The sequence below is a fragment of the Camellia sinensis genome, chromosome 2 (genome assembly GCF_055761805.1).
Source record: "Camellia sinensis isolate YWXY chromosome 2, ASM5576180v1, whole genome shotgun sequence".
Classification (NCBI taxonomy): domain Eukaryota; kingdom Viridiplantae; phylum Streptophyta; class Magnoliopsida; order Ericales; family Theaceae; genus Camellia; species Camellia sinensis.
Genome location: NC_138962.1, coordinates 210,061,596 through 210,122,543, shown reverse-complemented (window position 1 = coordinate 210,122,543; position 60,948 = coordinate 210,061,596). Strand labels below are relative to the sequence as shown.

The following is a 60,948-nucleotide window of genomic DNA, read 5'->3' as shown; positions in this document are numbered from 1 at the left end:
AACTTAAACCAACCTTGCTCATTTAATTAACAAGTTTAATTAATTAAATGAGATACAAATAATATAAATCAACCGAACCAACCCATCCACCTTGTTTAACCTTTTTTTTATTATTATTATTTTTATAATTGAGATGGTGGATGTCGTGGTGATCGAGATGGATGTTGCGGATGGTGTGGAGGAGGTTGTGATGGCGTGGCAGCAATAGAGGTGGTGGTCGAGAATGTACCCATTTAAATCACCATCAACTCAACTCATTTCTATACTTGAACGAGTTTAGACTAATTTTTAATTGATGTATGGGTTATGGGTTCACAGCTTCAGATTAAGTTTGTTACCTCCAGTTTCAGGTGAGATTTCAACTGAAAAATCAGTCTCTTCAGCTTAACACTTTTTTCACATCTACAATTCATTTATGCCGTGTTTAATTGAAAATTTTGATGAAAAATTTGGAAAGAGAAATAGAAGAGGTAGGTAAAATGTGAATAAAATATACTTACATTTCACCTAATTTCACACCCATTTCCCTTTCCATTTTCATATCTCTCCCCAAATTCCCCAACCAAACACAGCGTTAGAGGTCCTACAAAAGATAAATCTTTCTTAAAATTACAGGCCAAAAAAATAATAATAAATAAATAAAACCCTCTATCTAAGCTATCAATCCCACAACATGATTAATAGTTTAGTCTCTTTTTTCTGTTCGTTTTCTTAATCATCACAAAATATATTTAGGTTGAAATACCAAATTGAAGTAGACTAGAAAAAGAGGGGCATACATGAAACATCAATAAGGTTTTGAAAAAACTTAAAAAGAAAAAGTTTACAAGCTGTTGTTCATTACATCAATAAGCAGATTTATATAAAAGGGCTTATTTTTCAACTTCTATGACCCTTCTCTCTCCAGTTCTGTTTTTTCACCCACATTACTACTCTAGGCTTCAAAACTACAGTTACATCATCAGTATTTGAATGGCTGCAGAACGTTGGGATGGTGTCTGCAGAAAATATCATTCGCACAGAGAGAGAGAGAGAGAGAGATTATCAGAACTTTATTTCTCATGAACAAGAGGGCTGTAAACTGGATACCACATGTTGTGTTTGACATATTCCACCGTCTCCTCCTGCATCCAAAATGAGAAAAGCCAGAGATGATTAACAGTGGCGGTTCTAGGAATCAATGGTTAAGTTCTACAAATTCCATTAGGAAATTTTTTCACTCTAATCAATATTATATATAACATTTGTTTTCTATAAATTTTAGTGCATTCATACTAATCTTTTTGTAAAAAAAAAAAATGTAATTACAATGAATTTCCTTACTTTGGTTGGAGAAATTGGAAGGCTAGTGATTGGTGGGGTAGACTCCCTGAATTCGTTTTTGAACTTAGAGAAATCTAGTCATCTTTGGGACTTGAACAAATATAGAGATGACCTAAAAAAATTTGTGTAATTAACCATTTTTACAAAATTAAAATCACTAAAAACAAAAAGGGTTAATTACAAAATAAATCCCAAGATTTTACGTGTTTTTCACTGTAAACCCCCTCTGTTACCTTACACAGACGGACTTACACAGACGGAGATGGACGGAGGGGGCATAATAAAATATGGATGAATTGTAGGATTTAATTTATTGAAATTGAAACACTGGGGTTTAGAGTGAAAACGCGTGAAACCTTGAGGCACCGTTTGGTAAAGACTTTCTAACTATGACTTGAGAATATAAGTTGTATTTTGAGTTTGTGTGTTTTGAAATTATGATTTGAGTGTAGAAAATTTGTTTGATTATGATTTTTGAATAGAGTGTTGAATTGAGTTTTGAATTGAGTGTGGAATTGAGTTTTGAAAGTTTGATTTGACATGTGAAGTAAGAAAATTTGTTTGGTTATAAATTTTGGAAAGAGTTTTCAAAACTTAATTCAAATTGTTATAACTCATAACAAAACACACTACTTTCACACTATTGAAAATTCTGATCAACACTCACAACCAAACTCTTTTTAAAATTCAATTAAAAAAATTTATTATTAACAGAAAATAACATTAATCAATTTTTAATTGAAAATACTACAAAGGAAATAAATTTTTTTCAAAATAAATATTCAAAAAATTTAAATCATAAGTATTTAAATAATTTAAATAATCTAAAAAATTTAATAAGTAAAAAATTAAAATAAATATTCAAAAATTTAAATCGTAAAAATTTAAATAATTGAAATATTCAAAATTTTTAAATAATTTAAAATTTTAATATTTTAAATTTAAAAACAACTCTACACTCAAATCGTAACCAAATACATAAAACAAAATTTAATTAAGAAATTATTTTTAAAACTCATAACCAAACACATAACTCGAAACTCCATACCACCTTCACAACTCTACACACAAATCGTATAAGTTTTGGAACATATTAAAATATTTAAATATTTAAATCATTACACTCAAATCGTAACCAAATACATAACAAAAAAATTAAAATATTTAAAAGTACTCAAAAAATTAAAAAATCGTAACATATTTAAATATTAAAATATTTAAAATCTCAACAAAATTAAAATATTTTAAAAATATTTAAATATTAAAAAAATTAAAATATTGATTTGAATTGAGTTTTGAAAAGAGTTTTGAATTATGTGTTTGGTTATGAGTTTTGAAAAGTAATGATTATGTTTTGAATTGAATTTTGAGAAATGGGTGTAGAATTATGATTTGAAAGCTCAAAACAAACATCACTCAAATCAATGGGTGGAACTATAATTTGAGAGGCTTACCAAACACAGCTTGAATTTTTTTTTGTAATTAACCCAAAAATTTTTAAAAGTCTGATACTTTATACTAATTGCAATAAGGTCTTTTTTTATAAATTAATTGGGTCAATATTATCCAAATATGATATATATATATATAGAATTTTTTTCAGTGATTTTTCAAATTTTAGTGGCGTCAATTGACTCATACCAATGTATGTGGTGTGACCCATGGGTGCAACAAACAAATGTACTCTATTTTGTTTTTTTTAATTGGCACTGGGGTGTCTAAATCAAAGTCCAACTAATCTCTAAGGGTGCATAAGCACTCGGCAAGGAGTTTCTCACAAGTGCACCAAGCCCAAGAAATTGTTAGCACCTAAGAGATTTTGATTCTTGAACCTTGGAGAGAGCATACGGAAGAAATATAGAAGCGTATTCATTGATTAGAAACCATTATACAGTAGCTGTGATATTTATATACCTATTACCTAACCTAACTAACTAAACACTAACACTAACACTAACCTAACCATATTCAGTTACACTAGTAATACTATTCAGTTACACAGTACCTATGGTACACTAACATTTCCATTCTTATTACTCTGCATACAATACACAGTACCATCACTATTCCGTTTGATCTTGAAGACCCATTTACAACCAATGGATTGTTTGGAAGAGGGAAGAGGAACCAATGACCAGGTACCTTGTTTTTGAAGGGCTTGGTACTCATCCATCATTGCTTGAAACCAAATAGGAGAAGATAAAGCAACTTGGTAAGAGGTGGGTTCAGTGGTGACAAGATCAGGGACAACAGAAGAGGAAGAAGCCATGAGGCAAACATGTTTGGATTTAGATCGGGTTTGCATATGATGAAGATTAGTGGAGGAGAAAGGGGTAAGGCAATAGTGAAAGCATTAATAGGAATAGAAGGCTGAGAAAGAGGAGGTCCAAGGGGCAGAGAGAGCTCAGAGGACTGAGATGGCAGAACAGGGGCAGAAGGCAGAACAGAGTGCAGAACTGATGCAGAATGCTGAACAGGTGCAGGTTGCGGAACAAGAGCAAGGGGCTCAGCTGTAGAAGCTGGTGAAGAATGAGAAATGGGGTTGAGACCTTGGCTGGAGGACAGAATTCTAGCTAGGCTGAGGCCTGGGCAAATTGGACTGGGACTTGGGTAGAGAACAAGGATGGGACAAGGATGAGGACTGGAAAGTAGGGGTAGGGATCCAGAAAAAGGTCTGGCACTGAGAAAGAGATGGAACAGGGGAAGAAGGGATGGTAGCATAAGGAAAGATATCTTCCTGAAATTTGACATGTCTTGATAGGATAACTTTTCCATTAGAAAAATCCAAACATCTGTAGCCTTTGACAGATGGGTGATAGCCCAAAAACACATGAGGGATAGACTTAGGAGCAAGTTTATGAGGAGCATGAGACTTAAGCCATGGATAACACAAGCAACCAAACACTTTCAGATGAATATAGTCAGGTGGATGGTGAAAAAGAATTTCATATGCAGAAAGATTGGAAAGAGAAACACTAGGAAGTCGATTAATAAGATAAGTGGCTGTGGCAATGGCTTCAAACCAATGAACAAGAGGAAGAGAAGATTGATGCAAGAGAGAAATGGCAGTTTCAGTAATGTGTAAATGCTTTCTCTCTGCAACACCATTCTGAGAAGCAGTGTTGGGACAAGAGTGTTGGTGAAGAATGCCATGATGATGCGGAAAAGATTGCATGGAATGATTAATGTACTCACCACCACCATCAGATCTAAAATCTTTAGAGGAAAACCAAGTTGTTTTCAGCAAAAACTTTAAACTCCATAAACGTGGAATAAACTTCAGATTTATAGGCAAGAGAAAGCCATGTAAAGTGACTAAAATCATCCACAAACAACACATAATATTTGAAACGAGTAGTACAAGAAAAGGGCCCACGTACATCACTATGAACTAAAGCTAACGGGGCATTAACAGAAGAATTAGCAAGTTTAAAAGGCAATCTATGACACTTAGACACTGAGCAATCAACACAAGCACCCAGGTCTTCATTTACAACTCAAGATATAGGTAAATGCTTTTGAAGAGAAAATTTGAGAGAGGAACGATGTCCTAATCTCTTATGCCAAAGAGAAGAGGCAGAGGATGTAGTATTGTAAAAAGCATTAGGAGATGAAGACAATGGTGATAATGTGGTATGAAAATGGTGAAGACCATTTGCATGAAAGCCTCTATGTAGAATTGCTTTGGTGTGGTTGTCCTGAATAGAGAACAACGAATAATTAAACACAATGGAACAGTTATTATCCTTAGCTAATTGCTGAACAAAAACAAGATTAGAAGAAATGTTAAATTTTATTTAAACGAAAGCAATGATGTAGAGTGGGTAAGAGACCTTTACCAGTATGATGAATGGCAACAAGAGAAGTACCGTTGCCAACGGTGACATTGTCAGGACAATGGTAATGTTGGCAAGAATTCAGATTATGAAGATCATTGGTGATATGATCTGTAGTGGCCAAATCCAGAAACCAAGGAGAAAAGTGTTGAGAAGAATGATCATTAGTGAGGGCAGCAACATAAGCCTTTGATGAGGATGGAGGAGGCAGAAATGAAGAAGATGAAGACTGATGTGAAGAGGGAGACTGATGAAAGGGTTGAAACTGCGCATCTAGACAATAACACCACTCGAGCAGAGTGATTAGTTTTGCCACACATCTGGCAAATTGTGCCATAGGTAGGATTGTTACGATTTGTAGATCGGCCACGAGGCAAAAATCTGCCATAGGAGGACCGAGGACCATGAGAAAAACCTCTAGAACCACCACGAGAGGAACCTTGACCATGGTGATATGCCGTAAAACCTTTTGAAGAAGTGGTGGAATCTTTCAGTGTGGCATATGTAACTGTCAAATCCGAAGTGTGCTTCAGTTTGCCCTCAACATGAATAGCTTCGGAGCACAACAAAGAGGAGAGTTCTTCCATGGAAATTTTCTCGGAATGGGCACGAATAGCCATTTTAAAAGCATCATATTTCATAGGCAAGCCATTGAGAGTAATGAGAACGACATCTTCATCATCAATTGTTGCAAAAGATATGAGCAATTGATCAAAGATTTCTTTAATTTGATGCAAATATGTTTCCATTGAATCTGTGCCATTGGAAATGGAATTTAGTTTGTTCTTGAGTTGACGCAGATGCGAACGTGACAATGATGTGAACTTCTTATCAAGAAAATACCAAACCTCAGAACTTGATTGAAGATGAAGAACAGAGGCAAGAATGGTTGGAGAAAGAGTAGCCATGAGACAACTCAGAAGGTGTGCATCAAGCATCGCCATTGAACAAATTCAGGATTTAAGACCTCTGCTCCAGAGGAATCACGGATCATCAAACTAGGGCAAAGATATGAACCATCAACAATCTTCAATAGGTCGGTTGCCAAAGAAGATTTTGCACCTGACTTTTCCAGAGCAAGAAGTTTGTAGAATCCAGCTTAACGGTGACTAGCAAACCAAGATTTGATATCAAAATCTTCAAATTCTCAGGAATTGAAGAAATCAAAGACAAATTTGGGAAGATCAAGGCGAGATCAAAGAAATCGTGGAAGGAACTGAAGAATTTTCAGCCATTGAGATGATTTAAAGAAGACGGTCGGTGATTAGAGAAGATAATTGGAAGACAATCGGAGATTTGGAGAAGATGATCAGAGATCACGATCGCAGAGTCACTCATTGGAGCTCATACCCGCTTTGATACCATGAAGAAATATAGAAGTGTATTCATTGATTAGAAACCATTATACAGTAGCTGTAATATTTATATACCTAACCTAACTAACTAAACACTAACACTAACCTAACCATATTCAGTTACACTAGTAATACTACTCTACATACAATACACAGTACCTATGGTACACTAACATTTCCTTTCTTATTTACATCATGTAAGGTCTGTTCCTTATCACACACACCCAAAAGCCAGGCCTTGCCACCAAGCCAACCCCTTGGGGTTTGCAACAAACAAATGTATGGGTGCAACCAACAAAGTAATCAGTGTAAATAGACAAAATAAATATTTAAAATATTTTTTCAAGCAAATTTTCAAAATTGGCAGATGGGGTCAATTAACCCCATACTCTATAGCTTAGCGCCGTCCCTAATTAACAATGAGAATAACTGAATAACTAACTTGCTTAGTTGAGTTGAGATTAGTATTCTTGTTAAATAAATTGATAGAGAGAGAATAAATTGTATGTATTATTGATTGATTTATGTTTGTAATTGTTGATTTATTGAATGTTACAATGATTCCTATATATAGAAGAGTAGGTGGTAGTAGGTGGTAGATGGAGTAGGTAAAGTGGAGGTGGTAGGTGGAGTAGGTGAAGTGGAGGTGGTAGTGGTGTAGTGGGTTTAGTGGAGTAGGTGAGGTGGTAGTGGTGTAGTGGGTTAGGTTTAGTGGGTGAAGTAGGTGATAGGTTTTAACAGCCCCCGCAAACTCAAGGGGGATAGGAACTAACCAACTTGAGTTTGGAGAGAGTAACAAAACAAGAAAATACATAAAAATAAAAGAGGATATGAGACACTGTATGGTCGTGTCAGACCGTTGGTGAAGACACTGTATGGTGGTGTCATAACGTTGTAGAGGACACTGGATGGTTGTGTCAGACCGATGTAGAAGACAGTTTATGGGGTCATGTCGGACCGTTGTAGCAGACAATGTTGTGATAGTTGTTGTGACAGTTTACGGAGTCTTGCTGGACCCTTGTAGAAACTAACCGAAATCAATGTCGGGACAGTTTACAGAGTCTTGTCGGACCCATGAAGGAGCTAACCGGAATCAATGTCGGGACAGTTTACAGAGTCTTGTCGGACCCCTAAAAAGTCGCACCCTCAAAAGGTGTGCCCAATCTTTCAAAAGGCGTGCCATCAAAAGGCGTGCCCAATCCATAAAAAGACGTGCCATCAAAATGCGTGCCCAATCCATAAAAAAGGCGTGCCATCAAAAGTTGCGCCCTCAAAAGGCGCGCCCACTTCATCAAAAGTCGTGCCCGACAGAAAGCGTCGAACCATCAAAAGGTGAGCCGGAGACGCGGCGAGGCACGTGAGCGACAGAGCGGCGTGTCGGCCGCGTCGTCTGTGTCAATATAAACCAATGCGGAGGCGGAGGAAACCAAACCAGACTGAAACCTCTGAACTTGTTATTCTGAAACAATCTGTAAATACTCTGTATCCAACCCTTCTCGGAAACACTCAGCAACCCAAAAAACATGGCTTCTTCTTCCCGTTCAGCTACCCAGAATATGGCCTCTTCATCCCGTGGTCTACTCACTCTCTTTCCCGACCTCAATGAGTCAACAAGAGAGAGAACTGGTGCGGTGGCCAGTGAACCTCAACCAAACACCTCTGTGTTTGCTCCGTTGAACTTTCCGATGCGGTCGGTGGAGCAAAAAATGGCGGTGCAAACTGATATTGAGGCCAATCAGTATACTCTGAAGTCATGTGTGGAAACCATGACTGCGGTCACAAACTTGTCGCACCGGCTGCAGAGCAGGACAAATGAGGTGCAACAGTTAAACTCCCAGCTGGCTCTGCTCCAACGCATGTATAAGGATGCGCGAGCAGAGATAAGTGTGCTAAAGGCATAAAACAAGGAGCTGAAGCGAAAGGCCACCGTTATGTTCCGATTTGGAGGTCCGCCATATGCTGCAGTGGAGGAGCAGGGTGGAGTGATCGTGCCCAGTGGAGTGAGAAACACGGAGGCAACACCGTCAAGGGCCGCTCAGGACGGAGGCAAAAAGAAAAGACCGGCGGCAGAGTAGAGAAGGGATAAGGGAAAAAGTCCCGCCTGTGGGTGGGTGTTTGTGGGTGATGTTTCTTTTTTTTTTTTTTTTTTGTGTGTAAAATTGTGATCGGGGTTGATCCCGGAGATGAATAAAATATGGTGTTGTGCAAATTGGTAAATTTTTTTTTTTTTTTTTTTTTTTTTTAAGAGGGGGAACACGCCCATGTGATAATAATAAAAATAATAAGAATGATAATGAGAATTGGCTCATTGTCCAGCAAAGTGATGGGAGATAGGAGGAGAGAGAGTGTGTTTGAGTAATATATTATAATAAAAAAAAAAGATATATATATATATATATATATATATATATATATATATGGGCAGTAGAGAAGATGGGTTTTAAAAATAAAAAAGGGAGCATGGTGGGTATGTGAAAGATATTGTTTTGATGGAAGAGATGATTATGATTTTAAAAAAGACACCACAATCGTAGTGGAGCATCTCTGCTGTCCTACCCATCATCAATCTCACACAACAAAGGAGGAGAGAGAAGGAGCCCATGTGATTTGCCATTTTAGCCACAGCCGAGCATTAACCTCGAGCAGAGCGTAATGCACCAACTCAGTCCAGCAATCTGTTATAAATCAGAGCTCCAACATAGCACAAAAGACCAAACCGAGACCGAAGTAAAGATACTTCCACCGTCGGCAGAACACATACCGAACCACCAGAACCTGAACAGTTCCATATTCCTTAATACAGTAGCAACAGCGCTGGTAGCCCAGAACTAGTCCAGGACCGTCAGCGACATGCCACAAAATGAAACACCAGCCATTGGAAAAACGACTACCGAAACGAGAATGATGAACCAAGCTAGAAGCCAAACCCAGTTACAGTCTTTTTGAACAGCAACTACACCGGCACCGCTGAGGTGAAGATGATGATGATGATGATGATGCCAGATGCAAGCATCACCAGTCTGAACTACCAATGCACCCATGTGTTCTTCGAGAGGGAGAGAAGAGGTGAGCCCAAGTCTCCACCCTCTATCAGAGATATATATATATATATATATATATAGATGTATTTGGGTGGTGCAGAGAGAAACCGAAGAGAGAGTTGCCGAGAGAGAGAGGTTGGTCTCTTCATCTCAGAGAGAGTTTATGTTTGTTGTGTGTGTGTGGCTACTGTGTGTCTGTGGAGAGAGAGACCCAGCTAGAGAGAGATGAGAGTGGTTGATCTTTGTATGTAGAGAAGGCGCCTCTGGTGGTGGCGAACTGGAAGCTATATGTATTGATAGAGATGACAGCGGAATAGGTTGAGGTCCGGCGGGCGGCCAAGGCGAGGTTGCCGCCCGCCGGTGAAGCGAAAAATACTAAGTGCTTAACCTTGCTCTGATACCATGTTAAATAAATTGATAGAGAGAGAATAAATTGTATGTATTATTGATTGATTTATGTTTGTAATTGTTGATTTATTGAATGTTACAATGATTCCTATATATAGAAGAGTAGGTGGTAGTAGGTGGTAAATGGAGTAGGTAAAGTGGAGGTGGTAGGTGGAGTAGGTGAAGTGGAGGTGGTAGTGGTGTAGTGGGTTTAGTGGAGTAGGTGAGGTGGTAGTGGTGTAGTGGGTTAGGTTTAGTGGGTAAAGTAGGTGATAGGTTTTAACAGCCCCCCGCAAACTCAAGGGGGATAGGAACTAACCAACTTGAGTTTGGAGAGAGTAACAAAACAAGAAAATACATAAAAATAAAAGAGGATAGGAGACACTGTATGGTCGTGTCAGACCGTTGGTGAAGACACTGTATGGTGGTGTCATAACGTTGTAGAGGACACTGGATGGTTGTGTCAGACCGATGTAGAAGACAGTTTATGGGGTCATGTCGGACCGTTGTAGCAGACAATGTTGTGATAGTTGTTGTGACAGTTTACGGAGTCTTGCTGGACCCTTGTAGAAACTAACCGAAATCAATGTCGGGACAGTTTACAGAGTCTTGTCGGACCCATGAAGGAGCTAACCGGAATCAATGTCGGGACAGTTTACAGAGTCTTGTCGGACCCCTAAAAAGTCGCACCCTCAAAAGGTGTGCCCAATCTTTCAAAAGGCGTGCCATCAAAAGGCGTGCCCAATCCATAAAAAGACGTGCCATCAAAATGCGTGCCCAATCCATAAAAAAGGCGTGCCATCAAAAGTTGCGCCCTCAAAAGGCGCGCCCACTTCATCAAAAGTCGTGCCCGACAGAAAGCGTCGAACCATCAAAAGGTGAGCCGGAGACGCGGCGAGGCACGTGAGCGACAGAGCGGCGTGTCGGCCGCGTCGTCTGTGTCAATATAAACCAATGCGGAGGCGGAGGAAACCAAACCAGACTGAAACCTCTGAACTTGTTATTCTGAAACAATCTGTAAATACTCTGTATCCAACCCTTCTCGGAAACACTCAGCAACCCAAAAAACATGGCTTCTTCTTCCCGTTCAGCTACCCAGAATATGGCCTCTTCATCCCGTGGTCTACTCACTCTCTTTCCCGACCTCAATGAGTCAACAAGAGAGAGAACTGGTGCGGTGGCCAGTGAACCTCAACCAAACACCTCTGTGTTTGCTCCGTTGAACTTTCCGATGCGGTCGGTGGAGCAAAAAATGGCGGTGCAAACTGATATTGAGGCCAATCAGTATACTCTGAAGTCATGTGTGGAAACCATGACTGCGGTCACAAACTTGTCGCACCGGCTGCAGAGCAGGACAAATGAGGTGCAACAGTTAAACTCCCAGCTGGCTCTGCTCCAACGCATGTATAAGGATGCGCGAGCAGAGATAAGTGTGCTAAAGGCAGAAAACAAGGAGCTGAAGCGAAAGGCCACCGTTATGTTCCGATTTGGAGGTCCGCCATATGCTGCAGTGGAGGAGCAGGGTGGAGTGATCGTGCCCAGTGGAGTGGGAAACACGGAGGCAACACCGTCAAGGGCCGCTCAGGACGGAGGCAAAAAGAAAAGACCGGCGGCAGAGTAGAGAAGGGATAAGGGAAAAAGTCCCGCCTGTGGGTGGGTGTTTGTGGGTGATGTTTCTTTTTTTTTTTTTTTTTTTGTGTAAAATTGTGATCGGGGTTGATCCCGGAGATGAATAAAATATGGTGTTGTGCAAATTGGTAAATTTTTTTTTTTTTTTTTTTTTTTTTAAGAGGGGGAACACGCCCATGTGATAATAATAAAAATAATAAGAATGATAATGAGAATTGGCTCATTGTCCAGCAAAGTGATGGGAGATAGGAGGAGAGAGAGTGTGTTTGAGTAATATATTATAATAAAAAAAAAAAGATATATATATATATATATATATGGGCAGTAGAGAAGATGGGTTTTAAAAATAAAAAAGGGAGCATGGTGGGTATGTGAAAGATATTGTTTTGATGGAAGAGATGATTATGATTTTAAAAAAGACACCACAATCGTAGTGGAGCATCTCTGCTGTCCTACCCATCATCAATCTCACACAACAAAGGAGGAGAGAGAAGGAGCCCATGTGATTTGCCATTTTAGCCACAGCCGAGCATTAACCTCGAGCAGAGCGTAATGCACCAACTCAGTCCAGCAATCTGTTATAAATCAGAGCTCCAACATAGCACAAAAGACCAAACCGAGACCGAAGTAAAGATACTTCCACCGTCGGCAGAACACATACCGAACCACCAGAACCTGAACAGTTCCATATTCCTTAATACAGTAGCAACAGCGCTGGTAGCCCAGAACTAGTCCAGGACCGTCAGCGACATGCCACAAAATGAAACACCAGCCATTGGAAAAACGACTACCGAAACGAGAATGATGAACCAAGCTAGAAGCCAAACCCAGTTACAGTCTTTTTGAACAGCAACTACACCGGCACCGCTGAGGTGAAGATGATGATGATGATGATGATGCCAGATGCAAGCATCACCAGTCTGAACTACCAATGCACCCATGTGTTCTTCGAGAGGGAGAGAAGAGGTGAGCCCAAGTCTCCACCCTCTATCAGAGATATATATATATATATATATATATATATAGATGTATTTGGGTGGTGCAGAGAGAAACCGAAGAGAGAGTTGCCGAGAGAGAGAGGTTGGTCTCTTCATCTCAGAGAGAGTTTATGTTTGTTGTGTGTGTGTGGCTACTGTGTGTCTGTGGAGAGAGAGACCCAGCTAGAGAGAGATGAGAGTGGTTGATCTTTGTATGTAGAGAAGGCGCCTCTGGTGGTGGCGAACTGGAAGCTATATGTATTGATAGAGATGACAGCGGAATAGGTTGAGGTCCGGCGGGCGGCCAAGGCGAGGTTGCCGCCCGCCGGTGAAGCGAAAAATACTAAGTGCTTAACCTTGCTCTGATACCATGTTAAATAAATTGATAGAGAGAGAATAAATTGTATGTATTATTGATTGATTTATGTTTGTAATTGTTGATTTATTGAATGTTACAATGATTCCTATATATAGAAGAGTAGGTGGTAGTAGGTGGTAAATGGAGTAGGTAAAGTGGAGGTGGTAGGTGGAGTAGGTGAAGTGGAGGTGGTAGTGGTGTAGTGGGTTTAGTGGAGTAGGTGAGGTGGTAGTGGTGTAGTGGGTTAGGTTTAGTGGGTAAAGTAGGTGATAGGTTTTAACAGCCCCCCGCAAACTCAAGGGGGATAGGAACTAACCAACTTGAGTTTGGAGAGAGTAACAAAACAAGAAAATACATAAAAATAAAAGAGGATAGGAGACACTGTATGGTCGTGTCAGACCGTTGGTGAAGACACTGTATGGTGGTGTCATAACGTTGTAGAGGACACTGGATGGTTGTGTCAGACCGATGTAGAAGACAGTTTATGGGGTCATGTCGGACCGTTGTAGCAGACAATGTTGTGATAGTTGTTGTGACAGTTTACGGAGTCTTGCTGGACCCTTGTAGAAACTAACCGAAATCAATGTCGGGACAGTTTACAGAGTCTTGTCGGACCCATGAAGGAGCTAACCGGAATCAATGTCGGGACAGTTTACAGAGTCTTGTCGGACCCCTAAAAAGTCGCACCCTCAAAAGGTGTGCCCAATCTTTCAAAAGGCGTGCCATCAAAAGGCGTGCCCAATCCATAAAAAGACGTGCCATCAAAATGCGTGCCCAATCCATAAAAAAGGCGTGCCATCAAAAGTTGCGCCCTCAAAAGGCGCGCCCACTTCATCAAAAGTCGTGCCCGACAGAAAGCGTCGAACCATCAAAAGGTGAGCCGGAGACGCGGCGAGGCACGTGAGCGACAGAGCGGCGTGTCGGCCGCGTCGTCTGTGTCAATATAAACCAATGCGGAGGCGGAGGAAACCAAACCAGACTGAAACCTCTGAACTTGTTATTCTGAAACAATCTGTAAATACTCTGTATCCAACCCTTCTCGGAAACACTCAGCAACCCAAAAAACATGGCTTCTTCTTCCCGTTCAGCTACCCAGAATATGGCCTCTTCATCCCGTGGTCTACTCACTCTCTTTCCCGACCTCAATGAGTCAACAAGAGAGAGAACTGGTGCGGTGGCCAGTGAACCTCAACCAAACACCTCTGTGTTTGCTCCGTTGAACTTTCCGATGCGGTCGGTGGAGCAAAAAATGGCGGTGCAAACTGATATTGAGGCCAATCAGTATACTCTGAAGTCATGTGTGGAAACCATGACTGCGGTCACAAACTTGTCGCACCGGCTGCAGAGCAGGACAAATGAGGTGCAACAGTTAAACTCCCAGCTGGCTCTGCTCCAACGCATGTATAAGGATGCGCGAGCAGAGATAAGTGTGCTAAAGGCAGAAAACAAGGAGCTGAAGCGAAAGGCCACCGTTATGTTCCGATTTGGAGGTCCGCCATATGCTGCAGTGGAGGAGCAGGGTGGAGTGATCGTGCCCAGTGGAGTGGGAAACACGGAGGCAACACCGTCAAGGGCCGCTCAGGACGGAGGCAAAAAGAAAAGACCGGCGGCAGAGTAGAGAAGGGATAAGGGAAAAAGTCCCGCCTGTGGGTGGGTGTTTGTGGGTGATGTTTCTTTTTTTTTTTTTTTTTTTGTGTAAAATTGTGATCGGGGTTGATCCCGGAGATGAATAAAATATGGTGTTGTGCAAATTGGTAAATTTTTTTTTTTTTTTTTTTTTTTTTTAAGAGGGGGAACACGCCCATGTGATAATAATAAAAATAATAAGAATGATAATGAGAATTGGCTCATTGTCCAGCAAAGTGATGGGAGATAGGAGGAGAGAGAGTGTGTTTGAGTAATATATTATAATAAAAAAAAAAAGATATATATATATATATATATATGGGCAGTAGAGAAGATGGGTTTTAAAAATAAAAAAGGGAGCATGGTGGGTATGTGAAAGATATTGTTTTGATGGAAGAGATGATTATGATTTTAAAAAAGACACCACAATCGTAGTGGAGCATCTCTGCTGTCCTACCCATCATCAATCTCACACAACAAAGGAGGAGAGAGAAGGAGCCCATGTGATTTGCCATTTTAGCCACAGCCGAGCATTAACCTCGAGCAGAGCGTAATGCACCAACTCAGTCCAGCAATCTGTTATAAATCAGAGCTCCAACATAGCATAAAAGACCAAACCGAGACCGAAGTAAAGATACTTCCACCGTCGGCAGAACACATACCGAACCACCAGAACCTGAACAGTTCCATATTCCTTAATACAGTAGCAACAGCGCTGGTAGCCCAGATCTAGTCCAGGACCGTCGGCGACATGCCACAAAATGAAACACCAGCCATTGGAAAAACGACTACCGAAACGAGAATGATGAACCAAGCTAGAAGCCAAACCCAGTTACAGTCTTTTTGAACAGCAACTACACCGGCACCGCTGAGGTGAAGATGATGATGATGATGATGATGCCAGATGCAAGCATCACCAGTCTGAACTACCAATGCACCCATGTGTTCTTCGAGAGGGAGAGAAGAGGTGAGCCCAAGTCTCCACCCTCTATCAGAGATATATATATATATATATAGATGTATTTGGGTGGTGCAGAGAGAAACCGAAGAGAGAGTTGCCGAGAGAGAGAGGTTGGTCTCTTCATCTCAGAGAGAGTTTATGTTTGTTGTGTGTGTGTGGCTACTGTGTGTCTGTGGAGAGAGAGACCCAGCTAGAGAGAGATGAGAGTGGTTGATCTTTGTATGTAGAGAAGGCGCCTCTGGTGGTGGCGAACTGGAAGCTATATGTATTGATAGAGATGACAGCGGAATAGGTTGAGGTCCGGCGGGCGGCCAAGGCGAGGTTGCCGCCCGCCGGTGAAGCGAAAAATACTAAGTGCTTAACCTTGCTCTGATACCATGTTAAATAAATTGATAGAGAGAGAATAAATTGTATGTATTATTGATTGATTTATGTTTGTAATTGTTGATTTATTGAATGTTACAATGATTCCTATATATAGAAGAGTAGGTGGTAGTAGGTGGTAGATGGAGTAGGTAAAGTGGAGGTGGTAGGTGGAGTAGGTGAAGTGGAGGTGGTAGTGGTGTAGTGGGTTTAGTGGAGTAGGTGAGGTGGTAGTGGTGTAGTGGGTTAGGTTTAGTGGGTGAAGTAGGTGATAGGTTTTAACAATTCTGAATTGCTTTATTTTAAGGTTAAATGTGAGGTTGCTTTCATTGTCAAATATTAAAGCTTCTTTTTCTTGTCCAAATGTGCTTGTGCATGTTATGCCATGGCTATTTTTATTAAAAAGAGATGCATTTTCTTGTAAGAAAGTTGAGAACTATCCATACTTTTGACATCTGCCTGAGCTCTCTGGGTCCCACATCACAGCGTCCTTCTGCCAGTTCTTCGGCAACTGCTGCTTGAACAACAGCAGCTCCAACCTCTGCTGTTATTTCTCGAATACTGCAATCATAAGTAGGTCATAGCAAAAACAAATTAGTAGAGGTTACTTTACCTTTATTTTACTAATTCATTCATAGGATGTCCCCAAATGGAGAATATTTTCTTTGCAAATTTTACAAGACCTGGTTAGGGATATATAATGAATAGATCCAATTTAGGGACATTGATGAGCACATCCAATCATCCAACCCATGAAATCAGAGGTCGGGTTTGTTAATTATGGATACTTTAAATAAAGAGAAAAGAAAACTTGATTGTAGTATTAGCCATGCAGTCAAAACAATTTGAAAAGGCTTTGAGGTTCACACACTCACAAGGTCAGAGTCCTATCCAATATCAGTGGGTATGTAGTCTTTGCATAATGAAAACTAACCCAATTAGTGATTATTGATTGTGCTTTAACAAGCTATATCCAAAACCTATTGACAAGAGAACAACTTTCCGTGCTGCTATTAGGTGTGCACACTTAGCGTAATACGTTGAACCTTACCCACTAGAAAATACAAGTATATGAGCTAGCTATGAAGCACCAACACTTCAAAATAGGTGTCATAGCCGTGTTAGATATGTATGGGACTGGGACTGGGACTGGGACTGGGACTGGGACACGGACACGGACACGGACACGGACACGGACACGGCGGGGACACATGGATATGCCACATGGCATTTTTATAATAATTTTTCCAGGGGACACGCAGTGTCTTATTTTAATTTTTTAAAGCTAATTTTGGGGGTCATATTATAATGGTTGGAAGTTGGAAACATGAGAGCTGAATTCTTAAATATAGATAAAGAACTCATATCCAACTATCGACAACGCAATATAGATCTAACCACAGGTGGGAAGTTGAGAAACGAGCTTCTAATGATCTCTGGAGCCTAACGCAAAAATATATGTAGTCTCTAGATAATTTGCATTTAGTTTTTTTTATTTATTTATTTATATATTTGTTAAATTAGTGTTGGTTTTCATTAATTTTAGTTGTTTGTGAATGTAATATTTACATACATAGAAAACAAAAACATATAAAACAATTATATTTTTTTGTCGTATCCTCGCTGTGTGACCGTGTCTGTGTTCTGATTTTTTTGAAATCGTCATGTCCCGTGTCCTTGTCCTTGTCCGTATCCGTATCATTATCCATACTTCCTAGTGAGCTAAGTGTCCAATTGACTTCCAAATATGTATGAAAACGTGATATGTGCTTCCTAGTGAGCTAGTGTCCAACTGACTTACAAATATATATGAAAATTTTAATGTTCCAATGGAGCTAAGAACAACAATACCTTCTTGTAGGAGGATACAAAATACCACTTTGAATTTCTTCGTCTGTAATATATGAAGCAAGGCTGCAGAGAAAAATTATATTAGCAAAAGTTAGCTGATATTGGGTTAACACCATGCAAACATTTTTCTTCCTTTATCAAAAATTGAACCAATAACTATATAATAAAAATCAACAATAAATAAGCAAGTATAAACCAATAATTACAGAATACAAGCCTGGCAGGAGATGGAGGCACCTCTAGCCCCAACACTCTTTTTATAGCACTCAAAAGGACTATTTTAGACCCAACACACCAAACAAACATATGGTCTTACTTTATTCTTTACTTCATATGACTTACTTACGACACTATAGATATGGCAACACATGACAGTAACAAGTGCCACCTCATTTCATGAGGGCAAAGTTAACAATCCAATAAGAATGGATGAGCACGGGACAAATCCATAAAACGAAGTGGTCAAATTGTGTAATATATACCATTCAGAAGCTGCTTGCAACATCCCATCTGAAATCAAACGAGCACCTGAAAGAAGAGCTCCCATCCCAATCCTGAATCAAGTCAAAAAGGTTTATGATAGTTGTCGTAAAAAACTAAGCACAATATCAGTGACGCGAACATTAGCACTAACCCAGGAAACAGATACATGTTATTTGCTTGATTTACATGGCCCACTTTTCCATTCCCTGACAACAAGTATATGATTGGCAAAGGTCAGAGTAATTGGACAACACACTGAGGAAGACACACACTTAGAAACTATAGAACTGTTGGTTGCATTGGCTACATAATGAGAGAGCACAATGAGACCAATTAATTTATTGATACTGTGCAAAAACACTCCACAACAATAAGCACCAATATAAAGAAACCATACCAAGGTCAATATTTTTGAAAGGGCTCCCGCTTGCAAAAACTATATTTTCTCCAGCATGATTGAAAGCATCAACAGCAGTGCACTCAGCTGTTCCAGTTAACATGGCAAGACAATGTTCAATAGAGAAATAGTGCGTTCCATAAATAAAATACAGATAATTTAGAAGGCTTGAAAGACTAACCATTCATCGTCGGATTTGACATTGCAAAAATGGCAGGTTTAGGGGAATCTGACTCTCTCATGGCCTTAAGCACCTGATTTATGTGCAAGCGACAAAAATAAGGAATGTGATTATCAAAGAAGACATACGCTTTACCAAGCTCAAAAAGAGGATACACTTTGCCATTGTTGTGCTTAGTGCCTTGCAGCTAGACACTAAGTGGAGAATGGTTTTTCAAACATAGCCAGCCATACAGTAATGGTATTTAATTATGAAAAAAGCCAAAATTGTGCATGCAAGGATTAGTAAATTGAGGAAAAAACACCCATAAAAGTAGAGTAAAGAAAGTGTCGTTTAACACAAGAGGATAGTTAAAAAAGAAAAAGGGTTGATGCAGTAAGAAAGAATGTAATTGCCATGGATTTAACTGAGATATTGCTTTATAGAGAGTGTTTTGGGAAAATATTCATGGAGGCAATCCCAAGAGGTTGAAATTAGGTCTTTGTTGAGTTGAGCCAAGTGGATTTAATTAATAGTGATGACAGCAAATGACATCTTGATGAGGTATGCTCCTTTATCCTAATAATAAATAATTGTAAGCTTTTTGTAGGAATTGGATTATTTAGCAGAAGTTGGGAAAAGTAAAATGATAATAGGGTTAATGAAGACCATCTCTAAAAGGAATTGCCTACATCTAGGAAACAAGAACAAACAAACTTGCAAAGCAACAGAGTTAAATGTTAATATATTTTCCCCAACTAATACCATTTATCAACAACTAACCAAATAAATAGTACAGAACAACATGCCTTTCCAAATAAAACTAAACCAACTTCACTGGTTCATTATGCTTCATTTGAAAGTAATGAAGGACAAAGCAAACTCTAGGGGGTGCCCACCTGCTCATTGAAGATACCGCCAACTCCAGACAAACCAAGAAGTACATGAGGCTTGACTTTTTTAACCTAAACAAAACCCATTCCCCGAAATTAGTTTTTCTAAAATATGAAAGCATACACAATGTTCTGAAAGATAACAGCAAACATCCTTGAGCCAATTGCATGTACCCAAGAAGCAAGCTAAACAACCAAAGGTTTCTTTTCCACACAATATCAATCTATATCATCCTTGCACCAACATAGGCTGCCAAAAAACAGTCCAGTAAGATTTACCACTTCAACGAGATTTGCTCCCTCCCTAAGTCCCAAACCCTCGATCTCCCCAGGGGCTTTAGCAAATGGTGCAGCTGCTGGATCAACAACCTTCCTTTCCGTTGTAATGAGACCCTGCATTTAACCAGTACTTCTCAAATAAAGATGAACCAAAAGTCAAATGGATGATTCCCTGAAAATGTAAATGAAATGATAAAGTTCAGATTGCCATATTATGAGTTTTTCTTCTCATTCCAATGCAGATTCATTCCCACAATTCATTCAGTTAGACGCAGATAAGTAATTGATTATCATTACTTTGAAAAAAAGGTGAAAGTCAGTTGATAACACTAAAAAAAAATTAAAAATCTCCTTCTTTGCAAATGTGTTCAAACACATGTTCTCCACATTTTATTAGAAGATAAATACCCAGTAACCCAAAATAAAGACTAATATGGTAATTGACATTAAGAACTAAAAAGTTAGAGAGCAAGTGATATCTGTAGAACCACACATCTTTATCAAGTAGGAAAAACTGAGGATGTGTTTCAGCTGCTGCCATTCTCGAAACAGCCTGTGCAGCCATGTTAAAAACACCAAGCCCTGCACTGAAAGACAGAAAAAAGAATAAGAAGATGCAACTCACAGCTGATATTACCAACTACCCTAAACCATAAAGAAGTAATACTTAAAGCAGGAGTACAGCCATTACAGTTGAACTTCATCAGTACCTTCCAGCTCCAACTACCACTATCTTTTGGTTCACAAAGTCAGTCAATGGTCGACCTTGTGCCCTTACAGTTCCAAGTAGTCCTGCCAGTGCAACCCCAGCAGTTCCCTATACAACATGATGACAAGCGACAAAAATGTCATTATAATAGAGTCACCCTTAACAATCTTAAAGTACTTTGTCTTATTATATTATTTACTATTTCCATGGAGAATAGCAGAATACAACACCAAGTATTCACCTGTATGTCATCATTGAACATGCAGAACCTTTTTCGATACCGTTGCAGTGTTTCAAAAGCCCACTTCATTTGAAAATCCTCAAACTGATAATATTCGCCAAGCATCAAGTAATCAGTATGATATTGGTTACACATAAAACAAGATGTCATATTTCTGAAAGAACTAAACCTGCACAATAGCCTTGGGCCAACGGGCGTGAATTGCCTCCATAAATTCATCAACAATTGATAGATACTCCTCTCCTTCCAACCGAGGTTGCCGAAGTCCCAAATCTATCAAAGTAAAATCAAGTGAAAAATAAATCCTCACGTAGTTCGTCGGAAAAAATTGGTTCACAAGCAGTTATGTAGTCTACTTACTCTGCTTAAAGATTAGAAAATATGGAGAACGAAATAGAGTACATTCAGCATAAATGAATGTTAAGAATGGATAAGCATGAATGAACTTCAATGTTTAAAATTGTTGTAAGTCCAACCTAAGGTGTAAGTAATGAAATATAACAAGGGAAATCCTACTTCATACAAGTAAATAGTCACTATTTTCAAATCTGAGAGGTTCATGATGTCTTTCTTACAAAATGAGAAAATTATGAAAATAATTGACAAGAAACAATTGTAAACAAGTAAAAAAGATTAGACTTGAAAACTTTGTGGTGATGGAATTTATATGGAAATCAATATTACAACAGATGGAAGTATTATAGCCTTTTTATACAACTCCATTTATATTATTTTATTTTTTGATAAATAACATACAACTCCATTTGAATGATAATAATTTGGTTGTAATAACTAGACACTCTTGGGCTTTCTATGTACGTTTAGATGACCACATGATTGTTTCCATAATTCCATGGTTTCTATTTTCAGTGCATTTTCGTTTCTTGTTTCTTTAGGTAAGTTCATCCCAAAAAACAAAGATATATATGTAGGTACATATCTAATGAGGTGATTCTTATTTACATCTGTAGTTTTGTTAGACTTTAACTTCAAGTTCTGTTGGATCTAAATCTGAATTCACAATATAAAGAGTAATATTAAATAATTAAATATTAGAAGTTTTACCCATGTTAAAGTTGATTCTAAGTATTAATTATGATTATCTTTTGAAAGCACCTCTGGATCTGCAATTAGCACCCTCAACAAAATGAAGTGCTTAATTCTATCAGGATTCAATGTCTTCTAGTTGAATTTAAGTCAAGAGAAATGAAAAATATACAAAGTGCTACATCCACTTCTATATCAGTTGGATTATATAATCTTTTTCAAAGAAATTTGTATTATTGCTTTTATCAGAAAGGACTTTAGCAGTTCTGCCGAAACCCATTTCAGAGTCACTGACCGTTCCTTCCATATTTTTCTATTGCTTAATAAACAAAAAAGATCCTACGCTATCCTAGTCACTTTGTCTTAAAGTACATTACTCAATCAGGGAAATTTTATTTACCTATATTACACAATCAGCACCAATGAAGCTTTATAGTATAATTATCATAGTTCATTTGCATAGTACCCTCAAAAGATGACAACAAATACTTGTCCAGGCTCACAGCAACTTCATTTGACAAGAATATTCCACTGAGAAGATTTTTCTAAGTTTCATAGAGTTCTCAGAATCATCAGATACGAACACGTATACCTCCATCAGCAAAACATTTCTATTGTATAAGGTAGATAATATTATATGTACAAGGGAACAAGCATGTTGCTTAAAACATGTGTCTATGACAGCAAAATAATCACAGATATTGAGAAAGCAGACAACCAAATGAAGGAGATGCATGAAACTTCAATTAGCACAAAGCAACTTCACCTCTCCTCTCTGCATGTGTGAAGAGAGAGAGAGAGAGAGAGAGAGACATCCAATATTGCAGTATTCAAGGCCTATTACAGTCTGTAAGAGAGATAACAATCAATTATGTTAAAGAGCAAGTGATCAGATTGAATATATTCAGTCCCAAAAATGCAGCCATTAGCCTTTTATGAAGTATGAAATAATGAGTAAAGGCAGATTTTTGAAACAACAGAAAAATTAAATAAAGAAAAGGAACCACTGAACATAAAATAAACAGCAACAAGTCAATATGTTTCTACTCACAAAGACGGTTTTCAAGAAGCTTTTGATTGTTGGTACCAACATCAAGCATAACTGGAAGTATCTGTCATAGATGAATATGAATGCAGCTAGATTGGTATAGAAGACAGCAGAATGAAAGGGGAAAAAAAAGTTAGTCCAAAACTGGATATAAATATAAGATAATAGATATCATCTAAGAAGCACAGACACAGACACGGGACACAACATAGACACGACACAGACAAGCCAAATTTCAAAATATGCAGGACACGACACGTGGGGGACACGCATAAAATCTATAATTTTATATATTTGTTATATGTTATATATATGAATATATCATTTAAAAATAATAAAAAGTTGCAATATGACACTAATTCCTACAAATTTATATGATTTTTGTTTTATTATTGTATTTTAAATTGTTTTGTTCAAACTTATAATTAGTTTCACCCATGTCCAATCGATAGATACGTGTGTTTAAGTGTGTGTCCTCCAAGTGTCCAAAGAGTGTCCGGACTTCTAAAAAAAATTAAAAAATAAGACACGTTTTGAAGAGTATCAGACACATGTCGGGAAAGTGTCCAAAGAGTGTCAATGTCCAACACGGACACCACACGGATACGTCACCTTCTTAGAAGTGTCTGTGCTTCTTAGGATATCATAGTTATTAGTATCTTTGAGATCAGGTAGACAAGAAATTACTATCAATTCTTTACGCATCTACCCTTCTATCTCATATATATGCACTTTCATCAATATAATATCCACATGGATGAAAAATAGCCAATAGAAATATATTTGCAAGGCATGAAAACATATCAACATAACCAACATATAAGCAAGCATAGGTAACCTTCTCTACACATGATACATGCAACAACAATGTGCTGTGATCCATATCAAGCATGGTAAGTATCTGTGAGTCAGCCCAGTACTAATGCATGCATTTACTTGTCAGTGTGCACAGGTGTTTATGCATTGATGCACACTTGTATACCAATTTAATTTTAGTGCACACCTATGAGTGCTATGCTTGCATGAACCTGTACATAATAAAGAGGGATGAGTAGAGCATACTCTCTGTGGGTTGATACCAGCAGCCGCGACATACATGTCGAGTTTTCCAATGGGTATTCCAATTCCCTGGACCCCAAGATCACCTAGACCAAGAATGCGACTGCCATCTGTCAAGACAATCATGTCAACCTGCAATACAGAAAGCAAGAAAAAATGCTCATTTTGTAGTGAATCAATGTATATATTCATTATTCAGGTATCACACAGAAAACAATAATGCTACAGCAAACATTCTTATGCCATGTTTTGTTTACCATCTGATGTGGTATAAGTACAAAACACTGTAAATGTATCACCAACAAGAAGGTGAAAGCAAAATAGAGAATAAAACTGTACATTAATGCACTCTAGATTTCCAAAATACCTGATGACCAGGCCAGTTATAGATCATGGACATCATCTCTCCTTTATCTTTGGCACTGAAGTACATTCCCCGTGGGCGTCTGAACAACCCTGAATAGTTTTGACATACCAATCCTACTGTTGGAGTGTATATTATTGGAGCAAAATCCTCAATGTTATCAATAAGGACCTGGAAAGATAAGCAATAGCAAAATAGCATTGCTTCATATTAGAATTAGATTCTCTCCAGCTAAAGAGAGATTATAATTAATTCTTAAATCACTTAAATTGTTTACAAGCTGATAATTGCCACCAAACTTACTCGGTAGTATAAAATCTCATTCCTGTCATGCAATCTATTCAAGATCCTCCATTTTGCTAAGGACACAAAACTATCATCTTGGCCTTGAGTATTCTTTTCAAGTGATCGATATGACTCCACTAACAAGACAAACAACAAAAGATCAAGACCATTACTTTTAGAAACAAAATATATTGAATAATGATATATGCACCAATTAGTGTACTAACTAGTGTACTAACAGATGATGTAACACAATTTTAGAGGTTTTGAGTATTTGTAATTTGTATAATAGGTGGGGTCAGTAATAATGTCAAAACACTAGTTAGTATACTAGTTGGTGTATGTAACACCACCGAAATATATTAGAGAAAAAGGAAAAGTGAAAAAGAATGGGAAAAATGTACATTATGGAGGAGAGATCTCTTCAAAGCCCAATCCGCATCAACAAAATGTCTCTAGGTTAGTACTAGGGGCATAGTTAACCGAATCCCTATCCAGATTGTAGGATCTCACGATTCTACGATGTCAGTTGGGCAAAACGATCTAGATCACACTAGAATCTTAAATTTAGTAGGATCTTAAAGTCACTACGATCCTAATCATAAAATGATGTAGAATCGCATACGATCCTGATTCTATTTTGATCCCGATCCTACCAATTTTTTTTGTTATTATTTATTTCTTATATATATGTGTATAGTTTGACTATAAACTCATTTTTCAAATGTCTTCTCTAATTTATGTTAACACAGAATATACATTATATCAAATTTATCAATTTTCTTTAATCTTTTTAAAATTATGTAACAAAGATTGTCATTGTCAATAATTTTTCATTTTATTTTGCATTAAGAGTAGGATCTTACGATTCTCGATCTAATTCTACGATCCAATCCATTAATCCCTCCCACTGATCCTACCTGGAATCCCGATTTTAACAACCTTGACTACGGGTTGGGGGTATACAGATAAAATAGATAATTCCACTAGCTCACATGCAAAATTATTTATTTATTTATTTATTTATTTATTTTTATTTATGAGAGCTCTACCTAGGAGGTGTCCTGTTAAAACCTACCATCACCTACTCCACCTACTACACCTACCACCACCTACCACCACCTACTACACACCTACCACTACCACCTACTACCACCTACTCCACTACATCTCCTATATAAAGAGCCCCTCACCATTTGTAATTTATAACATAAATTAATCAATAATACATACAATTTATTCTCTCTCTATCAATTTATTTTACATGGTATCAGAGCAAGGTTAAGAAGCTAATAATTCTGCTTCACCGGCGGGCGGCAGCCTTGCCTTGGCCGCCCGCCGGACCGCCACACATACCTTCACTCCGCTACCACAAATTCCACATCTCTCTCTCAACAGTCAGTGCAATCCCTCTCCTGCACTGAACTTCCGAGGAGAGAGAAACAAATCTCAAAACGCTGAAATTGAAAGAGAAAGGACAAGAAGAAGAGCTGCGATGAAACGCCACCACCACCACCTCTGTTCTGTGATTCTCATATCACTTCTTGTTGTTGTATCGCATCTATTAACTGTTGAAGCTGAAGTCATAACCCTAACCGCTGATACATTCAGTGACAAGGTGAAGGAGAGACACTGCGTGGTTTGTGCAATTTTGTGTTCCTTAGTGTAAGCACATAGACACACACGGACCAGGCACATCTACTCTCTCTCTCAATTTCTTTTACACTCTTGGCATCAAACCAAGGAGACCCACGGATCTCTCTCCCTCTCTCTAGATTTAGTATATACAGAGAGCTATGGAGTCTAAGCCAAGCTTACTGAGGAACATTCTGGTTCGACTCTTTGTCTTCGGTGTTCTCATCATCACCGTCCGATTCGCCTACGTCGTCACCATCAGAGGCGAATCCTGCGATCTCGAAAGCTTCTGCTTCTTTTCCTCGCCGGAAAATCTCAACCTCGTGATCGGCGTCCAAAATCGCAGGTCATCGGCGATCATTACAAACGACGCCATCAACTCCGGTGGGACGCCGTGGTTGATGATCCTGAAACATCCCCACTCCCTGCATGCTTCTACTATTTTCTCTGATTTTCCCACAGAATCTTCTTTCATATCAAATACTGGGATACAAATACTACCCATATTTGAGTCTACTGCTGGTTTTCTCTTTCTCTCTCTCTATGAGAGCCATGTTTGTTTCAAAGCAAAAACACACAAAACAAACACAAAAACAAGTGTGAGTGGATCTGACACTCCACTTCCTTTTCCTCTCCTCTTTTCCGATGCTCAGCTTCTCCAACCCATACTTTTTCTTTTTCTTTCTTTCCACACACTCATGTTCCCCACTATCTGCTTTCTCCATTCCTATATTATTTTTATTATTCTTATTATTCAAAAAAAAAAAAAAAAAAAAAAAAAAAATCCAAACACCATTGCTGTTTTTCACAAATCCGTATAGAACCACTCTTTCGTTTTGATTCCAATATATTCTTATTCTTTCTTTCTTTATTTTTCTTTCACATTATTTTTAATCTTTTTCAAATTCCATTCATACCATATAAATTTGCACACCAAACCTTATTTTATTCATCTCCGGAATCTACTTCCATCAGAGAGTTACCAAAAAAAAAAAAACTGTCATTTATTCATGTCGGGGCTCACCCCGATCACCATTTTCCACCACAAAAAAAAAAAAAAAAAAAAAAAACAAACAAATACACAAACAACCACACCCACAGGCGGGATTTTTCTATCCCTTCTCTACTCTGCCGCCGGTCTCTTCTTTTTGCCTCCGTCCTGAGCGGCCCTTGACGGTGCTGCCTCTGTGCTTCCTCCTCCACCGAGCACGTTCCCTCCCCCATACTCCTCCACTGCAGTATATGGCGGACCTCCAAATCGGAACATCACGGTGGCCTTCCGCTTCAGCTCCTTGTTTTCCGCCTTTAGCACACTTATCTCTGCTCGCGCATCCTTATACATGCGTTGGAGCAGAGCCAGTTGGGCGTTTAACTGCTGCACCTCATTTGTCCTACTCTGCAGCCAGTGCGACAAGTTTGTGACCGCCGTCATGGTTTCCACACATGACTTCAAAGTATACTGATTGGCCTCAATATCAGTTTGCACCGCCATTTTTTGCTCCACCGACCGCATCGGAAAGTTCAACGGAGCAAAACCAGAGGCGCTTGGTTGAGGTTCACTGGCCACCGCACCAGTTATCTCTCTTGTTGACTCGTTGAGGTCGGGAAAGAGAGTGAGCAGGCCACGGGACGAAGAGGCCATATTCTGGGTAGCTGAACGGGAAGACGATGCCATGTTATGGGTTGCTAAGTGTTTCAGAGAAGGGTTGGTTACAGAGTGTTACAGAGTATCTCTTTCAAGATAACGAAGAGTTTCTCAGAGGTTTTTAGCCAATTTTTTGTCTTAGCCTCTGCCTCAGCCTCAGCATCCGTCTTGGTTAAATAGCCATGGCAGACACGCGGATCACGCGCCACTTGACGCCAGACGACAAAACGGGCGCGCAAGCCAATGTGGTGACGCGCCTCGCCATCATGTCCGGCACATCTTTTTATGACTTGGGCTCGCCTTTTGATGGCACGCCTTTTTATGGATTGGGCACGCCTTTTGATGGCACGCCTTTTGAAAGATTGGGCACACCTTTTGAGGGTGCGACTTTTTAAGGGTCCGACAAGACTCTGTAAACTGTCCCGACATTGATTCCGGTTAGCTCCTTCATGGGTCCGACAAGACTCTGTAAACTGTCCCGACATTGATTCCGGTTAGTTTCTACAAGGGTCCAGCAAGACTCCGTAAACTGTCTTCTACACCGGTCCGACATGACCCCATAAACTGTCTTCTACATCGGTCCGACACGAGCCAGTGTCTTCTACATCGGTCTGCCATAACCATACAGTCTTCTACAACGGTCTGACACGACCATACAGTGTCTCCTATCCATTTTTTATTTTTCAGATTATTTTCTTGTTTTGTTCCTCTCTCCAAACTCAAGTTGGTTAGTTCCTATCCCCCTTGAGTTTGCGGGGGGCTGTTAAAACCTACCATCACCTACTCCACCTACTACACCTACCACCACCTACTACCACCTACTACACACCTACCACTACCACCTACTCCACTACATCTCCTATATAAGGAGCCCCTCACCATTTGTAATTTATAACATAAATCAATCAATAATACATACAATTTATTCTCTCTCTATCAATTTATTTTACATGTCCTAACTCTAATAATAAACTTAAACTACAAACTCAAATTGCATGGTCACAGACAACTTAATTTTCATCTGTGCATTTTTCCATACTTCAGTAATCAATCTAACCATGGTGTTTTCTTTGCACACTTGGATTCAATTGTAGGGGCAACTACCTGATATAAATTAGAAAGAGAGCACACCTAAAAAAAGTCTAAAACCATACAGCATGCCAAATCTTTGCAATATTCAATAATCTCCCTTCCTATTTGCTTTATAATTAGCATGCATCTTTTTTTCTCTTTAACAAATATTAAATTTTATCTAGAGCAATCTTGCAATACTGAATATCATCTACTTATTCCACTTGATTAAGTTTATCGTATTCATCAAAATTAAGCAGAAGCAGAGTTACAGATTATAAGAGCACTCACCCAACGATGCCACATGGGTGGTGATCTGCCATATCATTTCATAATATGACAAGCTGGGGGTCACAAGATCACAAGCTCGAATACATATGAGGTAAGGTTTTCTAAAGGTGAAAATAGTTGCAATACTTTATAAAATACACCATCACAAGAGCTATTTAACATTCATCACAACATTCTGCAACTAACAGCATCACCAAAAATTTGTTTGCAAATGCAATCTTTGAAGAAAGTGGTGGAAGATGTGGATGTGAAAGTGGAAGAGATTCCTCAAGATGCAAACTAATTATGGCAAGACCAGTGAGACCAAATACTGGGAAAAACTTTCTGAGCTCTAAAAGAGGCCATATAAAGGGAGTGATTCGTCCAAATAATTAGCTTTGTGACCTTATTACAAGACCTATAAGCATTCCTTCGAACAGAAATCTTGTGGTGTAGACATGGCCTATTGGGTTGCAAATCTATACTCATCTAACTATGACTACCATTTCTTTCTCACCAAACTGGATAAATATTAGTAGCACCTTTATGAGCGGAAACAACCTTAACCAAAAGTTAACATTTCCTGAAAAAACGCTTTGCTCAAATCTAAAACAAGAAAAACAATCTTTGGTAAAACAAAATGAAATCTTCATTTGAAATTTTTCTGACATCCTAAGTAATACACCACTATTGGCACCAGTTAGGGGCCACAACCGATAGACGGTTAGGTGTCGGTGAGGGATTTGTACGAACACTAATCTCTAAAGGACAAATGAACTATCTTATTAGTTATTTCCTATGGTTATGACCTTGCAAGTGTGCATTGGCAGACATGGTTGTAACTTGTAAGTCAAGGCTATAATAGCTAATCCGAATGTCTGTGTATGCACACATTTGTGTTTGTGTGTGTGTGTGTGAGAGAGAGAGAGAGAGAGAGAGAGAGAGACTCAAAACGGTCCATATCTTCAATTTACATGAGGCTATGTGCTCTCAACCTTCTCCCTCTCTTCCATCACCAACCGCCAGTCACATTCCTACAAAACATATAAAGAACCCTGACCACCAATGCTTTTAAGAATCAACAATAAGATATATAGTAATTTATAAAGCACAAGATCCTAAGAGCCTATCCACACCAATAACAAGCTTGGTAGACTTCCCTAGTTTGTCAAACCACATGCTATGCATTTGGATATAGGAAAAAGACACTAACTCATTCAGAATCTTAGATCAAATATCTTTGTACTTGTGACAAGCATCCATGGGAAAGGCTCTTCTGAAGTTCAGATCTCACTAACCATTTGGCACAGAGTTACAACCCAAGTTTAGTATAGACTTTATATTACATTCAGCATGCTTGGTTGCCGTTTTTTGAAAAAAAATTTGAAAAAATGATTTGAAAACTGTTTTTTGAAAAAAAATGCTTGTTTGGTTTTCAAAAAAATATATCATTATAATTTCAAATTTCCCTCCAAATTAATGATTGAAAAATTAAAAAAACACAAAAAAATCACATCAAAACATTCTCTCAGATTTTTTAAATCAAAAAAGACTGAGACCCCCTTTCAAAGGGACCCTCACGACCCCTTTGCCTTTTGATTGGTTAAAATTGTTTTTTTTTTTTTTTTTCTTCTCTCCCACTCACCAACCCCTACGTGTGTGTGGGGGTGGTGGGGGTGGGAATATGAGGGGGTCCTAATCACAGCTCTTTTTAAATATATATATATATATACACATACATATATGTACCTATATGTACCTATATGTACCTATTCTACTAAAACCTACCTATCTCATTTTCAAAGCCTACCTATATGTACCTATTTTACTAAAGCCTACCTATCTCATTTATTTTTTTGAAAACATAACTCATTTTTTAGAATAACCAAACAAGTTGTATAAAATTTTCAAAAAACCATATTCAAAAAACCACAACCAAACACAGTGATTAGTTTTGAATAAGATATACATAGCATGACTAGAAAATATAAAGATTAACAAAATAAAAATTATATGTACAACTGTCCCAAAAAGAAATCACAATAGATAGCAAACTTACTGAAACGTGCATATTGCTGCTCAAATGATATCACACGAGGAGGGAGGAGACCACGGAGCCCAAGACGATCTCTTTCTGTTAAAGGGAAGCCAGTATCCTGCTTTTTGGAACCAACAAGAACAACATGAAAGAAGAAAAATCAAAAAAGAAAATAAGAAATGATGATTCCCTTCCCACACTTTGTACCTATTCTTAAACACTTTTACAAATTTGGGCAAATTTCACTTTATCACCTTGTGGTTTAGTCCATATTCAAATTACTCTACTCTCATTTAGAAATAACCACACAGCCCCCTTGTGTTTTGTGAATTGAACATTAGACCCGTTAATGACTCAAAGAAAAAGACTAAAATATTCATATATATATATATAAGTAACTAAGTGTGTGAACTATTGATACTTTCGTCACTTGTCTTGGACACTTTATTTCATGTGCGATTTCCATTAAAATTTGAAAATGAGCTTATAAGAGCAACTCCAACGGTCAATTGGTAAAAAGGATAGCTAAAGTTATAATTTAACAATGAATAGTGCAAAAAAGTTATAGAATAGCAATGTTCCTCCAATGGTGAAATTGCTATTTTTAGCTTAACCAGATGACCGACCGAACAACCGGCGGCTTCAAAATTCTGCACCTTGAAATTTCTACTAAGTGGTCAGCCACCCCGTCAACCACCGAACCTCCAAAATTGTTGCGCTGTCAGTTTTAACTATAGGTAACACTGATTCTAAATTTGACGGAAGATATAATAAAGGTATAATTTAGCAGCTCTTATAGCTCACCGTTGGAGATGAAAAAAAGTGAACTCCATACTATTTTATAGCAATAGCAGCTCCAATGCGTCACCGTTGGAGTTGCTCTAACCCCTTTTAAGTCTGACATGTGTTTCACACTTTCTTTTAAGTTGAATGATGTGGTTATTTCCAAATAAGATGGGTAATCCACACATAGGCAAAAGCAAAAGGGGGTCAAGTTAAATTTGCCCTACAAATTTTAATACATATTTTCTTCTTTAAATTATGAGTCCAGTGATGTGTGTTGATTGGCAATGAAGGAACCAAGAAGACACATAAATGTATACGAAAATTATGTACAAAATTCCGTTTGTATATGTAGAAATTTGACAAAATTTTCTTAGATCACACCACAAATAACCAAGAAAAATCAGGAAATTTAACTTTCTAGTATCACAATCATGAGCTGCAAATAAAGATAAAGATCGACCTTATTGAACCATGGATCATGAAGAATATCAGCACCACGCTTGTGAACTATACACGGACCAGGGATTGACGTCGAGAACCGCCGTGTACGGGGGAGATTCGACGCCGCAGATCGAGCGAGCCTCCACATTTTTCCTGTGCCCTAGAAATCGAAATACCAAACAGAAATCGAACTATAAGTTCAAGAATCAAGATCAGAGAACTAACTTTGAGTTCATTTCTATGTTTGATATCAATCTCACGAGTTCAGATCAAGTAGGTTGAAATTAATGGATTTACTATTACACAAATCTATATAGAAATCAATATATATATATATATATATATGGTGATGTGTATCGATCAATTCCTCTGAATTTATAGTCTGATTTTTGAAAGTCAGAAGAGTTGAAGATGCTGAGACCTGTGAGGGACTAGAGGAGTGACGCGGTCAATGAGCTGCCCGATATTTACGGGCAGTGATTGGGCTGAATGGGGTAGGGTCATGGATCCCACCATGGGCCTTGATGGGCCTCATCTTGAACCAACCAACCAACCATGTTCCAGATCAATTAAGCTTGGATTGGAACCACAAAAAAAAAAAAAAAATCGTTCACAGATAGGATACAGACCACTCAGTGAATAGTTTCTGTACATATAAACTTATTCGATACAAATATATATTTTTTTTTGTAAAATCTATCGGGAAGGTCCTCATTTATAAAAATTAGAATAATTTATTTTGTAAAATTAATCGACAAGGATTCATTGAAAAAATTATTTATAAAAAGTAAAATAAATTAATCAGTTGTTGATGGTCATACAACTGGATTATGCATGTCATAAAAATGGAAATTATGTTGATATCTATATAATTGGATTATACATGTCGTAAAAATAAAAATTAGGTTGATATCTACATAATTGGATTATACTTATCATTAAAAAAAATAGATGATAAATATAATTTTGAGAATAAATTATTCAAATTTTTAAAGATAATATAATCTGATCATATGATTACTAATACCTAATTAATTTAATTTTATATCAAACCGGGACCCTTGTCTTGGTTGAAAGTTCATCTTTAATCAATCATGATAAGAAAAAGTAAAATTTGAGTTTTTTTTTTTTTAACCCATTATTATTATTATTTTTTTTTAAGATAGGAAGATGATATATTGGGTTTTTATTTTTAATTTGAACAATCATAATTGATAGGGACTATTTCATCTCGTAATTTTGTCCTTAATCATATAGATAACTCAAAAATCATAATCTAATGAATATTTTAAAACATAATTTTGAGAAATTGGGAGTAACTGATCCCAGACTCTCATTGAATAATGTTTTCAAGTTAAAGTGGGGTGGACGAGTTCAGATTTGCTAGATCTCAATTTTACAGTGAAATTATTTCATTATTATACCCAAGATTTGGTGATATTAGTGGATCAGGGTCTTTTTCCTACATCTTAGAACGTGCATGGGTTTTGCATCTTTCTAGAAATGCAACTGTCACTCACCATCTGTATTAAACTCTTGTTTAATCCTTTGAACACTTCCACCGTCTTAGCATTCGAACAGACTGATACATTTTTTGGCCGAATTAATTTTTTCCTCCAACGATCGAGCACACGAAGAGTCATATGTCGATGCTATTCCTCATCGAAAGAACGTCCATGCATTTATTAGCCACCTTTACCCACCTTTCTATATTCAGGTCATGGATGCCTTTGCAAATTATCAATCCTTGGACTTCGAACATATTGCCCTTAATCCTTCGATCCAGAAACTCACAAATATGGACATGGGAGGTTCTTCTTCTGTCTCACCCTTGGACTACGAACAAATAGCTCTCAATCCTTTAATTCAGAAAGTTGCAAATATGGACATGGGAAAGTCTTATTCACAATCCTCCGCATGGGACAAGGCTGCAACTTCTTCCTCTTCTGGTGCTTCCAACTGGACAAGTTGGTCAAAGCCTGAGTCTTGTGATTTGAGGGAACGAATTAACCATCACTTTGTCGAATTTACTGACCCTTTGGAGTTCCCTTCTTATGCACGAAGCTCGGTGGTCTATCCTTACGTGCCCATTGACCATCGACGTAGTTTGGAGTAGAATCTGCTTGTGGCATGGTATACATCCTCCATGCCTACAAAGATAGTGCACGCCACCCGACGCCTAGAAGAGGCACAAGGGTACAATCTATCATTCTTAGCCCAGAAGGCGAAGATTTGTTCTTCTGACTGGCTTGATTATATTAATGCCCTTGTTCCTTCTACCATTGTTCCACCTCCTGAAATAGAAGCATCCACACATTCTCCCCTGCCCCATCCTCGTTGGATAGAGAGATTGAGGCTTGCTCTCTCTGTAGATAAGATCTTTCCACCTTACAAGCCTCCACCTTCTCTCACTCCTACTGAACGGAAACAAGCTCTACTTCTGCTCGCGGCTTTCTCTCATTTGCCTTTCAATGTTCTTGAGGACGAAGTTCCTCTCAAGAACCTTTGGTGGGCTTGTGATATTCTGACTCGGGGTCATGTTCTCAATCCCTTGCCCAATCAGAACTTTACATGTTTTTGGACCAGCTTCCGTTGCTTCTCCACTGGCATCGGACCTCTATGGCCACTACATGATCTTTAGACCAACTTTCGTCCCTTCGAATTCACGCCCAGTATGAAGCAGAAAACTTCATTGAAGAATTCGATAATTTTAAGAACAAAGATTTTGCGTACTGAGATGACTTAGAGATGGACGAATTGGAACAAGGATTGAGAGAAACAGCTTTCGAAATAAAAGCTGAAGAACTCTTTTACGAAGTGATAGCTCATCAACTCATGCAGCCAATGTTAGAAGAAATAGAGGACAGAATAAAGAAGAACAGAAATTCATTGATTATAGCTGGACTAAATTTCATGATCTTGTTATTTATTCCATTCCTTTTTTTTATGAGCTTAAGTTTGTACCCAAATAAGGCCATTCAATGTAACTGCTTTTGCTTTAATACAAGACTTCTCTTTGTTTGATATGGTTTGATCTTGTCTCTATTTGTCTTTAAAAGCAATTCCAGAGCTTCGAACTAAACAATCTTTTCGTTCGAACCTGGATTCGATCGTTTAAAATGAACATTAACAACACGACCATGAACTTTTCCAATTTAGGGAATGCAGATTAATCAATTTTAAATTGATCTTTTCGTTTTGAACAACAGTCCATATTTTCAAAAATACGGAAGCTCCTTTTGAGGGCTGCACTATTTTAGTTCAAAAAGTCAACTTTTCTAAATATATATATAAACCAACTATGGGTTTCGATGTTTCGAATGACAATTTCCCTTTCCAAGGAATTTCTAATTTTACTTCGAAGAACATCACTGTCATTTGTCTTTAGTCCTTTTGAAGTAAACGAATACTTGAGCATTCTTGTGTCCATTGAGTACGGAATGCGCTTCGAAGCCGGCTCTTAGTTTCGAAGCCGTTGTTATTGGACTTTTGGCGCCAAAATCTAGTGTGTTATGTTTTGAACACCAATTTCCATCCTCACGGGGTCTCAAGTTTCACTTCGAAGGTCATTGTTTTCATTAAGAAGCCCAAAAATAGGTCTTTAATCCCCTTCTATGTAAATGAATATTTGAGTATTCTTACATTCTTAAGCATGGAATGTGCGTCGAAGCTGGCTTCTTAGTTTCGAAGCCGCTGTTATTTGACTTTTAGCGCCAAAATCTGGCTTCAAAGCCAAACATTCTACTTCGAAGCTGGTATCAACATCTGGGATATGTTTTTTGCCTCCAAGAGTATCAATATTGAAAGAAATTCTTCGTATTTGTACTTTTAGTACTTAACGAATTTATGCGATATATCTTTCAGATATAAAGGCTTTTGAAATCCTTTTATTCCACATTCTGAAATCACTTGCTCGCTCAACATACAAAACCCTTCACCTCTATTCGTCTCCCACTTCTTTCTACTCCCTTTTCCAGCTTTGTCCTTTGAGAAAGCGTTTTATCAATGGCTTCCTCCTCGTTGAAAGTGCTAGTTGTAGAGCGTGCGAGCCCATCTGTAGCCCTGAAAAGGCTCATTGATGCAGAATGTGAAAAGTACAAAGCTGGGGAGAAAAGTGCCATTGATGAACGCATCTTCATTCCTCGTCGTCATGTGTAACAAGACTATGTGCTTGGTCCCATATTCAAGGAGATTCCTATTGAGCTTTCAGCTCTATACCCTCGTCTGGAAGACCATTGTCTCCTTTACGAAGGTGGCCTTGACTGGAGGAACTGGAAGACGAATCGCCCCCACCGATGCTAGTCCACGGTGAAACCGGAGTGGCAAGAATGGTATGATCGAGTTGTCCCTAGTAGGACCCTGGACCTTCAAGAACTCTGCCTCCTCGACGCCCTTCGATTATCCAGGTTAACCATTTCAGAGGACCCTTTTTTAGTTCCTGCTGCTCTGTGCTTTTGGAATTCTGTTTTTAATTTCTTCCAATTCAGATGTGGGATGATGGCCCCTACTGGTCTTGACATTTGCTATCTTTTAGGATTATCTCCCATTGGAACTCTCATTGGATCAGATTATCCTGACCTAGCAGTCCCTTTTTCCCTCCCCTCTCTTAACTCATCCTATAGTAACTTTGTTAAGGCTGAGAATAGAAGGGAGGGTCTTGTGACCGATAGGGAATTCTTTTCTTTCTTATTATATTGGCTTTGTAAGTTCATTTTCTACACTTCTTCTCAAAGAATTATGCCTGAATTTACCCCTCTTGCCAAAGCCCTTGTTTTACAGAAGAGGGTGGCTTTAGTCCCATACGTTCTAGGTCACGTATACAGAGCCTGCTCTCTTTTTTGTGAGAAACCCTTAGATGTCAATCAAGGGGGACCGATTTGGATTCTTCAGTTTTGGCTTTTTGCTTATTTTCCCGAGTTACAATCCAAATGCCTTAAATTTTTTGAACCAGATCCTCCTACTCATGGCATGAGGCTAGCCAATGCTTCTCTTTATCCTTCCACTTTTGCTTTTTACTTCTCTTTCTTCCACCAACTTTCAGCTTCTCGTCTTTCCTACTGCTTTCGTTCCTTCGAACCCACTACTATCGGCCCACTTTGGTTGAAGAATTTCCTAAGTGATAGGCTCTGTGCTTTACCTGTTCACAAGGATATATGGGCCTCCATTTTAATTCCCAGAGAATTATTCATTGGGACCATGAACCCTAAAGCTTACAAATGCATTGCTGAGCCCTATTGTCCTGCACAATTTGCTAGACAATTTGGCTTCACTCAAGGGGTCCCAATACCTCTCTGTAGTAACACCAATCTAAGTCTTACCACAAGGGATGCGAAAGTTTGAAGGTCCAGACTGGAAGAGGCAACTTCCAAATTTATACAGGACTTGATCGATTTTGAGTGTATCCCCTTCCTTCCCCAAGGTAACATTTTGAAGAGATACCAAAATTGGTGGGTGACCAATATGGAAGTACACCTGGCCATTCCCCCTCAAGACCTACTGACGGTGTTAGATGTACCCAAGCCCAAAGGAGCTAGAGCTGCTACTTCTTCCACTGTTCTGACCACTCCAGTTCCTGTGTCTGCCTCCACTCCTAGAGTTACTCCGGCCACCTCGAAGAAAGGTATATACTCTCATCTCTTCTCTTTTACCTTCTTTATAATGCTTTCAGTCTTATCTTTAGTTCTTCTTTTGTGAAGGTGGTGTAGGTACCTCACAGGGAGACTCTCCTCAGAAGATTCAAGCTCTAAATCTCCTCAAAAGCAGACAGCAACAAAAGAAAAGGAGACTTTTACTTGAGCCTGAGAAAGAAGTCTTTGAGGTGCAAGCAGAAGAAGAAGAAAAAACAGAAGAAGAGTTAACCCAAGAGCAAGAGTCTCCCCTGAAAAGAAGAAAAAGAGTGGCCGTCCCTTCTTCTGGCTTGGTTCAAGACCCCATGCATGAGACAATGGTCAGAGTGGAGGAACTCACTTCTGAAGAATCTGAATCCCAAACTGGAGAGAAATAAGTTGAGGAAGAACATTCAATGCCTGCACAAAGAAAAAGGAGAAAGAAGATGACTGTCTCTCCTTCTGATTTTGTTGAAGACCCTATACATGAGGTAGCTGCTAAGGCAGTGGAACGAGAGCATTCCAAGGCCATAATTGTCTTTGAGAGAGCTAAAAAAAGACGGCAGCAGCAATTCTTAAGAGACGAAGCTGCTACTGCTGATGCACTTCAAAGGGATACTGCAAGAAGACAACACGTTGCTGATCACTACTCTCTTCGAAGCTCTCCTATTGCTACTGTCACTTCTGAAACAAGTAACTTCTTTAAAGCTTCTACTGTTTTTCCTTGTTAATCTTGTGGGTATTGAGCTTTGACATCACTTTGTCCTTCTCTTCTTTTGCAGCAACAAATCCTGAGCTTACTCTTTCAATGAGAACTCTCTCAGTTTCAATTGAGGCTGATCAGATGCAAAATGTGAAGACCATTCAGATAATACTCCCACTTCCTAGGCCTACATTCAATGTATCCTCCTTGAGGCCAAGCATTCCTGCATCTCTTTCTTTTGGATTAAATCCATATCTCCCTTTCTTATCTTTGGATCTACCTTTATTCGATTTTTTTTCGAGCCTTATTCTTTCCCTCCCCCCTAAGGAAATTCCAACTATTACTCTATCTCAGATGATAGCTGATTCCCCAAAAGAGGGTGCTGGTGGCTCTCCAATCCATGGTTTATTACCTTTATCTACTTCCAGCCCTTCTTCCCTTGACATATTAGTGGCTAGGACCATAGAGACTGCTGAAAATGTTCCATCCATTTCTTCTATCCCTATGCAATCCTCTGTGTCTTCTACCACTACTCTTTCTGCACCCCTCATGCTCATGGACGAAGTAGATGTCTTCGAAGCAAGACTAGCTAGTCTCTTCAACATAGCCTCTACCTCTCTAATAACTAATGATGAGGCTGAGCCGTTGGTACTAGCTGACTCCCTGTTAGAAATTCTTGAGGGCTTCTCTTCTTCCAGTAGGAAGCCTTTTGCACCTCTGATGGATTTAGACAGCTGTCTGGAATTACTGATATCTTTTTTAAGGATTCATTTCGAGGCTTTATAAAGGCATATAATAAGAAATGGCTTCCTGCAGTGCTGCAAAGCTGTTGAGCAATCCAGCATGACTGTCTCAAGTCATCTATCTTAGGCAGCAGCTACTATTGACTTTTATATTAACATTTGCTATACTGCCAAGGTTACAGAGGAGAGATTAGCGAGAGATTAGAGCTTTGTTTCCGCAGTACATTCTGAAGTCTCAGTGCTGAAGGAACAACATTCCTCTGTCTCCCATTTTCGAACTCAACTACTGGAGAAGAAAGCTCAACTTGAGGGAGGAGCTGTCTGTAGTGAATCAAGCCTTAATTCGAACTGACACAAAACTGCAGATCACCAACCAAGGATTGGCCGATCGAAAGCAAGAAATGACCACGGCCATTCAATTGGCTCCCTCATTTAAGAATAGGAAGTCTGTTGTAAAAGAACAATTAAGGCATTGTAATGATTTTTGGGCCAATTTATGGCAGAATGTATTTAACTCTTTATGAAGAAAAACAAATTCTGATTTATCATTTGAGTACTCTTGTGTTCTTTTGCTTGACATTCATTCTACTCCTTGTGTTTCCCAGATAGTTGGAAAATAAGGATTCAAATATCTGCCATTAATCTTTCTGGGATGTACGTATCCATTCAAATTTCTCAAATGGTATGCTCCAAAAGGCAGGACTCTATGAATTTGATATGGTCCTTCCCAGTTAGGTGACCATTTACCAAACTTATGGCTTTTAATACCTATTGGGAGTATAGTTTTCTACACCAAATCACCTTCATCAAAGCCAATGTGCTTGACTTTCTTATTGTAAATTTTGGCTGTTTTCTTCTTTTGAAAGAGAATGCTATTTAATGCCAGAATTCTGGCCTCATCTATTCCTTCTAATTCCAAGCACATACTCTGATGGTATTGCTCAGAATCTAGCTAGTCTTGGCATCTTACCCTCAAAGACTTAACATTAATTTCCACAGGCAATACAGCATCATGCCCATACACCAAGGCATAAAGAGTAACTCTTGTGCTTGACCTTGGAGAAGTTCTATAAGCCCACAATACATCCAACAACAAGTTATGCCAATCCCTAGGATTGTCTTCCACAACCTTTTGTATTTCTTTCTTCAAGGACTTGTTGGATGATTCAGCCTGGCCATTAGCTTGTGCATAATAGGGGTTGGAATTAACAAGGCTAATTCCAAACTCAGCCACAAAAGACCTCACCATTTTCCCATCAAACACAGTCCCATTATCAACAGTTATGGTTTACGGGATGCCAAACCTATGAATCAAATCCTTGATGAACCCAATGACCTCAGTCTGGTCTACAGCCTTGTATAGCTTAGCTTCGACCCACTTGGTGAAATAATCAGTAGCCACCAAAATGAAACAATGATACTTCGAAGAGGGTGGGTGTATTTTTCCCATCATATCCATGGCCCATCCTCTGAATAGCCTAGGCTTTACTACTGCATGCAGGTCAGTTATGGGCACATGCCTTATTGTGCCATGCTTTTGACATGCTTGGCAGCCCTTTGCATATTCTATGCAGTCTTTAAGGATAGTTGGCCAATAATAGGAATGTCTTCGAAGCATCCATCTCATTTTTACACCAGGCTGATGTGTACCACAGATGCCTTCATGAACCTCAGCCATAGCTGTTAATGCTTCTTTTGGTCCTAAACATTCCAACAATAGACCATCTCCCTCCCTTTTATAGAGATCATTGTTATATATGATGTATTGCATAGATTGCAATTTAATTCTTTTACTGGCCTTTGATGATGGGCCAGCCAAGTATTGTATTATTGGATGCCTCCAATCTTGTTCCTGTAAATCATTATGACTGACTTCCAGGACCACATTCCTTTTATTTAAGGGTGGTATAGATTTCTGGTATGTTGTTTGGCTTATGTCCCTTTGGGTACCATCCTTTCTCTTGAAATTCGAGGTTTTCTGAGCCACATTATTTGCTCTATTATTCAAGAATCTTGGAACATGAGTTACATTTGCTATTTGAAATTGAGAGAGCAAACGTAATGCGACAACATAATACGGCAGCATGCTTATACTTTGACATTTAAAAATCCCTTTCACTTGGTTAACCACCAATTGAGAATCTCCAAATATGTCAACTGCATGTACTTATAATCCAATAAGAATTTCCAATCCCACTATCAAGGCTTTATATTCAGCTTGATTATTAGAACAAGTAGTTTTATCCACTCTGAAACCGTGTGTGGTTTCTATTCCTTGTGGTGACTTAATCACTATACCAATTCCAGTTAGGTCATTGGCTTTCGATCTATCGAACCACATTTGCCGTGGCTCGACACTAGCCATACCAAGTTCCATTATCTCTTGACTTTCTGTTTGAGATGGAATGTCTGCCAAAAAATTGACTAAAACTTATCCTTTCACTGCCTTTTGGGGAACATATTCTAAGTGAAATTCTGACAAGGCTAATACCTATTTGCCAATTCTTCCCCTCAACATAGGTCTAGATAACATATATTTAACCAAATTTGTGGTTACAATTACCAAGACAGTTGTAGGCAAAAGGTAATATCTTAATTTCATTGCAGCAAAATACAGCACAAGGCAAAGCTTTTCTGCAGCTGAATATTTACATTCACAGGAATTTAAAAGCCTACTAAGGTAATAAACAGCTTGCTCCTTGCCTTCTTCATTGTCTTGGGCTAAGAAAGCTCCCAATGAATTTTCTGCTGCAGCTATATACAACTTCAAAGGCTTAACGCTATTTGGTGGCATCAGCACTGGAGGGTTGGCCAAGTAGGCTTTGATTCGTTCGAAAACAATTTGATGCTCCGCTGTCCATACAAATTCCTCTTCATCTTTCAGCCTTAATAAGGAAAAAAATACTTTAGTTTTCCCTGCAGTGTTAGAAATGAATCTTCGAAGAAAATTAACCTGTCCAAGGAACTTTGTAATTCTTTCTTACTTGATGGAGGTCTGGCTTCAATGATGGTTTTGGCTTTATTTTGGTCAATCTGTATTCCTTTCTTGTGTACTACATAGCCCAAGAAGTTTCTAGATGATACGCCAAAAGCACACTTAAGAGGATTAAGTTTCAATTTGAACTTTCTCATTCTTTCAAAGGCTGCTTCTCGGTGAAACAGATGTTCCTCCATGGATTGGGATTTAACTACAATGTCATCAATATAACAATCTAAATACCCTCTAATAAGGTCATGGAAGATAGTGTTCATAGCCCTTGATATGTGGCCCCAGCATTTTTTAGGCCAAATGGCATTTTAACCCATTTGAAGGTCCCAATATTCCCAGGACATCTGAATGCTGTCTTGTGAACATCCTCCTCCGCAATGCAGATTTGGTTGTAACCAGAGTGCCCATCCATCATTGATAAAATTTGATGCCCTGCTGAACTGTCCACCAGCAAATCTACTATAGGCATAGGATATTCATCTTTTGGAGTTGCTAGATTTAGGTTTCTAAAATCGATGCATACCCTCATTTTGCCATTCTTCTTAACTACATGCACATAGATAGCCATTCAACATACTTGACTGTCTTGATAAAGCCTGCCTTGAGTAGTCTAAGAATTTCTTCCTTAACTTTCTGGATCACTTCTGGACCCATTCTTCTTGGTTTTTGTTTGTATGGCTTGAAGTTAGGCTTCATAGGAAGCCTATGTTCCACTAATGACTTATCCAATCATGGTAGTTCATTATAAGACCATGCGAAACAATCTTTATATCTCCTCAGTATAACCAACAACTGGTTCCTGTCAAGAGTATTCAACCGAGCACTTATATAAATGGGTTGTTGTACAGAACCTTCCCCTAAATTTATTTCTTCTAAGGGGTCTTGTATCTGAGTACTTACTAGAACTCTTTCTTTGATTCCTTCTGACTTCGAAGCAATCTCCTTGCTGCGTTCTGTTCCCAGGTTCTTTGATTCAACCTCTTTACCCTCCTCCTCATAGACGAAGTCTGTCCACAAGGCTTCTTCTTCCTGTATTTTTTGGACTTTTGTCTCTATGTCCAATACACAGTATTTATTAAGGGTCAAAACTCTAGCTTGTTGCTGCTCCTGCTTGTAGCCAATTATCATGACTTATTTCTCTTGCTCCCGCACTTTCTAGACTATTGAATTTATATCCAATATTGAAAACTTAATTAAAGCCAAAGACTTGGCTTCTGGTGCTTCATCTTGCTACCTATAACCAGGCATCATTGTCATCTTTAACGACCACCTCTTCATCAGCACTCTCTTGGACTAAGTGCTTCAGGTGTGTCACTTCCTCATCAGCCGTTACTTCGGCTGAGCCATCAGATTTTATCAGTATACTGAGCAGTGTCACTCCCTCAATATACAACTTAGCTTCTGCGAAGTCTACGCAGGCTACAAAAGGTTGAGGATCTGCATCAATTTCCTCCGTCTCCTCATTGCTTAGAGCCATTATCATTTTTTGATGCAAAGAGGAAGGCACACATTTGTTAGTGTGGATCCAATCTCTACCAAGTAAAGCATTGTACTTCGCATTGCTGTCGATGACAAAAAACGCCGTCATACAGTCCCTGGTTCCCACACTCAAGTTGATGGGTAGAATTCCTTGGGCCATCTGTTTGTCCCCAGCAAAACCAGCAATGGTTGTACTGGTTGGGATTAACCTGGGATTCTTTTTCCCTAATTTCTTCAAGGAAGATTTCAGTAGTAAGTTCACTGCTGCCCCATTATCCACTAAGACTCGGTTTAACTGTATCCCATCGAAGAAGGCCTTAATATACAAAGGCTTAACATGCTGTGTCATAGAATTCGAGGGATATTCAAAAGGATACGAGAGGTTAATACGTACCACTTTTTCACTCTCATACTCAGTTTCCATTGGGGTAATCATTCCGGAATTATCTTGTACCATATTCACTTGTGAGTCTTCACTAGAGATTGGAATTGGGTCAATTTCTTGCCCCTCTTGATTCTCATCTCCAGCTTGGAATTCATGCGGTAGTATGTGTACCATGTTCACTGACACCGAGCCAAATTGGATGGCCGGCTGTGTCTGCTTCTCCTTTTGATCACCTTGTTCAGTCACTCCAGAAGCATCCTCCATGCCGCTTTCTAGTACTTTATCCTTTGAATGGTCTGTCACGACTGGTTTTTCAACCAGGAACGTTTGTTCAGCCATAAAGGCTTCAAACATTTCTTCCTCAACCATTTCTTTCTTTTGGCTTAAACCAACTTCCGTCTCTGGTTCGCTGTCACTTTCCATTAGTGCTTTCTCTAATCCTACTAAACTAGACTTCTCCCTGGCTCTTAGTTCAGAATGAACTTTGGCCAACTGTTTTCTGTTGCAACCCATTTTGCCTTATAGAGTTGGTTTTGGAGTAGGGTCTGACTTTGGATTCTTTTTTCCTTCTGTCTGTGCCAATAAAGAATTCTCTCCATTTTCTTTCAGGTCTCGTTGGTACTGAGTGTATCTGTGCTGAATTTTTCTCCTTTGTGATCTAGAAATCACGGGGACCATATCTGGTTCCTTTGTTTTTGGCTGCTTAAGCAAGACCCAATTGTTCGGAGCCACCAAAGGAGGTCTGACCATCCTACCTTGGTTTCCAGCAACCTTTCTCTAAGTAGACACTTCCCTAGGTTTGTTCTGCATTACAAACCAGTCTGGGACCCCAAGTACCTACAAACTTACTGACCCTGCCGTAGAACTACTTCCTTCTTCCTTCGAAGCTTTCCTCGAAGCTAGCCGCGAAGGCCACTGCTTGGTCCTGACTTCATGCTTTGGGCCTAACTCCGGCCTTCGATGAAGGTGTCCACTTTCTGTCTTGCATAAGGCTAGTTTAGGGGACCAATCTCTGGTTTTAATCCCATAAACTGGACTTCTCTCCAATCTCCTCCCAGAATGGCTGCTCTCCGTTTTGTAATAATTAGCTGGCCTGGATTCATGTAAGGGCTTCTTGCCTTTGAAATGCATCCTATCAACTGTTGGTTTAACCCTCAAGGGCTGCTGCCTGACGCTAGATGGATATGGCCTTTTATTTTAAGCATTGGTTGGTTTAGAACGTCTTTGTACATCCTTGTAGTACTGCTTCCCATCAGTCGGGAGTCCTTTCAACCATTTGTAGCTTAGTCTGCACCTATGACACATCCTCTGCATTACAGCTGCTTCTAAGGAATCGTCATCCAATGCTTCTTCCTCAGAGTCTTCCCTCTGGTGTGAGAAACCTTGTCCAATAGCTGGTAGATCTCTAGTGTCTTTCTTGATTACTTTTTGGTTGGCCACATGCATCTGTGCTTTGACTTCTTCCAATTCTTTCAAAGACATGTTCTGAAAATCTGGCATAATGACATTGGCTGCCACTTCTCCAATTTTTGGAAATGGATTACTGTCGATCCTTATGGCCTTTTCAGCTTTGGCTGGGAATTTCAAACTCCCTTTCCGAATTTGTTCTTGGATCCTGTCTCGAAAAACAACACAGTTTTTAGTCGAGTGAGACCAAGAATTATGCCATTTACAATATATTTTTCCTTTAAGTTCATCAAGAGATGGAATTTTAACCCCTTTTGGTAACTTAAGGAAGTTGGCCGCAAGCAAATGATCAAAAATGTCATCTGCCTTAGTTAAATCGAAAGAATATTTCATGTGGAGATCTTTCTTTTTAAATTGTTGGTCAATTGTCGTATCCTTATGAATTAATGCTTCACAGATCATAGGCTCTTTCCCCACAATCTCTGCTGCATCAATCTCATAGTTAGGATTTTTGTAGTATGTCTTATATGATGCATTATTTCGATCTTGCTCCTCTTCTAATAATGCTTCATATCTAGATACTTTGTAAGTCAGTTCCACTAAGTCCCTGAACTCTGTTGAGTCAAACTTCTTTCGAAGCCTAAATTCTAAGCCATTTTGAGCCAATCTTACGAATTCTGGCTCTGGCAAAATGACTCTACATTTATTTCGAGCCCTTTTAAATCTGGCAATAAACTGAGTAGCCTTTTCTTCAGGCCTTTGACTCAACCTTGCCAAGTCTGCCATGGAAACTTCTGGCTCCAATTGGAAAAATTGGGCATGAAATGCCTCTTCTATTTGTTGCCAAGTTTGGATTGAGCCAGGTGTAAGGTTAATGTACCATACAAATGCTCCCCCAATTAGAGAATTTGGGAACAGCCTCAGCTTCATAAAATCATTATTAGTGAATTCACCGCATTGAGCAGCGAACCTAGCGATATGCTCTATTGTGGACTGGTTTTCATTCCCATAAAAAAGGGCAAAATCTAGTATTCTGAAACCTCTTGGGTATTCATGTACCCTATCTATCCATTCTGGGTAGGGTTTTCTGTATACAGGAGTCTGGACCCCCCGAGCCATTGGTCCACACATTTCCTTAACAATGTCAGCAATTTGGTCCCTAGGGACCATATTTTATGCCTGCTGAATCATCGCCGGAGGAACAAACATAGGATTTGGTGGACAAACTTGTGCTTGTGGTCCTCTTGGTCCATAAGGTGGTATATTTGGGACTGGTTGTTCCTGTGGTATAGGTTGCTATTGGGGGTGTGGGTAACCCCTTTGAATTTGTCCTACGAAAGGACCTGCGAAAGGTGCTGGAACTGGTGTTGTGTCTCTTCCATTTGTAGGAAAACCTTCTAACCCCCCGGGTATAAATTCGAATAAGGGATTAGTGAACCCTCTTGTGCCAGGTATGGCTTCAAACATGGGATTCAGAACCATTCTTATGCCATTTCCTTGTACTGGGCCAGTTCCACCAAATTGCATGGCTTCACTGTTAAGTACTGAGACATTTTGACCTACAACGGGCCTTGGAACAGGTTCGTACCAAGACTGAGGTGATGGTCTTTCATGGGTCTAATTACTAGTTTGTCCATTAGAATGTCCATTAACTTGCATAGGCTGTTTATCTCTAGCCAATCTTTGCTGAGGGACATTCGAAATTTCCTCCATATGTCTTGCGTTTGTTGGTTGGTGGTTATTCATTCGATCCAAAAAAGATGTTGCCCATCTTTCCATTGTGTTCATTAATTGTTGTCCCATTGCATCTATTAAGCCACCCCATGGATTCACTGGCTGAGTAGATGGGACAGTGGATGGTCCAATTCTTTGGTCTCGTCCAATATTACGAACAAATGGTATTTGTTCTGAAGTACTGGTCTGTTCGACCATAGGTTCCGATAAAATAGGAGTTTCTACAGGATGTGTAATCACATTATCCTCTGGATTAGGTATCTCTACCTCTCCTTCCATGCCTTCTTCCAAGCGTTCATTTTCTCCTTGTCTCCTATGTCTAGCCATTTTAAATGTAGTCCCACTAGGCGTGCCAAAAAAATATGTTGGCTTTTTGGCTTTCGAAGGTTATTATTGTGATTGCGAGCGTGCCAGCAAGGATCAATTTAGTCCTTATAGAAATTTAATTGCCAACCAATTATCAGACGACTGTGTTTTAGTTCTCTCAGCCTCAATGAAGAAGACTTTTACTGGTGACTTGATTTAGAAGAATTTAAATAGAATACCAGTCAAATAAAGAAAATCTGAAGCATTTCACTATAATGAAAAACTTACAATGATTTGAAGCGACAATCTATTTGAAACTACTCCTATGAATGAAAATGCAGTGCAGAATTTGAAGTACTGGAATGTAAAGAACAAGGTATGTAAAAGTAAAGTAGAATAAGACTAGTTTTTTAGATCTGAGTCTGGGGGCTTTTTCCAGGGCCTTCTCTGCTATTTATACTGCTCAAAAATGACAGTCGAACTGTATTTCTAAGCGTCGAGCTGCTCCCCCATGATCGCTAATTATGTAGCCTCAAGATTAGCTCCACTATGCCATCATTTGCAGTTAAGCTTCTCTCCTAAATTTGAATTTAAATAAGAGTAACCACTGATGCCACATCACCTTGCATCTCTTTGTTGACCCACTGCTACTCAGATCTCATAATAACCAATATCAACTGCCACGTGTATGATCAGGATCGAAGACTTGAATGGTCTCCCTATATTACCCTTACTTTGCCACGCGTCGAATTGTGACTGGCTTGTACAAAATATGCAGCCAACAATTATGAAATTAATTTAGACATATTTCAATGATTTCAGCCGTTCATTTTATATATAAATTAATCTCACAACATACCAATTTTATTTATAAAATTAAAATTTTCAATTTAATAAATCTAAACTGTGGGTGGGATGGATGGATGTATGCCAATGTGCAGTGTCTACTTTGGTGTAAAAAAAATTTAGAGAGATTTATATGTAGGTTTTAATAAGTAAACTTATTATTCAATAGGTTTTATAATAATTAATATCGTTTTTTATCAAATATTATTAAAAAACATCACTAATTATTAGTTTTTAGTAACAATTAAAAAATTTTGTTATAAAAAATATCACTAATTATAAGTTTTACCGAAAAATTTAAAAAATCATCATAAAAAAAATTACTAATTTTCAAATTTCAACGACAACTTAAAAAATTTGTCACAGAAAAATGTCACTAATTGTAAGTTTTGGCGACAATTTATAAAAATTATGACAAAAAAAGCCGTTAATTATCAATTTTTAGTTATATATGTAAAAAATCGTTGTAAAAAATATTTTTAATAATGATTTTACTAAAATTTATTTTTAATAAAATTTGATAAGAATTAAATTTAATTATTAAAATTTATTTATGTTTATCTTTTTTTTAACTAATCTAGTTAATATCACCTCGGTGTGCGTCTTTTTCACCTTGGTGTGTGTCTTTTTGTAATTATAGAGACGAGCAATGATACATCCTTCTAATTTTGGAACTCTAATTGAGTTTTAATGATGTGGCAGGAAATAAAAAAATTAAAAAAAAACTAAGGCAGAAACATCACATTACAGTGGGGTCTCCCTCATTGGAACTCCTTTATTAGAGCTCCCAATCATTTTTGTTATAGAGACACTAGTAGAGCACCTAACCATTTTCTTAAAATTTTTTTGACCAAGCTGACCAAAGAAAAGACGGGCAGATAGGAGCATATTCGGCATAATTAAGGGTGGTTTGGAATGATCTAAATAAATGTACTTTTTGACTTTTTATGAAATATGGGTTGAGTTTGAAGTGATGTAGTAGAGAGGTGATGTGACTTAAATAAGATGATGTAACTTAAATAGTATAATGACTTTTTGACTTTTTGACTTTTTTAAGTTATGACAAACGAGGCCTTAGTATTAGACTTGGTTGGGGAAGTAGGTTGACTTTTTAACTTTTTTAATTATTTTAGTTTGGGGCTAAAATGACTGGTTTAGGAAGGATTTTTGGCTTTTTTTGGCCTTTTGGACTTTTTTTATGAGAAAATGAATGTAATGATTATGTGTTGGATGTGATCTTTTGTCTTATTGAGACTAAAAAACCTATTTTGTTTTTTGTGGCTATTTTAGCGCCAAACCCACTTCTCAAACAATATGTTAATTACATTAAGGTCCACATAATTAAAACAAAACTCAATACGGTGACGACTCTTGGCCCCGTTTATTTTCAGAGATAAAATGGAGGGAATTGATAATGAGGAATTAAGTAAAATTGTGTTTATTTTTATAGTAGTTGTTAATGTGGAGATTGTTAAATTATTACCCTATAAAATAAATATAAAATATTAAAACAAATAAAATTATGATTTTTACTTAACAAATAATACAAAAACATTAAACATTAATGTTAAAAAAAATGCCCAATATGTAAATAAAAAAATAAAAAAAACCTAATCACATGGGACTAATTTCCTAATATCATCTCCACCTCCTCTATCTCAATCTCAACATCAAGGCCCATCCTAATCTTATGGGATTATGAATTCCCTCTTCATCTCCCAAAATAAACACAACATATAGTGGGTCCACCTCCATCTTAATCTCAATCTTACCTCTATCTCCCAAAACAAACGAGACCTTACTTATAAGTGATTAACCGTCATTACTAACACATCATATCACTAATTAGTGAACTCTACAATTGAAATATAAGAGTGATTCTATTTACATTATTATTTCATCTCTTTATATCCTTTATATGAGATGATTTTTTTAAGTGATTTTAGTTACACCATTACTTTATCTCTTTACACCTTTCATATGAGAATTTTTTTTTCTTCCAATTTTATCCATGTGTGAAATTACTTTTAAGAACAAAACACTAAAATTAAATATATTTTATTATCTCCTTGCATACCTTACTCTTCAATCCCTACTCCTTTTTTTCCTTTCTCAACTTTTCTTTTCTCTTACACATCGCTTTTAAAAAAGTAAGAATCATAGTGCTTTGATCATCAAAGAAAGCAATGGATGAAGAAACAGTGGTGAAGAACCATAAAAAAAAAGAAGTGAAATTGTGAGTTTTTTTTATTTGTTTGGTAGGTTTTTGTTTCGATTTTCTGGGCTGGTCTTCAACGTTTGTTCGATGTTTTGAAATTGAACAAAATAACATAATCCAACATCACAATGCCGAACAAAAAATATAAGAAAAGTATCCAGCTACTGAATAAAAGATACAATTCCGGTAATATAAGGCCGAATTTTTTTAATTTATTCGGCTACTCATTGCCATGTATTTTTAGTTTCATTTTTTAATATTTTTTTATTTTTTTTGCTTTGAAGGATTACACTTATACTCATTGCAATAACGCAAGTACTACATTATTAGTGGACGCTAGTCATGAATTCATTACAGACGCGATTTGTTAAGTTTTTTTATGAGTACGATTTTTTCTTATTTTTAATTTGTATTGAGTTTTATTAATAATTTGACGTATAAATGTATTTATTATGTTTAGATTTTTAGTAATCGTTAAGTATTATTTAAATGGGCTTCTGATGTTGGGAAGAAGATTGGATTTGTCATTATTATAAAGGCATTAAATACAAGAGATAATGGCAGAAAACTAAGACTTACCCTTGCTTGTGAAAGAGGTGGTTACTATAGAGACAACAAGAAGATCAAGGGAGAACAATTGAGGTTGACAGGTTCTAAAAAGTGTGGATGCCCATTTCTATTAAAGGGGAAAAAATTACCTACAAATGATGAGTGGATGTTGCATGTCTTATGCAGAGTGCACAATCATCCGTCTACTGAACATCTTAAAGGGCACTCATTTGCTGGCAGATTATTTAAGGAGGAAACATCCTTATTAGTTGGCATGTCAAAGAGTATGGCGTGACCAAAAGTGAATTATTGGTTACATTAAACGAAAGGATGCCTTTAATGTGACAACAATGAAGACAATCTATAACACAAGTCATCGACATCAAGTAGTATAGAGGGCGGGAAGATTAATTGTCGATTCAAAATTATGTTGAGTGGCATCGATGTGATGATAAATAGATGGTGACTAACTTGTTCTGGGCACACCCAGTTAGTTTAGAGTTGTTAGATGCATTTTCACATGTGTTGATTATGGATTGCACATACAAGACTAATAGGTATCGACTCCCTCTCTTAGAGATTGTCAGGGTAACATCAACGGACTTGACATTTTCAGTTGCTTTTTCTTATCTTGGTTATGAACAGGAGGACAACTATACATGGGCTTTAGGCGTATTGCATAATGTTATGAAGAATACTTCTTTTTCAAAAATCATTGTTACAAATAGAGAGTTGGCTTTGATGAAAGGCATCTCCAAAGTTCTACCTATGGCCACTAAACTTTTATGAAGATGGCATATTAGCAAGAATGTTATGATAAAATGCAAGAAGGTTTTTTAGACGAAAGATAAATGGGATAAGTACATGCATAGTTGGAGTGCTTCGTTATTGGTTAGAACAAAAACAAAATTCAATGAACAATTTTCCAATCTCAAGATTGAATTTAGTACATATCTTGAAGCTATTAAGTATGTTACTACCAATTGGTTAGAGCCATACAAGGAAAAATTTGTTGTAGCTTGGACAGATAATACTATGCATTTCGGAAATACTACTACAAACAGGTAAATTATGCTCATTATATTTATGAATTGCTTTAATTTTTTGAATTTAATATTAAATACCAAAATATACATACTTGTAGGGCAGAGAGTTCTCATGCTAAATTGAAGAGGCAACTTGGATCAAGTCAAGGTAGTTTTGAGACATCTTGGACCAAAATACACAATTTATTAGAGTTGCAGCATGCAGACATTAAAGCCTAATTTCAGTGGAGTTTGATTGTAGTCCAACCTAACTACACACCCATTGAATTCACTGAGTTACGTGGTTTTATTTCAATTTGTAGTTTGGACAAAATATTAGTAGAGTTAAAGAGATCGAATAGAGTAGAAATAGATGTTCACTACAACAAATCGCAGCTTTGGAGACCATTTTTGGTGACTAAACAAATTTCAGTCGCCTAAAGTACATTTTTTGGCGACTAAAATTTATATTTGTCGACGTTGGTTCAAGATATCGCTACTAAAATATTTTAGTCAATAAATATTACTTATTGGCGACAAAATTTAAATTTAGTTAGTAAAAACTCAAGTTTCAGCGACTAAAAATTTGATTGGTCGCTGTTAGTCCAAATTTTAGGCCCAAAAAAAATAAATTATTCAGTAATATTGGTTTTTCCTGACTAAAATTAAAATTAGTCGCCAAATAGTACTTTTGGCGACTAATATTTTCGTCATTGTTCAGTAACCTTTTGGCTTCAAAAAAAATTTAGTCGGCAGACCTATCCCTTTGCTGACAAACACAGAAATTAGTCTCTAAAGGTTCAATTTTCAACCCGCCAATCCTTTATTTCCGCACGCGCATTTCTCTCTGTTATACAACATCACACTTTGTAACACATACACACCGTCCTTCACCAAACCTCACAAAAACCATCCCCCTCACTGTAGCTTATCGTATGGTTGACATTACGACGGCCATTGCCCCCCACACAAATCACCACCGTCACAACTCACCACCGCCGCACATCGCAGGTTTCTCTCTCTCTCTTTCTCTCTCTCTCTCTCGTACTCTCGCTTTTGCTCACGGTCTGTCCGTACGTCTTTCTCTGTCACTTGAGCTCTCTCACACAGTCTCTCTTTCCCTCTGTCTCTCTCTCTTCTTTTCTCTGTTTCCCCCTCTTCTAACATAGTTGGTTCAGGGTTTATTCAAATTTGAATGTATGTGCCTCTAATTTATTAAAAATTTGAAAGATGATGTTTAATACATGTTTGTGTGTATATAATGCTTTGTACATGTATAGGTGTCTCTCTCTCTCTCTCAAGCTTTCTCACGCACAGTCTCTGTCTGTCTGTCTGTCTCTCTCTCTCTCTCTCTCTCTATATATATATATATATATATCACCCTTGCTCTATTTCCTCATTTTCTCACATTATTGCTTTAGGGTTTATTCAAAATTTAGTGTTTGGGGCTGTAATTTATGATGAATTTCAAACATGATGTGTAATGTATGCAAGTGAATGTGTGTGTATATATATAATGTTGTGTGGATATGTATAATAATGATGTGTGTGTATATATAAATGTTTAATATATAATGTATGTAGCCCTAAATTAATAAGCAACATACACAAGTCCTCTAGTAAGAAATGATCCAACCATTGTCCTTGCTTAAGTCCTAACAGATAATACCAAATAATTAGTTGAGCATAAACAACTCCAACTCAAAACCCAAAAAATTAACAAAACACCAAATTATTACTTCCACATTCTCTGGAATCCGTTACTCATATAAACAGAAATAGACTCCGTTGGGTTACCAAGAAAATTAAAAATCCAGCATTACATGCCTATTATCTAGTTACTTCCTACAAATATGGGTGAATTTCGTTTTAGATTCCGTTTGGCTACCAAGAAAACTAATGGAAAAAATGGAAAAACACTAAACAAATCCAGCATTACATGCTACTTTCTGGTAATTTCCTATAGATATGGGTGAATTTTATTTTGATCCTTATATTTTCTAGAACCAACAAGACAAAATGATTATGAAGAATTTATCCTTTCTTTTGCTCAATTTTCTCAACAACCAAACTGTATGTGGTTGCATTTTGCAACGTACACATGGGTTGCCATGTGCACATAAAATAACTGAGTATTTTCAACAAGGTTGATCGATTCCCCTCTCATGCATAAATCCTCATTGGAGGAAGTTAGATATGCTTTTAGTTTCAGAAAGTGCTTTTTGTGGAGTTAGATTGCAAAACAGAGACTGATTTTTTTTATTGAGAAATTCCAAACGGTTGATGAGACGTAACAAGTGGTCCTCCTAAAGAAGTTGAGGGAGTTAATTAGTCAAGACAGTACATTTTTTGTGGAACCTAAACTCAAGACTAACACGTGAGGTAGGGGCCGAGGTCGCGACCGTGGTCAATTCAAAATTGATACATCTACTAAACGTGAGCTATCTACGTTTGAGTTTGTACTATCTGGGGAAGATTGTTATTCACAAGGTGTTACCATCTCAATTGCACTAGTTCGTAAGCAAGTGCAACGGAAGAAGGCAAAAAAAGATAATGTATGTAATTACATAAAACTTGTAACTATTTACAAAATATATTTTAATAGTTGTTCAGCCTTAATTATTTCATATATCCATTGGTGTATATTAATGTTGTAGGTTTGTATGATGCAGTCAACAAATCGTATCTCTTACTTCGAACAATTTTCGAAGAAGTTGAGACTATATATCCGTCACATAAAAGATATACAAGCAAATGGCAATTGTGGTTTTAGGGCGAAAGCTAGATTGATTGGTTTAGGTGGAGATGATTGGCAACAAGTTAAGCACAACTTGTTGAATGAGCTGCATTCGAATGTAGTGCACTACGTGCAACTATTTAGTTCACAAGAAAGGGTTAATGACATTAACTCTATCTTATCCTACTTCGAACCTGGCCCTCGATTTAAATCATTGGATGACTATGCCCGACATGGGCCATTTGATAGCATCATACTACCGAGTCGTTCTTTATCATTTATCCATGCAACAATGCTTGACGTTTATACCACTTACATCAGTACCAATTGCAACACCTGATCGAAGAGATATCTGCATAGGATTTGTAAATAGAAACCATTTTGTGCAGGTAACTACCGAGCCTACTTAGATCATTACCATGTCTTCTTTTGTAATTCTACTTATTGATTTCTTTGTTATAGGTTTATCTGCAACATGGTCATCCAGTACCTCCAATAGCAAATAATTGGATTCATTTTTTATTACCCGTGTGCTAGTAGATGCGAGAAAGAATATACTATCCGTATTCATCAATTTCATACTCTTACTAGCCCTGATGTAGTAACTACTGAAACAATTGATATAGACAAATTGTGATAACATGTTTGATTGATGGATGCAAACAATGATAGATTTTATAGATGCTTTTATAGATATTCGTACACTTGATTTTTTATGAAAAATTTTATAGATACTTTTTATGTATGATTTTATAGATGCTCGCTTGATTTATGGATGTTTTTTATCGAACTGGATTAATTCAAATTCATTAACATTATATTACCGAACAGGCCCTAATTATCGTTTGGAACAAAGTGGCCCTGTAAATGTACAGTAACAAAACGCTGGACAAACCTATTTTTTCCAGCAACATAACACCAGAAAAATATAAATTGTCTAGTATCATGTGACCAAACAGACACTTCACAGTAGGCTCCACTGACTTTGTTGTGAAGCAAATTGAAATTATTCAATTGTATGGCAACATAATGTTGGGAAAAAATAGTTTGCCCGGTAACACAGTACTGGAGTAATTAAAATTCATTAGCATTTTATTACCGAACAGGCCCGGCACAAATTATTACCACATTATTTGAGAGGAAGTGGTTGTGCAAATGTATAGCAACAAAATGGTTGTAGACACCCCATTTTTGACCGTCCTCAAGGCTTGGACGTCATCGTTTGAACACACGATGATTATCCCTGCTTGTGTTTGTTTTGAGTTTCGAAAAGTCTTGGTTGCGCGCATTGCCTTAGAATCTCTTAACTTCTCTGTTTTGTGCTTGGTTGCACCAAGAGCTTGTAGATGTGTTCCTGAGGGAAGGGGGGAGCCTGTCGACCAAGTCTCCTGCCCACCGGCCACCTTGATTTTCAATCGGCCAAATGTGATGGCCGGCCGGCCAATTTGACTGCCGGTGGACCACTTTTATGGCCAGCCGGCCAAGTGTGGTTTTCAACAGATATTTCTGTAGACAGCTGGCAGCTGTCATTCTAGGCCATACCCCAGCCCATGCCTGGACGTGGGTATTTTGAGGAGCTGCAGGTTGATACGTATCTATATCAATCAAGCTCTCTCACATAGGGGGAAGGGAGAGATACAACTTTGAGCAAAAAAATCTCTCTCTCTCTACATTTTCTGTATCTCTCTCTCTAAGGTTTTTGGCTTGTTTGTGCTCAAAAGTGCATTTTCTTTGCACTTTTGCATACAAACACCTAGTTCTCTACTCCCTTTATTGAGCTAAGGTCCTTGGAGGTGATTTTTGGGGTGATTTGAAGCCTTTTTTTGGTCCAAAAGTTGCTGATTTACTGTTGTGCTTCAAGGGTGAGCTTTTACCTCTTTTAAGCCTTGTTTTCATAGCTTGTTTTTCCATACTTGCAACTGTTTTTGAGCTTAACATATAACATAGAAAAGTCTTTTTTTTGAGTGCTCTAAATAGTTTGTTAAGGGTGTTTTAAGTTGTGGGGTTGTTTAACCCCTCTTAAGGCTTGTTTGGCCTTTGGTTTGTGCCATTTCGGTTGAGCTCCGGGACCATTGTGTTTGGGCCTCCTCACCACTGAAATCTTGAGGGATTTCAGAGGTGAGGATGGTGCCTTGAGATCCTAAGAAGGAGAGGGCCACCCCCTCTCCTTGTTGTCCTTTAAAAGGGCTATTTTTGCCTCTTGAGGGAGCATCGTGTTTAAGTGTATGTTGGCCATGCTTCAATTGATTTTTGTGCTTATTATGTCATAATATGCCTCTGTTTTTAGTTGGTTTGGACACACCTTGCATGCCTTGCATACATGTCTTGTATTGCCACATTTTTGCCTTAACATGCTTTAGGTGTAGACCCTTGTTCTAGCATGATTTAGGCTTAGCCTTGTGAAGCTTACATGCATATTTTGATGTGCTAAGGGACTGTTTTAGGTCATTTGAGTCATTCATGTCTTGCTTTGTATAGCTACCATGCAATCCCTCTTGAATGCCTTAAGCTTTAACCTCTTTAGCATGCATTACTTGCATTGTTTCAGTGGTTTGGAACCAGTTATCATGTTATTTTAGTCCTTATAACATGCTTGTATCCTTGCCTTTGATGCCTCTAAGAGATTGTGTTGTATGCTCCATGTTTAAGCATTTGTGCATGCCTCCATGTGTAGATCATTTAGATGCCATCTAGGTGGTTTTTAGGACTTGTCTTAACATAATTTGGGACTGTTTTGGTCCACTTTGGTCATTTGCTTCATGTGTCATTTAACCATAGTTTAAGTTCTTGGGCTTGGTTACATGCCTTGCTTGCATTGGTAGTTGGATTTGGTATCATCTTAACATGATTTTCAGAGTTTGATGTGCATGCCATTTGTCCATGATTATCCTCTTTTAAGTGTGCTTAAAAGATGTTCTTTAATGCTTAAGCGTTGGGCCATTTTTGCATGCATTGTTTGTGTGTATATTTGCCTCTATTCCATAGCATTTTGGCTTTCTATTTAGACATGGCTGAGGCTTGTCCATATTGGTCTAAGTCCACCTTTCGCATGTTGTTCAAATGTGATCACATTGCTACATGCTTGCATGCTTCGGTTGCATAATGTTTGCATGCTCATTACTTGCATTGTTGACACATGTTTAGCTATATTGCATTTTGTTGCATGCTTCCCCCATGTTCATGTGTGCATGCTTGCCCTCATGTTCATATAGCATACTAGTTTGCATGCCTAGGTTGCATTCCATCTAGCATGCATGCCTTGTCCCTTGATATAGTGATAGGGATTGGGCCTTGGTTTGTGTGTGTGTGCATTGCATTTGAAATCAAAATGTATACTTGGTCTCTTGGGCCATCATGCATAGAAATACGTGATTGGTGGCTCGAGAATCGAGGCCCATCCTCCTTTGAGTCATAAATATGATAAGGAGTGTGGTTGGTGCATACATTGCTTGAAATGCATTGCCGTGCTATGTCTTGCCCTCTGCTGCTGTCAAAAACAGATTCAGCAGGAAGATTTGGCCGGCCGGCAGTATTGAGTGCTGATCGGCAAAGAATATCTGGCCGAGAGAATAAGTTTATGGCCGGTGACCATTCTCCATGGCCGGTGGTGTTCTCACTCAGCCGGTAGTGTTCTACAACACTCAGAGAAGCAACCTTGGGAGTTGTGCAATTTTCAGAGAAGTAGAACAGTCAAAGCAGAGGCAAACCTGTGCATGGCGTTGGATTTCCGAGCAAACCCGAGCACGCGCGCATTGGATCCTCTTCCCGAGGCCTTTACTGCTTTATTAAGCTTAGTTAATTTGCTTAATTAATTAGGTGGTCTGTAATATTTAATTAGCTTGTAGGTTAATTAACTTGTATTATTCTTTCGGTCCTTCCGAGCGAGGGCAAATCTGTAATAAGTGTGGGTGCGTGTGTGCATGTTTTCCAACCCCACTTCTTTCTCCTTTTTACTTACCTGCTTTTGATGGTTAGTATTAGGACATGTTTACTTTAGCATACCTTATGCTATGTATGCGTGCATCATTCATCAGTATTGCATGCACCAGGCTCGGCGCATCATACTAATTGCATAAGTATTTCAAATCTAACTTGAATACATGCTACTTGTGCATTTTCACATGTCATTTATAGACTAGCCGAGTCTACTCTAGTGACATTCTGTATGCGTTGCATTAGCCACTTAACATGGACTTGGATCATGCATTGATTGCTAACATGTTTTTGTTTTGGCTTGGAGTACTAGGTTAGCATTTATGCTTTAGCATACCGCATGCGTGTGAGTGTTGCCATAATAGCATGATTACCATGAGGCTAGATGCTTATGTGATATAAACTGTTTGAATGCCTGTGGGTGAAGGTTGGATTGTTTTGAGTTAGAACAAGTCGTTGAAATCCGTGCTTTAGCCTACTTGCGAGTAGCAAATTTCAAGCTATTTTTCAAACAGACAGATATGCAATGCATCGTTCCAATTTAGGCGATTTGGTCTATACTTGTTTGTTGTGCGCATAACGTAGTAATTCTAGGCTAATAACCGGAATAAGAACACATAACATTTTCAAAAACGGATATCATGGTTAGTAGAGGCCGATCTTCGGATCGGGCGAGAGGGGATGCTCATAGCTGACTTTCCCCAATCGTACCCAAGCTCCCGAGCCGAGGCAACTTTGGTGATGACGGACACGTGGCCTTTGGCACCGAGTCAGGGTTTCCTAAATTCCCCCATAAAAAATATTTAGGTGGCGACTCTGTATCTGGCAAAGCAGTCCATGTTTGGCACTTCTTTTCTAAAAATCTGTTTTCTCAAAACGATTTGCCAGATTTGGACTCTTTGGTTCAGATTAAGAACCGTGACAATTCGAGAGTCCGAACTGTAGTAGACCAGCAAAACGAACAGAACGGGACTTATCCTCCCGGGGCGTTCGGGGACGTCTACAGTTTCTGGCGACTCTGTTGGGGATTTAGAGAGCTCGACTCGAACTCCTGATATCCTGTTTTGATTTCATTTATGTGTCTCTTTGCATTGCATGTGCATTGGTGCGCCTAGGACACCGTGTTTGCCATCTGCCATTCCTGAACGGTTTTCCGGAGGCTTGACTTTGTCAAAGCATGCCATAAGGCTGACCGATTGTGGGCTCTAACAGTATGGGAACACAAACCCCGGTTTTACCGGGGCACCATTTTCGACCATTTGACCTAGTGCATATCGAAATCCATAGTGACCATTCCAAACTAGGACAGGTTGCTTACCCGATGTTAGGTTGTTTGAAAACTGCTGCGTGCATAGTGAAACCCTAGCTCTTGACAAAATAGGACAGGGAAACCTTACCCCTCCATAGGGGTGTTTTGGCTCTCTTTACTTGCTATGTGCTTTTAGAGTGCATCTCTACAGGGAACGTACATATCAGTTTGCAAATTTGAGTATCAGACCTGAGGGCACCAGTATTAGTTTATGAGAATCAGTTATATCTGTGGGTATCCGATTCAGTATTTTGGGGGCAGTGATTTCGGGCAACAATGGTCAGCAGTAGAGTACAGTTGTTCGGCTACATCTGTGTTTGATCCATTTGGGCTGAAACGCTGCTTGTTTTTCTTTTTAGGGTTCAGAGAGTTGATACAGAATAGCTAGTGTTCCCCCTTGTCGAGACAAGACAGGTATCTG

The 60,948-nt window shown here is 38.4% G+C and overlaps 1 protein-coding gene across 5 annotated transcripts; it reads right to left on the bottom strand.

Annotated features, from left to right (window-relative positions):
- Positions 1–730: 730 nt before the first annotated feature.
- Positions 731–33,164, bottom strand: LOC114299972 (NAD-dependent malic enzyme 59 kDa isoform, mitochondrial). 5 transcript variants are annotated; one of them, XR_014362414.1, is made up of 20 exons: positions 32,578–32,980; positions 31,353–31,449; positions 24,691–24,809; positions 24,391–24,558; positions 24,027–24,155; positions 22,968–23,028; positions 21,039–21,142; positions 20,870–20,953; positions 20,630–20,736; positions 20,413–20,506; positions 19,920–20,033; positions 19,647–19,712; positions 18,769–18,841; positions 18,588–18,674; positions 18,342–18,396; positions 18,190–18,261; positions 17,708–17,770; positions 16,303–16,417; positions 1,324–1,435; positions 731–1,124 (listed from the first exon to the last, which is right to left on the bottom strand). XR_014362414.1 is itself a non-coding variant. In XM_028244817.2 (20 exons), exons 2-20 carry the CDS (start codon positions 32,704–32,706, stop codon positions 1,053–1,055), a joined length of 1,809 nt encoding a protein of 602 aa, XP_028100618.2. In that variant the 5' UTR covers positions 32,707–32,718; positions 32,980–33,164; the 3' UTR covers positions 731–1,052. The 5 variants fall into 5 exon arrangements, 2 of the variants coding, with proteins under 2 accessions (XP_028100618.2, XP_028100613.2); XM_028244817.2 differs by lacking the exon at positions 1,324–1,435 and having other exon boundaries at positions 32,578–32,718; positions 32,980–33,164; XM_028244812.2 differs by lacking the exon at positions 1,324–1,435 and having other exon boundaries at positions 32,578–32,718; positions 32,819–32,999.
- Between the last annotated feature and the right edge of the window lie 27,784 nt (positions 33,165–60,948).

What these genes read in the sequence shown, in the direction of transcription:
- LOC114299972 (XM_028244817.2), bottom strand. Translation starts at nt 32,706, where the DNA reads ATGTGGAGGCTCGCTCGATCTGCGGCGTCGAATCTCCCCCGTACACGG. An exon ending in GCTTCTTGAAAACCGTCTTT is followed by an intron (nt 21,143 to 22,967) that starts GTGAGTAGAAAC and finishes TTACTTTGATAG; the next exon opens with ATTTGGGACTTCGGCAACCT. An exon ending in GTGGTAGTTGGAGCTGGAAG is followed by an intron (nt 20,507 to 20,629) that starts GTACTGATGAAG and finishes TCTGTCTTTCAG; the next exon opens with TGCAGGGCTTGGTGTTTTTA.